Below are 72,089 nucleotides of genomic sequence, written 5' to 3'. Positions count from 1 at the left end.
TTTGGCGTCATCCTGTACATGATGATTGTGGGGAAGCATCCGTTCGATAACAGTGGCGATATGGACGACTACCATGAGTCTTTGGACAATGTCCCAGATTTTCCACCCTCGATCCCCACCGATGCCCTTGACATCTTAGAAGGGGTAAGTAGGATTAGGTGAAGAAGGATGATGGTAGATTATAAGGAAGGATAGAGGACATGATGCTGACAGTCCATAGACATTGTGTAATAACATATCAGTAATAATACATAATATAACGATCAATGGTCTCTCTCATCTTCCAGCTTCTCTGCATAACTCCATCTGCTCGGTATGCCATAACATCGTTCATCCGAGAGCGCCCATTCTTCCGCTCCATAAACTGGAGCGACGTGGAGTCCGGCAGAGCCGAACCACCGTTCCATTACGGACATGTAAGTATAGCACATAGGGACATCCATAGTGTTACCTCTGCCCAGTAGCACACATACCCACCATACACCTCATCATTATATCCCCCAGTATACAGTATATATGTGAGGAGCCAGTTCGAAGAAATGTACATTTCTCTTCTTAAATCGGAGAAAAGCAGCGCTCACCTTTAATAATCACTTTCTTAATAACATCCTTTAAGACATATCATCAGTAGAGAGAGAAGTATCAGGTGCGACTGTTCACAGAGTCCAGCCGATATAGTCTACAGGACATTAATAAAGGAGTATTTTTATACGGCGAGTGACGCTTTTCTTCATTTTTGGCCTGTAATTGTTTCCCCAGTTTGGTGTCTATTAAAATGAGCTCCCCTGTGGTCCACGGACCCTTTTTTAAATGTGCAACCTGCGATATTGTGATCTCCGCCCAGACTTTAGGATGGTGTCGAGTCGCTTCAATTTCTTTATTTTGAATATATTTGCTTTCTTACAGGAGTAATAGGCTGATATAAATCAGCCCCATTCCAGCAACATCGAGGAATGAAGCTTTAATTAATCGGATGAGACAATTACCTGGACTTTCTAATTTACCGGACTGTGACAAATACTACAGAGCTTCCACCACATTAACAGCCACGTAGATTCGAGCACCAAACATCCAGGGATGTATTCCGATCGCCATATTTGGGGTCAGGAAGGAATTTTTTTCCCCTGAGGATATTCCAACAACAAGTCCTCGGGGTTATTTTTCGCCTTCCTCTGGATTGAAATGGCAAGTAAACAAAGGCTGAAATTGAAGGACTTCTTTCAGCCAAACTTGCCATTTGGTTGACTCATCTACACTGTGGTGGTAAGAACAAGACTACTGGATGTGGACAGAGAAGGCAGCGGCTGCTCCTTCTCCACCAGATATAGACAAAAAGAAGGCAGCGGCTGCTCCTTCTCCACCAGATATAGACAAAAAGAAGGCAGCGGCTGCTCCTTCTCCACCAGATATTGCCAAAGAGAAGGCAGCGGCTGCTCCTTCTCATACTTGGCCATAGACTGGGGTCACACTTGCGAGAAACTCTCGCGTCTCTATACCCGGCACTGCCACCGGCACTTGGACCTTAGCGCTCAGCTGCATAGAAAAACACTCCGGTCCTGAGTGACAGCGGCAATTGTGATTCCGGCCATATACAGACACTACCGGGTCATGGACAGAATGAAGAAGCGGCTGGTCCTTCATCTACCTGACCATGGCCAGACAGAAGGCCATATGGTTGATCGCGGTGTTGTAAGAATCCAGGAAAACTCCATCTACACAGATCACACGTTACACATTCCTGCTCTTCTCTCCATCGTGTGTGATCCAGACCTGGATGTGCAAAAACAGCACAAGTACAACCAATGGCCCGAGGAGCGGAATCATCAACATCTGCTCCTCTCTATAGAAAGTTAATGTATCTACAGACTTTCTTATTTCATCTTTGCATATTAGTAACAACTTTCATGCAAAAATAAATATATTGAACATCTATGCTGCTTCTAGAATGATTCTTCTGACAGAACTGCTTTTTGGTACTTTTACTAATATCCTGATGACCTAATGTAATGTATATCTCTCATGAGGATTTCTGCATACAGTAAAATATTTAAGTTCTAAAAAGAGATGAAAGAATTTAATCTACTCAAACTTTACAAGTATCCTCATTTACTGCTCTCCCAGTAGCATAACTTCTGGAGAAGCAGAGATTGAAGTCGCCCCAAGCCCCTCACTCAGACGGGCCCACCCAAAGCTTAACTTATCGGTGAGGGCAGCCAGATGATGCAGAAAGACTTGATACAGAATAGCAGGGGGGAACACTAGAGGAGCCCTGGGCAGAGATAAGGGGGATAGAGCGACATAATGAAGTCTGTGACCTTGAAGCATAAGGTGCTCAGTGCTCAGAGACATGGCCGAGGTGAGGAAGGCTGACCCTGACCACCACTGAGCAAGACACAGAAGTACAAGGTGTTCAGTGCTCAGAGACATGGCCGAGGTAAGAAAGGCTGAACCTGACCGAGCAAGACACAGAAGGTGAAACATCAAGACCAGAGGTGAACCTAGCCTCTCTGCTGCCTGAGGCAAACAGCAAAATGACACCCCACACACACAAAGTAAATTCTCATATCTATCCTGTAAAACTGAGTACAGTAGTGGACATTTTGATTTAGATAAATAGAAAAAAAAAAAGGGTCCAAACACAAGGATGTTAGCGGCATCACACGCACATAGAAGAACAACACAGAAGTATCCAAAACAAGGGTCATTAATGGCAATGGTAGGGTTGGCACAGGGCCGGACTGGGACAAAAAAGCAGCCCTGCCACACAAATCCCACCAGCCCACAAACTATAACACTCCTCACCCCGATCAGTGAATTTTTGCTATACTTTGTTGTCCCCTCATCACTCTCTTTAAGGAGTTATTTGAAGAGCCACATGTGAATGGCACCACAGAGCGTATGATTGACCACAGCTCCATTTACATGGTGCTCTTCAAAGCTATGTTTCCCAGGATCATGGGGGTCCCAGCGGTCAGATCCACAACAAACAGAAAGTCATCCCCTATCCCCACATAATGCTCCATACAGTATTATGTGTCCCATATATTACTTCGTACAGTATAATGGGCCCCATATAATGCTCCATACAGCATAATGGGCCCCATATATTACTTTGTACAGTATAATGGGACCCATATAATGCTCCATACAGTATAATGGGCCCCATATTTTACTTTGCACAGTATAATGGGCCCCATATAATGCTCCATACAGTATAATGGGCCCCATATATTACTTCGTACAGTATAATGGGCCCCATATAATGCTCCATACAGTATAATGGGCCCCATATATTACTTCGTACAGTATAATGGGCCCCATATAATGCTCCATACAGTATAATGGGCCCCATATATTACTTCATACAGCATACTGGGCCCCATATATTACTTCATACAGTATAATGGGCACCATATATTAATTCATACAGCATAAGGGGCACCATATATTACTTCATACAGCATAAGGGGCACCATATATTACTTCCTACAGCATAATGGGCACCATATATTACTGCCTACAGTTTAATGGGCCCAATATATTACTTCATACAGTATAATGGGCACCATATATTACTTCATACAGTATAATGGGCACCATATATTACTTCATACAGTATAATGGGCACCATATATTACTTCCTACAGTATAATGAGCACCATATATTACTTCCTACAGTATAATGGGCCCAATATATTATTTCATACAGCATAATGGGCACCATATATTACTTCATACAGTATAATTGGCACCATATATTACTGCATACAGTATAATGGGCACCATATATTACTGCCTACAGTATAATGGGCCCCATATATTACTTAATACAGTATTATGGGCACCATATATTACTCTATACAGTATAATGGGCACCATATATTACTTCATACAGTATAATGGGCACCATATATTACTTCCTACAGTATAATAGGCACCATATATTACTTCCTACAGTATAATGGGCACCATATATTACTTCACACAGTATAATGGGCACCATATATTACTTCATACAGCATAATGGGCCCCAAATATTACTTCATACAGTATAATTGGCACCATATATTACTTCAAACAAAATAATGGGCACCATATATTACTTCATACAGTATAATGGGCCCCATATAATTCTTCTCCCCAAACCCCGCTGCTCTGGTCTCCGTGTATTCTGATCCTCTGCACTGCTTGGTACAGGGACATCATTAACTTTACGCATATAATTGTCCACTTGGACTGATAGTAATAGTGATTTGTTTGTACTCTGTTGTCTGGGGCTGGCACACTTTATGGGGGTGCACAGGGCATATGATTATACACCAGTAAAAAGTATGAGAGGCTCAATATGACCAGTGCCACCTAGTTTCCTACCCACCTCTTATTCTACTGGTACTGAGGAAAACAAAGAACAGAGAGAAAAAAAACAGAGAGAGAAAGAAAGAAAGAACAAAGAGAGAAAGAAAGAGGGGAAAGAAAGAAAGACGGGAGAGAGAAAGAAAGAAGGGAAAGAATGGAAAGAAAGAAAGAAAGAAAGAAAGAAGGAAAGAAACAGAGAGAGAAAGAAAGAACCAAGAGAGAGAAAAAAAAGAAAGATTAGAGAGATAAAGAAACAGAGAGAGAAAGATTCTATAAAGATACTATAGCAGACCGGCTCCCACTGTAGTGCCCACCTGAGCCTCCCGATGCAGGACATATCATGATCCGCTTACATGGCCGGCAACCCCGAGTCCAAGGCGATCCTGCTGTCCGCGCTGTTGGAGGAGGACACGGTGATGGATCTGAAACATTCCCTAAGTGCCTCCATGGTTCCGTCACAATCTCTTCCCGAAATTACCTAATTTTCTTTCAGCTTCTAGCGCATCACTTCCGGTAGAATGTCACGTGCGAATTTTAAAGTACTCCGCGGGGGGTCCGCCGTGTACTCCTGTGTCCGCGGGAAAAGTAAGCTCCCAGCCGGGGCAGTGGGACAGAATCTCTCTCAAAATCGGGACTGTCCCGCTGGGAGGTATGAATGCTCCCCACCATTCACCTTGTACACGTATGGCTCTGCACACATCATAAACACACGGTTCCGCTTTTCATGCCTCGCACACACACAGCTCCGCTCTGTACACCTCGCACACACACAGCTCCTCTCAGTACACACATGGCTCCACTCCGTAAACCTCGTACATATGCAGCTCTGCTCCGTACACCTTGTACACACGTGGCCACGCTCTGTAAACCTTGTACACAAATGGCTCCACTCTGTAAACCTTGTACACATGCGGCTTTGCTCCATACACCTTGTTCACTCGCAGTTCCGCTCCATACACCTCGCACACACGCGGCTCCGTACACCTCACACATGTGCGACTCTGCTCCGTACACCTCGCACACGCGCTGCTCAGCTCCGTACACATCTCTGCTCTGTACACGTGCGGCTCCGCTCCGTGCACCTCGTACACGTGCGGCTCCGCTCCGTGCACCTCGTACACGTGCGGCTCCGCTCCGTGCACCTCGTACACACGCGCGGCTCCGCTCCATGCACCTCGTACACACGCGCGGCTCCGCTCCGTGCACCTCGTACACACGCACGGCTCCGCTCCGTACACCTCGTACACACGCACAGCTCCGCTCCGTACACCTCGTACACACTCACGGCTCCGCTCCATACACCTCGTACACACGCACGGCTCCGCTCCATACACCTCGTACACCTCATACACACGCGGCTCTGCTCCTTACACCTCGTACACACGCACGACTCCGCTCCGTACACCTCATACACACGCGGCTCTGCTCCTTACACTTTGCACACACACGGCTCCGCTCCGTACACCTCGTACACACGCGGCTCTGCTCCTTACACAAGGCCGGGCTGAGACCAAAAAGCAGCCCTGACACAAAAAAAAAATTCACCAGCCCACATACAATGAATGTCCTCACCCAAATCGTAGAACACTGGCAGGTTGTGCCAACTTTTGCTTTAGCTCACACACACACGTATCACACAGCTCACACAAGCAGCTCACACACAGCTCACACGTATCACACACAGCTTACATGTATCACACACTGCTCACACCGCTCACACGTATTGCACACACACACACACACAGCTCACACATATCGCACACACAGCTCAAACGTATCACACACACACATGTATCACACAACTCACACACAGCTCACACACACAAGTAGCTCACTCACGATGACAGCAGTCCTGCATAAACCAAGGAATTATGCACACAGGACCTGTGATGAGGTCACAGGAGGGGAGAAGTCATGGGTTACATGATCAGGGGGCACTGACACCTTCCCTCCTGTGACCGCATCAATTACAGCCTCTTGCACGACCGCAGCATCAGCGTGCAGAGGCTAAATTGTAGGTGCTGCGGATAGAGGAGCGCATAATGCCGCCCCCTGCTGCCTGCCGCTTGAGCAGCTGGTGCAAATCGCCTCATTATAGGTGCGGCCCTGATCAAGACTGAGCCAAGAAATATCTGAAGACAGATTTTTTTAAAGGTTTCATAGACTGATGAGATTAAAGCGACTCTTGATGGACCAGATGGCAATGGTTGGATAAGTAACTGGTACAAACATCTATTCTGACACCAGCAAGGTGAAGGTGAGGAATAGCTATGGGTTGGGATTATTAATGATGAGCTTGATGGACCTTTTCAGGTGGCAGATGAACTTAAAATCAAGTCCCAAACCTATTACCAGTGTTTAGGAGACTCTTCCTTCATATAGTGATAGAGGAAAAGATCTGTATATTTCAAGAAAATTATGATTGTTCTGCAGGACAATGCTCCACTGCAGCATCAATGTCTCCACTGCTCGGCTGCCAGTAAAGGCCTTAGCGATGAAAGAATAATGACACAACCCCTTCCTCACCGGACCTAAACCATTATGAGTAATTGTGGGCCCTTCTTAAATGGGAGATTTACCGTGAAGGAAAACAGACACATTTCTGTACAGTATAACACACAAAAATGAAATGGAACCTTCAATTCAAAAAAGGGGTCCAGTTCTGAGAAAAGATCCATGATAAAATTATTTTTAATCATTAAAAAAAAAAAAAAAAAAAAAAAAAAAACAATTATAAGGAGAAAATTTAATGTAGGGAACGCTGTTTAGGAAATAAATATAAGTAGGAAAGTGGGAATTGAATATATAGGCTCAAATGCTGCTATGAATCTCCATTCCCAGATGCAGTCCAAATTTTATGGTTAAGTAGAAACACCCATTTAATTGTATACACACAGTAAACAGTATCATGGCACAAATGATGGAGAGAAATAAAATGGCTACTAGATCTTAATCAGTACATATATAAGTAAACATGAAAAGGAATAATAAGTTGTGATTTGACTGTACATACAGCTCTGGCAAAAATTAAGAGACCACTGCAAAATTTTCAGTTTGTCTGATTTTTCTCTTTATATTTTTGAGTAAAATGTAAATTGCTCTTTTATTCTATAAACTTTTGACAACATGTCTTCGAATTTCCAAGCGCTAAATTTTGTATTTTCAGAAAATGAGAAATGGTCAAAATAATAAAAAATGCAGTGCTTGCAGACCTCAAATAATGCTAAGAAAACATGTTCATAATTATTTAGAAACAACAATACTAATGTTTTACCTCAGGAAGAGTTCAGAAATCAATATTTTGTGGAATAACATTGATTTTTAATCACAGCTTTCATGCATCTTGGCTGCTTTCCACCAGTCTTTCACACTGCTTTTCGGTGACCTTATGCCACTATTGGTACAAAAATGTAAGTAGTTCTTCGTTGGATGGCTTGTGACTATCCATCTTCCTCTAGATTACATTCCAGAGGTTTTCAATGGGGCTCAGGTCTGGAGATTGGGCTGGTAATGACAGGGATTTGATGTGGTGGTCCTTCACACATTGATTGACCTAGCTGTGTGGCATGGCGCATTGTTCTGCTGGAAAAACCAGTCCTCAGAGTTGAGGAACATTGCCTGAGCAGAAGGAATCAACTGTTTTTCCAGGATAACCTTGAATGCGGCTTGATTCAAATGTCCTTTGCAAAGATTAACCTGCCCAATTCCAGCCTTGCTGAAGCATCCCCAGATCATCACTGATCCTCCACCAAATTTCACAGTGGGTGCAAGACACTGTGGCTTGTATGCCTCTCCAGGTCTCCGTATAACCATTAAACGACCAGGTGTTGAGCAAAGCTGAAAATTAGACTCATCAGAGAAGATTACCTTATTCCAGTCCTCTATGGTTCAATCCTTATGGTCATTGGCAAACTTGAGCCTGGCTCTCCTTTGCTTCTCATTAATGAAAGGCTTTTTTCTAGCTTTATATGACTTGAGCCCTGCCTCTAGGAGCCTGTTATGAACTGGTCTTGCCATGCACTTCACCCCAGCTGCCATTTGCCATTCCTTTTGAAGGTCACTTGATGTCATCCTGCGGTTGATGAGTGATATTTGAATAAGATGGCAGTCATCCAGGTCAGTGGAGAGTCGTTTGCCGGTTTGTAGCTTTGTTGTCCCCAATGTCTGCTGCTTGACCTTGTTGTAATGGACTGCGGTCTTAGAAATTTTAAGGATGGAGGCAACATGACGCTTACTGTATCCCTCTGCTAGTAAAGCCAGAATTGAGCCCTTCTTTTCCTCATTCAAGTCTTTTCTTTTCAACTCCTTTGGCATAGTTAAAAGTTACTTTTTCATTCCTATTACTTTGGGATATTACAAGCACTTGTTTTGCCATCCTTGCTTGTCCTATTGTAAGAGGATTGTGAACACCACAGCAGGGTTTTTTATACTTTCCTTCATTAAATAAGACTTGGTTCAGGTGATCACTTAATCATACACACAATAGGTAGAATGAGGTGTACTCTGGTAGGAATTCAACTGACACTGGAATGGAATGGCTGTCAGACATGTAGAGAAGCTGATTTTTATAAAACTGTGCAGTGGTCTCTTAATTATTCCCTGAGCTGTGTGTGTGTGTGTATATACATTGCTCAAAAAAAAAAGGGAACACTAAAATATCACATCCTAGATATCTCTGAATTAAATATTACAGTTGCAAATTTTTATTCATTGCATAGTGGAATGTGTTCAGAACAATAAAACATAATTATCAATGTAAATCAAAATGAATATCCCATGGAGGTCTGGATTTGGAATGATACTCAAAATCTAAGTGGAAAATCAAATTACAGGCTGATCCAACTTCAGTCGAAAAGCTTTATGACAAGGAAAAGATGCTCAGTATTTTGTGGGCCTCCACGTGCCTGTATGACCTCCCTACTGTACAACACCTGGGCATGCTCCTGATGAGGCGGCGGATGGTCTCCTGAGGGATCTCCTCCCAGACCTGGACTAAAGCATCCGCCAACTCCTGGACAGTCTGTGGTGCAACGTGACGTTGGTGGATGGAACGAGACATGATGTCCCAGATGGGCGCAATCGGATTCAGGTGTGGGGAACGGGCGGGCCAGTCCATAGCTTCAATGCCTTCAACTTGCAGGAACTGCTGACACACTCCAGCCACATGAGGTCTGGCATTGTCCTGCATTAGGAGGAACCCAGGGCCAACCGCACCAGCATATGGTCTTACAAGGGGTCTGAGGATCTCATCTCGGTACCTAATGGCACTAAGGCTACCTCTGGCGAGCACATGGAGAATTGCCACCCCACACCATTACTGACCCACTGCCAAACTGGTCATGCTGAAGGATGTTGCAGGCAGCAGATGGCTCTCCACGGGATCTCCAGACTGTGCTCAGTGTAAACCTGCTTTCTTTTGTGAAGAGCACAGGGCGCCAGTGGCGAATTTGCCAATCCTGGTGTTCTGTGGCAAATGTCAAGCGTCCTGCACGGTGTTGGGCTGTGAGCACAACCCCCATCTGTGGACGTAGGGCACTCAGACCATCCTCATGGAGTCGGTTTCTAACCGTTTGTGCAGACACATGCACATTTGTGGCCTGCTAGAGGTCATTTTGCAGGGCTCTGGCAGTGCTCCTCCTGTTCCTCCTTACACAAAGGTGGAGGTAGCTGTCCTGCTGCAGGGTTGTTGCCCTCCTACAGCCCCCTCCACGTCTCCTAGTCTACTGTACTGTCTCCTGGTAGCGCCTCCAGCCTCTGGACACTACGCTGACAGACACAGCAAATCTTCTTGCCACAGCTCGCATTGATATACATGTATGTCATCTCCTCCTGTAGATAGTATATACCAGTATGTCATCTCCTCCTATAGATAGTATATACCTGTATGTTATCTCTCCTCTATATAGTATATACTTGTATGTCCTCTCCTCCTGTATATAGTATATACCTGTATGTCATCTCCTCCTGTATATAGTATATACTTGTATGTCATCTCCTCCTGTATATAGTATATACTTGTATGTCATCTCCTCCTTGTATATAGTATATACTTGTATGTCATCTCCTCCTTGTATATAGTATATACTTGTATGTCATCTCCTCCTTGTATATAGTATATACTTGTATGTCATCTCCTCCTTGTATATAATATATACTTGTATGTCATCTCCTCCTTGTATATAGTATATACTTGTATATCATCTCCTCCTTGTATATAGTATATACTTGTTTGTCATCTCCTCCTTGTATATAATATATACTTGTATGTCATCTCCTCCTTGTATATAGTATATACTTGTATATCATCTCCTCCTTGTATATAGTATATACTTGTTTGTCATCTCCTCCTGTATATAGCATATACTTGTTTGTCATCTCCTCCTGTATATAGCATATACCTGTATCATCTGTTCCTGTATATAGTATATACCTGTATGTCATCTCCCTGTATATAGTATACAACTGTGTGTCATCTTCTCCTGTATATAATACATACCTCTATGTCATCTCCCCTGTATATAGTACTAGCTGAAGAGCCCAGTTTTGCCCAGGCATAGTATCTAACTGTGGTTAGTTATAACACATTATAATGATTATATTGCACAAAAAAACAGGATTTTTGGGTTGCTTACCGTAAAATCTGTTTCTCGGAGCCTTCATTGGGGGACACAGAGACCATGGGGTGTACGCTGCTGCCACTAGGAGGCTGACACTATGCACAAAAAGGTTAGCTCCACCTCCGCAGTGTACACCCCACCGACCGGCAGAAAATTCCTCAGTTAGTGAGAAAGCAGTAGTAGAAGTAACAGAATAGATTGAAAACAGAACAAACAACTCAACTGTAAACAACCAACAAACATAAGAACAGGAGTTGTAGAACATGGGAGGGTGCTGTGTCCCCCAATGAAGACTCCGAGAAACAGATTTTACGGTTAGCAACCCAAAAATCCTGTTTTCTCTTTCGCCTCATTGGGGGACACAGAGACCATGGGACGTCCCAAAGCAGTCCCTGGGGTGGGAAAAAACAAACTTCCATCAGGCCAGCGGACTCACCACCGCAGCCTGCAGGATCCTTCTACCTAGGCTGGCGTCCGCCGAAGCGTAGGTGTGGACCTTGTAGAATTTCACTAACGTGTGAACCGATGACCAGGTTGCAGCTTTGCAAAGCTGCAGCGCGGAAGCTCTGTGGCGCACCGCCCAGGAGGCACCCACTGCCCGGGTAGAGTGCGCTCTAATTCCCGGAGGGGCCACTCGATGTTTGATCCGGTAGGCCTCCAAAATTTCCGATCTGATCCAGCGAGCAATAGTAGCTTTGGAGGCCGGTTGACCTTTCCGCGCCCCATCTGGAATGATGAAGAGAGAGTCTGTCTTTCGCAAATTAGTCGTCCTAATTAGGTAGACCTTCATCACCCTGACCAAGTCCAGCTTGTTTAAGGACTGCTCCCGAGGATGAGCTGGACTCGGACAAAAGGACGGGAGAACAATATCCTCATTGAGGTGGAAAGTGGACACCACCTTAAGAAGGAAAGAGGACGGAGGCCGCAGAACTACCTTATCCTGGTGGAGCACCAAGAAAGGGGAGCGGCAAGAAAGAGCCGCCAATTCCAACACGCGCCGGATAATATAATAATAATAATAAATTTTATTTTTATAGCGCCGACATATTCCGCAGCACTTTACATTTCAGAGGGGATTTGTACAGACAATAGACATTACAGCATAACAATAATCACATACAGTAGATTATAACAAATACCAAGAGGAGTGAGGGCCCTGCTCGCAAGCTTACAGTCTATGAGGAAAGAGGTAGACACGAAAGGTGGGTGGTAACAGTTGCCCTGATTGTATGGACCAGCCATAATGTTAAGTGTGTAACAGTACAGACACAGAGGGCTAATGGATGCATAAAGCATGTGGGAACATGATGCTGGGAACCTGGTTATGGTAAAATTTTTGGCTCTGCCACACAGGGATAGGTTAGGTTAATGTGTTGAGGCGATAGGCCAGTCTGAATAAATGCGTTTTCAGGACACGCTTAAAATTGTGGGGATTGGGGACTAATCGTATTGACCTGGGAAGTGCATTCCAAAGAATTGGCGCGGCACGTGTAAAGTCTTGGAGACGGGAGTGGGAGGTTCTGACTATTGAGGATACTAACCTCAGGTCATCAGCAGAACGGAGGGCGCGGGTAGGGTGGTATACTGAAACAAGGGAGGAGATGTAGGGTGGTGCTGAGCCATGGAGGGCTTTGTGGGTGAGGGTAATAAGTTTATACTGAATTCTGGAGTGGATGGGTAGCCAGTGTAATGACTGGCACAAGGTAGAGGCATCGGTGTAACGATTGGTGAGGAATATGATCCTGGCTGCAGCATTCAAGACAGATTGGAGAGGGGAGAGTTTTGTAAGAGGGAGACCGATTAGAAGAGAGTTACAATAGTCGAGACGAGAATGAATAAGAGAAACAGTAAGAGTTTTTGCAGAGTCAAAAGTAAGAAAAGGTCGAATTCTAGAAATGTTTTTGAGGTGCAGATGACAAGAGCGAGCCAGTGATCGAATGTGGGGGGCAAAGGAAAGCTCGGAATCAAGTATGACCCCAAGACAGCGGGCATGTTGCTGGGGAGTAATAGTGGAACCACAGACGGAAATGGCAATGTCGGGTGTAGGTACATTAGTAGCGGGAGGAAACACAAGGAGTTCAGTCTTTGACAGGTTCAGTTTCAGATATAGTGAGGACATGATATTAGACACAGCGTTTAGACAATCGCCAGTGTTTTCTAGAAAGGCTGGCGTGATGTCAGGAGAAGAAGCGTATAATTGGGTGTCATCAGCATAGAGATGGTACTGGAAACCAAATCTACTCATTGTTTGACCAATAGGGGCAGTGTACAAGGAGAAGAGGAGGGGGCCTAGAACCGATCCTTGAGGAACCCCAACAGTAAGGGGAAGGTGAGAGGAGGAGGAACCGGCAAAAGAAACAGTAAAGGAGCGGTCGGAGAGATAGGAGGAGAACCAGGAGAGAACGGTGTCCTTGAGGCCAATGGAATGGAGCATAGTGAGGAGGAGCTGATGATCCACAGTGTCGAATGCTGCAGAGAGATCCAAGAGAATTAGCATGGAGTAATGACCATTTGATTTAGCTGTTAGCAGATCATTAGAGACTTTAGTGAGGGCAGTTTCAGTGGAGTGTAAAGAGCGGAAACCGGATTGGAGAGGGTCGAGAACAGAGTTTTCTGAGAGATAGCGGATAAGACGGGAGTGGACCAGGCGTTCCAGGAGTTTAGAGATGAAGGGAAGATTAGAGACAGGTCTATAGTTAGCGGCACAATTTTGGTCAAGGGATGGTTTTTTAAGTAGTGGATGTATGATGGCATGCTTAAATGAGGAGGGAAAAATACCAGAAGAGAGAGAGAGGTTAAATATTTTAGTTAGGTGAGGGGTGACAGCAGGGGAAAGGGACTGGAGGAGATGTGACGGAAATGGGTCACTGGTGCAAGTAGTTGGGCGAGAAGATGCAAGGAGCCTGCTTACTTCTTCTGTGACTGGTTCAAAATCAGAGAGTGAGTTAGATGCAGTGGGGGAGGGAGGACAGTGCATGGTATGAGGGGATTTGAAGATAATTTCCTGTCGGATCTGGTCAATTTTTTCTTTGAAGTAATTGGCCAGATCGTCAGCTCGGAGCTCAGTGGTTGGGGCCTGTACTCTTGGATTGAGTAGAGAATGAAAAGTGTCAAAGAGACGTTTCGGGTTATTGGACAGTGAGATGATGAGGGTGTTGAAATAGGTTTGTTTGGAGAGGTGAAGGGCAGTGTTGTATGTTCTAAGCATAAACTTAAAATGGATGAAATCTTCGTGTAGATTGGATTTTCTCCACAGACGTTCGGCGCACCTGGAGCACCGCTGCAGGAAACGTGTTTGCACCGTGTGCCAGGGTTGTCGCCGTCTGCGTTGTGGTGTTCTATTTATAGGGGGTGCAAATTCATCCAGGGCAGTTTGAAGTGTTTCATTGTAATGCTTCAATGCAGAATCAGGACATGAGAGGGAGGAGATAGGGGCCAATGAAGACTGCAAGTTCTTCAGAAGTTTCTGGGTGTTAATGGCCTGTGTGTTTCTATAAGTCTGGACAGTGGGGGTGACCTGAGCAGCCTGGCAGTTCTTTATAGAGAATGAAAGAAGATTGTGGTCAGAGAGCGGGAGAGGGGAGTTTGCAAAATCATCCACTGCACAAAGCCGAGAGAAGACCAAGTCGAGGGAGTTTCCGTCTTCATGCGTTGGAGAATTAGTAAGCTGCGAAAGGCCAAATGAGGAGGTTAGAGATAAAAGGTGAGTAGCAGATGGGGAGAGGGGAAGAGCAATGGGGATGTTGAAATCTCCCATGAGGAGGGTAGGGATGTCACAGGAGAGAAAATGTGGAAGCCAAGTGGCAAAATGATCCAGGAACTGATGGGAGGGGCCGTGAGGACGATATACCACCGCCACTCGCATGGAGAAGGGGGTGTAGAGTCTGACGGCATGGACCTCAAAAGAAGGGAAGACAAGTGAGGGTACTTGAGGGATAACCTGAAAGGTACATTTTGGTGATAGGAGCAGACCAACGCCTCCACCAGCTCTATTGTCTGATCTTGGGGTATGAGAGAAGTGTAGCCCCCCGTATGAAAGAGCAGCAGCAGCGGTAGTATCTGACTGCTGGATCCAGGTTTCAGTAAGAGCCAGAAGGTTAAGAGAATTAGAAAGGAAGAAGTCATGAATGAAGGAGAGTTTGTTACACACTGAGCGAGAATTCCAAAGTGCACAATTAAGAGAGACAGATGGCATGCAGGGAATATTAATAAGATTAGAGGGGTTTCTGAGTGTAGCAGTGGGGGGGTTTGACTTTCTAAATCATGGGGGACCAGGGTTGGGAGCAATGTCTCCTGCAACTAGGAGAAGGAGGATAGAAAGAGTGAGCAGATGGTTAAGTGATTTGTGAGAGCGTCTCTGGTGTTGAATGGTGGGACTGGCTGGATCTGTGCAATTTAACAATGTGATGGATGGAGGATGGAGGTGATGGCTACCAGAAAGGCTACTTTCCACGAAAGGAGAACAAGGGAAACATCCCTGAGAGGTTCAAAAGGAGGACCTTGCAGAATCTCAAGAACCAGATTAAGATTCCATGGATCTACGGGTGCTCGGTAGAGAGGAGCCGTGTGAGCCACACCTTGAAGGAAGGCTTTGACCTGAGGACGGGAGGCCAACTTCTTCTGAAATAAAATGGATAGCGCAGAAACTTGACCCTTCAAAGAGCTGAGGGCAAGACCCGCATCCAGCCCTGCCTGAAGAAATGCCAGGACAGAAGGGAGCGAAAAACACATGGGTGCAATGTCATTGGCCTCGCACCAAGTGAAATAGGCCTTCCAGGTACGGTAATAAATCTTGGAAGACGATGGCTTTCTGGCTCCGATCATGGTATGAATAACTCGATCGGAGAGTCCTGATCGTTTCAAAACCTCGGTCTCAACAGCCACGCCGTTAAATTGAGCGGCTGAGAATTGGGGTGGCAAATCGGACCTTGAGACAGTAGATCTGCCCTGTCTGGAAGCTTCCAGGGGGCGACCGCGAGAAGGTTGACGATGTCCGCGAACCAAGACCTTCTGGGCCAATTCGGGGCGATGAGGATGACTGGAATTCCCTCTGCTTTGATCTTCAACAGCTTGGGAAGAAGAGGCAGGGGAGGGAACAGGTAGGGGAGCTCGAACTGCGACCAAGGAATGGCCAGAGCGTTGGCGCCCACTGCAAGAGGCTCTCGCGACCTGGATACAAACTGTGGGACTTTCCTGTTGAGGCGAGATGCCAGAAGATCTACATCCGGGGTTCCCCATCGACGGCAAAGCTGATGAAATACCTCCAGATGTAGGGACCAATCTCCCGCCGCGAGACCCTCGCGGCTGAGAAAATCGGCGGCCCAGTTGTCTACGCCGGGTATGTGTACCTCTGAAATTGTCAGGACTGAAACCTCTGCCCAATAAAAAATCTTGGACACTTCTGCTAGGGCTGAGACACTCCGTGTCCCTCCTTGGCGGTTGACGTATGCCACCGCTGTGGCATTGTCTGTCTGATTCCGGACAGGCAGGCCCTTGAGGAGCCTCTCCCAGTGAATGAGACAGATAAATTGCCCGTATCTCGAGGACGTTGATCGGCAGAGTCGTCTCTTGAGTCGACCACCGACCCTGAACAGTGTGGGTGCGGAACACCGCCCCCCCAGCCGAGGAGACTGGCAACCGTTGTTACAATCTGCCAGTGAATGGGAAGGAAAGACCGTCCCAAGGAGATGAGAGGTGACGTCAACTACCAGTTGAGGGACTGCCTGGTCCGATATGAAAGACGAACAGGGCGATCCAGGGAAAGAGCCGACCTGTTCCACTGCGACAGAATGGCGTGTTGGAGAGGTCTGGCGTGAAATTGGGCAAAGGGAACTGCCTCTGTCGCCGCCACCATCTTTCCCAGGACCTTCATGGCTGTCCGGAGGGACGGAAATCGTGCGATCTGTAGCGATCGTACATCCTGCTGCAGGGAAACATTCTTCTCTTGTGGGAGAAAGACCCTTGATCGACGAGTGTCGAACAATAGGCCCAGAAACACCAGACTTTGTTTCGGAACAAGACAGGACTTTTTCCTGTTGACGAGCCACCCGAAATTGGACAGGGTGTCTAGGACGATCGTAAGACTTAGGCGAGCCTGTTGAAAAGACGGAGCTTTGATCAGAATGTCGTCGAGGTACGGAAAAAGAACAAGACCTCTGATCCTCAACAAGGCCATTAACGCCGCCATGATCTTTGTGAAAGCTCTGGGCGCGGTGGCGAGACCAAAGGGCAGCGCAACAAACTGGTAATGTTCCTGGTGAATCGCAAAACGCAGGAATTTCTGATGTCCGGAGAATATGGGAACATGTAGATAGGCATCCTGGATGTCTATTGAACACATGAATTCCTGCTCCTCCATGGAAGCGACTACCGAACGAAGCGACTCCATCCTGAAATGCCGGAGTCGGACTCTCTTGTTGAGTAGCTTGAGATCCAGTATGGGTCGAACCGCCCCGTCTTTTTTCAGCACCACAAATAGGTTCGAATAAAACCCTGTGAAACGTTCTGTTTCGGGAACGGGCACAATCACCCCGGAAGTGAGGTGAGAGGCGATGGCTGCAAGGAACCCCGGAACTAAGGCTGGATCTTTTGGAGGACGGGACTCGAAGAAACGATCCCGTGGACGAGAAACGAACTCTATCTTGTATCCTGATGATACAACTTCCCTGACCTAAGCGTCCTCTACCGAGGCTAGCCAGACGTCCCTGAAGAAAAGGAGCCGATCTCCCAATTGGGAGGGCCCCTCGAGAGTTCGTTGATAGTCATGCTGATGTGGACCGTCCAGATCTGGACCTGGAGGGTCTGCCTTGGGAGGAGTGAGATCGCCAGGAGGGAGTGGGTCTGAAGGACACCTTCTTTCTATCATGGCGTGCCTGCGGTCTTTGTTGGTTAGAGAAGTTCTCTGCCGTATTGAAGCGGCGGAAAGCCCGAAAGGGCCGAAACTGACGCCTTAGCGGGGGTCTGCAAGGCTTGGACTGAGGGAGGAGGGAACTCGTGCCTCCAGTGGCGTCTTTAATAATCTGGTCCAGTTGTGATCCAAAGAGGCGCGCTCCCTGAAAAGGCAGATTGGTAAGAGACTTCTTTGAAGATAAGTCCGCCTGCCAAGCCTTGAGCCAAATTGTACGTCAGATTGCCACTGCGTTACTTGACGCCTGAACTGCGTAAGACGCGGCATCCAAGGAAGCAGAATGCAGATAATCCCCTGCATGGGAAATCTGGTTGGCCAGATCGGCCAATTGTTCTGGTTGGGCCTTATCTAGGATGCCCTTACGGAGATCCTCTACCCAAGTGGCTATGGCCTTTGCTACCCACGATGAAGCAAAGACTGGACACAGCGCCGCTGCAGCCGCTTCGAAGGCTGACTTAGCTAAGGATTCTATAATTCTATCATTAGAATCCTTTAGTGATGCCACACCTGAAAGCGGGAGAACCGTGTTATTAGAAAGTCTGGACACGGGTGGGTCCACCGAGGGAGAAGCAGACCAGTTGTCCGTGAGCTCTTTAGCAAACGGGTACAGCACGCCGAGGCGCATCCCTCTTTGAAATCGTCTGGTCGGATTTTCTCTTTCCCTGGTAAGAATCTTTCCAAATTCGGAATGGGAAGGGAATACCCTGCAAGGTGTTTCTGCCCCTCTGAACGAAACCTCCCGATCTGAGGATTTCGCAGGAGCGTCAGATATTTCGAAGGTGTGATTGATCGCCGCAATGAGGTTCTGTACCGTAACCTTCATGTCCGCGTCCTGGTCCGAATCCAGCTTTAAAATTCCTTCAGATGACATATCCGAGAACGCTTCCCCTGACTCGGGTGAGGAGCCACGGGAGGGCGACTGCTGGGAAGGACTAAGTGGAGAAGAGAGGCCAGGGGAGGATTCCGGCCGGAGGTCCCGCCTGGGCCTTTTGCGGCTTCTGCTAGCTGGCTCAGATGAAAAGTCTTGCGACCTGCTGGACCCTGCAGAAGTGTCCAGGGGCAACTTATCAAGAATGGCCACTAGGGACTGCGACACTCTGGTGAGGTCTGCCACGGATTATGAAAGAGACGAGGCCCAGCCAGGGATGGGGGGGTTCACTTTCACGTGGCTCACTAGATGGCTCCTGGACGGGGTCATGCTGAATGGGATTGCTGCAGTCCAGGCAGAGGGGAGTAGGCTGACCTGAGGGAAGTTTGCGATTGCAAGAGGAACATGCGAAGAACTGGACTAGAGTGCCACATGGTGAAGGAAGAAAAGAAGAAAGAAGAAAACTTGCGGAAAAGCCGGAAGGTTGGGGGACAGAAAGGCAGAGAATGGTGTCAGTCTGCAGTTGCAGAACTACTCACGGTCCCGTGTCCCCGAATGAGACGTATTAGACTCTAGTAACTGGCAGGGGTCCGACAGAGAGCGCTGGCATCCGCTGTAATCTCCGGCTGTCAGGCTGCAAAGATGGCGGCAGCCTGATGTGAGGAAGCAAAAGCGCAGTTTCTGTGTTAAGAAGGGCGGAGCTAGCCGTCTGCACCAGAGAGAAGAACCGCCCCCCCTCCCTTCCCAGCCATAAGACTAGAGAGGCGGTGGGAGGGCTTGGGACTGAAAAAAATGGGGACATTGGGGATCTCAAAAAAATACTGATCCCAACAGAGACAAACAAAGAAAGTGAATATATCCACAAGGAGGTACACCCAAAATCTCTATTTAATCCTCATCAACACAGAGGACAAAATATAGACACTTTTTTTTCATTAGTATCTGAAGAATTTAGGAAGTGGGAAAATAATAATAAAAATAAAATTGAAAAGCATGGAATTGGGAAAAAAAACAAGGTAAAAAAGGAGAACAATATCTCTAAAAGAGAAAAAGTGGCATTGGAGAATTTGAGAAAAAACACAGATGTAGTAATAAGACAAGCTGATAAAGGGGGGGGAGTAGTTGTGCAAAACAGATCTGACTACATTGAGGAAGCTCTGAACATATTGTCTGATATGAGATATTACAAAATTTTAAAAGAAGATCCCACACAATGCTTTGTTCGGGACTATCACCATATGATCAAGGAAGCCTATGAGAGAAATATTCTTAATAAAACAGAAAAAAAGTTTTTAACAAATTCTGCGCCAACCATAGCGTTATTTTATCATTTACCAAAACTGCATAAGAACCCTGAAAAACCACCTGACAGACCGATTATATCAGGAATTGGGTCTTTGACTTGTCACCTTTCTCATTATATTGACTTGTTTTTACAAGATCTGGTAAAGTCTCTTCCTTCATATTTGAGAGATTCCACACAATTAATCGAGGAACTGAGGGATATTGAATGGGAAGAAAACTATTCCTTTATCTCGTTGGATGTAAATTCATTATATTCCAACATAGATCACGAAATGGGGGTAAATGCGGTGGGTTTTTATCTAGCAAAGACAGAGATGTTCCCTGAACAAAGAGATTTTCTGTTAAAGGGTCTCAAATTCATTCTTGAACACAATGTGTTCATTTTTGAAGGCATACTGTATTTACAGTTGCTCGGCACCGCGATGGGGACTCGGGTCGCGCCAAGTTTCGCAAACTTATTCATGGGGCGATTCGAGTCCTCATCGTCACTCTCTAAGCCTGTTTTCAATGACAAAATAAGGCTTTATAAGCGCTTCATTGATGATCTGATTATTATATGGAAGGGGACAGAAGAGGAAGCGGCACAGTTAATAAAGGAGCTCAATAATAGCACCTGGGGGATTACCTTTACATCACAAATTAATAAAGAAAAAATGGTGTTTCTTGATCTAGAGATCAGCCATAGTAGGAAAAAAATTATTACAAAAACCCACTTCAAAAAGGTGGATTCAAACGGCTTTTTAGATTTTAACAGTGCACATTACAAGAAGTGGAAGGTTAATATACCCCACAGCCAATTTTTTCGTATAAGAAAGAATTGTACGAGAGAATCTGATTATGTAGCTCAGTCTAAAATTCTAAAAAGAACATTTAAGGAAAAAAGATACCCAAAAAACTTGATAATTAGTGCATATAGGGATAACAAAGTAAAAACACAGGAGGAATGTTTAAAAGGAAAAATAGGAAGGGGGATAATTTGACCATTGATAAAGAAAAAAGTGATGACCGCTGGAAATTGAATTTTGTGACCACATTCAATAGGGGAAATAAAGTAATAAGAACTGTGCTTTCAAAATATTGGTATATCTTGAAGCGTGACCCTGTTTTGGGAAAACATCTCCCTGATAAACCAGGGATTACATATAGAAGGGGAAAAACTTTGAAAAATTTGGTGGCCCCCAGTAAATTAAAAAACCAGTTGGATTCAAAAGGAAAAAACTATAAAAAAAAATATGGATCAAATTTTATATGGTGTTTCTCAAGGAACCGGAGTTTTTAAATGCACCTCTAATAAATGTTGTACCTGTGGGATCCTAGATCACGGGGCTAAAACCATCAAATGTAATAGTACTGGTGAGGTCTTTGAGATTTCACAAAGACTCAGCTGTAACAGTGATTTTGTTGTATATGTCATCACATGCAGTTGCGGTTTGCAATATGTGGGACGCACTGTGCAGACACTGCGGTCACGCATTAATGGTCACAGAAATAGAGCAAAAAACGGCTTTTTAAACCATAGTCTCTCAAGGCATCTACTAATTAAACGTAACAACATTTTTAACATAAAAGTAACTCCGGTGGAGCAGATACCCTCTGGTGTTGCAAATAGGAGTGCTCTTTTAAACCGGAAAGAAACGTTTTGGATATATCGTCTGGGAACATTATATCCAAATGGATTGAATGATATCATAGAGAGAGCTTGAACGTTCCTTTTTTTTTTTTTTTTTTTTTCTCTCTCTGTTTTTTTTTTTTTCCTTTTGTTTTTTTTTCTTTTCCGTCTTGCATCTATGTTGTCAAAGTTGGATCAATCAGTGGGTGTGTTCCTGAACTTGGTCCACACCCTAAATCAAGTTTCTGAGACTGGGATAAAAGGTTGCTACTATATACACTCACTGGCCACTTTATTAGGTACACCATGCTAGTAACGGGTTGGACCCCCTTTTGCCTTCAGAACTGCCTCAATTCTTCGTGGCAGAGATTCAACAAGGTGCTGGAAGCATTCCTCAGAGATTTTGGACCATATTGACATGATGGCATCACACAGTTGGCGCAGATTTGTCGGCTGCACATCCCTGATGCGAATCTCCCGTTCCACCACATCCCAAAGATGCTCTATTGGATTGAGATCTGGTGACTGAGGAGGCCATTTGAGTACAGTGAACTCATTGTCATGTTCAAGAAACCAATCTGAGATGATTCGAGCTTTATGACATGGCGCATTATCCTGCTGAAAGTAGCCATCAGATGTTGGGTACATTGTGGTCATAAAGGGATGGACATGGTCAGCAACAATACTCAGGTAGGCTGTGGCGTTGCAACGATGCTCAATTGGTACCAAGGGGCCCAAAGAGTGCCAAGAAAAAATTCCCCACACCATGACACCACCACCACCAGCCTGAACCGTTGATACAAGGCAGGATGGATCCATGCTTTCATGTTGTTTACGCCAAATTCTGACCCTACCATCCGAATGTCGCAGCAGAAATCGAGACTCATCAGACCAGGCAACGTTTTTCCAATCTTCTACTGTCCAATTTCGATGAGCTTGTGCAAATTGTAGCCTCAGTTTCCTGTTCTTAGCTGAGAGGAGTGGTACCCAGTGTGGTCTTCTGCTGCTGTAGCCCATCTGCCTCAAAGTTCGACCCACTGTGCGTTCAGAGATGCTCTTCTGCCTACCTTGGTTGTAACGGGTGGCAATTTGAGTCACTGTTGCCTTTCTATCAGCTCGAACCAGTCTGCCCATTCTCCTCTGACCTCTGGCATCAACAAGGCATTTCCGGCCACAGAACTGCCGCTCACTGGATTTTTTTTCTTTTTCGGACCATTCTCTGTAAACCCTAGAGATGGTTGTGCGTGAAAATCCCAGTAGATCAGCAGTTTCTGAAATACTCAGACCAGCCCTTCTGGCACCAACAATCATGCCACGTTCAAAGGCACTCAAATCACCTTTCTTCCCCATACTGATGCTCGGTTTGAACTGCAGGAGATTGTCTTGACCATGTCTACATGCCTAAATGCACTGAGTTGCCGCCATGTGATTGGCTGATTAGAAATTAAGTCTTAACACACAGTTGGACAGGTGTACCTAATAAAGTGGCCAGTGAGTGTATAAGTGTAACTGAATTTTATACTATTAGGATTTGTACTGTGTTTTTATGATACCTGATGAAGAATATACACTGTATCCGAAACGCGTTGTATCTCTTTTTTAACCCATGAAATAAAAAAATATGGAATATCATCTTTGGATGTGAGGCCTGGGAAGCGCTGCTGTTTATGGGCTGTATTTGTTTTTCTTGGAGCAATGTGGAGGTTATCTTATCTATGGACTGCGTCATACACTGCGACATCTGGGTAGCCTATTCCGGTGTGGTAGCAAACGCTGAAACATTGGTAGGAGCCTCTTGGGGTTCTGACACGGTATTTTGGATACAATCCTGGCAGTGCGGGTACGTACTGCCACTGGGAAGAGTGGTTTTGCAGGCGGTGCAGAATGCATAAAAACAGTCCTGCCTGGTTCTCTTCCTTGAGCCTGGCATAGTGCACAAAGTGCAGAAGAGCTGGCTATGCAGAGGGCCCTACAGGGCTGGCTATACAGAGGAAACCTATAGGAGAGCCTTACAGGGAATATGGAATCACAGCCGAGTAAAAAACCCAGCTGTAATCTTGCCCCACCAGTGTGCTCCTAGGTGCAGCGCCGAAGATTCACAGTCCTGTGCCCCCAGGAGACTGGCTGGCGTGATGCTGCTGAATGCTGCCTACAGCAGAAATGGCCGCTGAAAAAAAAAAAAAAGAAAAAAAACGAGAAGGGGGCGGAGAGCTGAAAAGGGCGCGCGGAGCTGTGTAAAAACGCACCCTATCTGTCTCGATCTGCCCCTTCTATGACACTGTAGAGTGTCATATTTGTCATCCGGGGGCGGCGGGCCGGGGGGCGGAGAAGAGACGGCGACTTCAGCTAGGCCGAAGCCGCGGCCTAAATAAGATGTCGATGCCCTGAAAGGGATCCAGGCTGGCGCGGAAGTCCGGGAGGGGGTCGAAACTGAATCGGACCCCTCGGATTGAAAAAGCAGGATAGCGGTGGGGCTATCATCGGGAGGGGGGCTGTGAGAAGCCCCTCTGAGGCACCATAGATCTGGTGCTGCCGCAGAGACAGGGGCGCAGGGATCCCTTGTCTCCATTGTGCCATGCCTGCCTGCACTCCCCCCTGGCCCCGACAGGAGCCCGCAGCTGGGGTGGGGTCCCTGGTTACTGAGCTGCAGAGTGCCATGGTACAAACCCTACCTGAGGCGTCTCAACCTAATACCCCCAGAGGGGGATTAGGGAGGGTGCTGCTGTCACCATCAGGGGCTTCATCCTCGCCTCGACCTCAACCCAAGACCAAAAGGAATTGGGGAAGGAGGGGGGTCTCGACTTCAAACCAGCACCCGCAGGACTGGGGAAGGAGCGACATGGGGAACAGTCATCTCTACTTCAGCCGGGCACCCCATGATAGGGGACCGAGGAAGGAGCCATGCCGGGAGTCTCACAGGAGACCCTCTTTTCTTCATCTGTAATCCGGATGAAAAAGGAAAAAAACATTTTTTTAGGTGTGCCTCCTTGCGACACTAAGCAAAAACTGATGAAGGCTGATGCCATCCAGGGGTGTATACTGCAGAGGAGGAGCCATAGTTAATCTTTTTCAGATTATGCATAGTGTCGCCTCCTAGTGGACAGCAGCATAACACCCACGGCTCTGTGTCCCCCAATGAGGTGACAGAGTAAAATATATATATATATATATATATATATACAGTATATATATATATATATATAAATTTTTAACTTTATTTAATAGTCCCCTTAGGAAACTTGAAGCTGTGATCATCCGAATGCCTACTGCTGTATATAGCAGGGCTTCTTATACAGCAAAATCACGATCTCCTATGGACACAGGAGATTCACAATGACAGGCACAGGGGTCTTCTGCAGACCCTGTGATCAAGTGACGAGGCGCTGATGGGTGAGACTTGTGACTTGCTTCTCACTGTCAGTGACTGACAGCGGCATTTAACAAGGGGGCACTTACAGTATATCATCACGATGTTTCCCAGCATGGCGCACTATGTACACACTGCTGTACACCATTGTATTTTATGGCGCCGTTCTCCCTTAGTGAATTCTTCAGTTGTGTCCTGTATAATAAAGCCGCCATCACTGACTCTCTCTCCCTCTCCTCCTCAGGTCTGGGTTTTTCGCTGCAGCAAGTTTCATGTCCTATCAGCAGTGCGAGTTCAATTTTGGAGCGAAGCCCTTTAAATATCCACCTGCAAACAAATTTAGCACTTTTAACGAATATGCCGTGTTGGCTCCCGAAGAAAAGGTCATTTTGCCAAGGTAGGAGATTCTCATGCGCCACTGCCCTGATATAGGTTGATCATCGGGAGTCGGACCACCCTTTAATCTGATATTGATGACCCATTTGAGTACATGCCCAGTTTGCTATCAACAGCTTGTACGCATGGCCAAGATGGGGAGGAATTACTGCCTGAGCGATTTATATACTGCAGGGACTGGGCATGAGTCCCAATATAAAATATAATGTTTATTGTTACAATCAAATAAAATCAGGTCTTAAAATTGGACATCCATATATGCTTTTTTATGCATATATTGAAGAAATATACATATTAAAATTATGTAGAAATATGGGCATACTATCCCTTATCAGACATACATCCACCTTGCAGTATACAATTGTAAAAAATGTGCAAAAAAAATAAAAAATATTATTATAACGCTATAAATTGATAAAGTGCATCATTATAAATAAAGTACTTTATATTTATATAATGAAATAAAATAATTAGTGCTAATGTAACTTATGTGAATGAATGCATAAAGTGCTGTGCTCAGTGCAAAATAAGTATAAGTATGTCTATGCAGACCATACACTAGTAAAAACCACAACAGTGTCACAGTGATCTGTACGTCTGCTAACCAGGAAAACAGTATATCATGATGAAAATCCAGACAATAAACAATGTATAACTTACAAAAATGTGCTATGTGGATTAATCCTGGTCTCCTGGGATAGACGCCCTGCCCCAACGCGTGTTTCGGCGCTATGCCTTCATCAGGGGGTAGCGCCTATCAGAGACAGGTGAGTGTGTGTATATATATATATATATATATATATATATATATATATATATATGTGACCAATAGAAAAAAAGGGGGGGTGATTAAGCAATGAACATAAATGAGATGTCCGGATACTTGAAACTCCACAACCAATTGCGCATGACCAAAATGATTCCATGACAACGTATGTATACAACATCGGCGCCATTGCTGAAGCATCCGACGGCATATAACCGGAAGATGGCCGACAGTAAAGCATTGAAGGTTGCTAAGAAACCGGGAGCTGATCGTCATGTGACCGGAAGAAGATGGCCGCCCATACTAAACAAGCAATGTTGCTAAGCAAACTGGCCGTCATGTGATCAACCGGGAAGGTCACTAAAGTCATGAAGATGATTGTCACATGACCGGAAGAAAGATAACTGCCAGCAAATAAACAGACAAACGTCTGTATTGCTGAAAGTATATATAGCTGGCCATCATATATCGAAATGTGGTCACCAATATTGAAACACAACACCCGCGCCTATATTACTGAACACCACCACATGCGCCCGGTGGATCAATAGATGTATAGATAGATATATAATGTATGCATCAAGTCAGATGCAGATAATTGACGCACACATGACAGGGGAAGGCGGGAATACAAGGCAGGGGGCGTCATGTCACCAGGTCACATAGCACCTGGAGGCATAAAGACGCGACCATACCCAGATTGCCCCCATACCGCTGCCACATGCGCGAACCTGCACCGACCGTAACCCTATTACAACCATACAAAGGCAATTAATCATATCATCATATATACCTCATATATCAGAAATTGTGTATAGGAAATTGTAATAATCACTGTACAGATAAATATGGCATATGAACAATTATAAGTGCACAAATATAAAAGTTATCTTCTCTACAATATAGACATAAACATAATAATACATCCATGTAATATAATGTATGATCAACCATAAATATACATCATTATCCACGTGTATGAATCAATATTTCTTCATTCTTTGTCAATTAGATCCACCATACCAAACATCAAATAGGATACAATCCAATTCCGAGCAATATCCAGACATACTGAAATCATAAAATTCATAAGAAAATTATTAGTATAAAATGGTAAAATTACACTTAATAAAAATGACATTATTGGTCATACAAAAATACCAAATCGTCACCATTGTAAAACCATAAAAAATGATTAAAATTAATGTGTGTAATATTAAATCTGTCTAAATAGGTACAATACATAAAAATTAGCAACAGATTTCTTCAAAAAGGTCAGAGAAATGGATCAAAACTATTGTTTTCATTGAGACCAAGTGGTTGGACCGTATTAAGGGTCCAGATCTACTTAGTCTCACATTGTCCAAGCTTACGACTGACATTAGCACCCCTAATGATGGTAGATATCATATCAATTCCCCGGACTTTCAGTTTGGTGCTGTCACAATCATATGCCTCAGGATTGTTTTCAATGCATTTATATCATTTTCTTTCACAGCTGCCTTAATACCAAGGACATGTTCTTGAATCCTTTTTTTTTTAATTGTCTCTTAGTCATACCGATATATATTTTACGGCATGGACAAACTGCGAAATACACCACCGCTTTAGACGTACATGTAATATGATGTCTAATATTAAACGTACGTGTTTCACCTTGATTAAAGAATGTTTTTGTACACTCTACATTTACACAGGCAACACAATTACCACATGGAGAACATCCAAAATCATTAGGGACTTTATCCAAAAAAGTGGGTATCTGTACTGGTGTATAGTGACTTTTCACCAAATAGTCACGTAAATGATATGATCACCGAAAGGTTATTTGCGGCCTACTCGGTAAATAAATAGACAACGTTGGATCGGCACATAAAATAGGCCCTGACTTACTTAGGCATTCTCTGATATAATCAGCCTGAGCATTGTATTTTGTAAAGAATCTCACTTTACTAGTTGTTTCTTTTTGCCTATTAGAATATAACAATGAGTTACGTGACGAATATTTTGCCCTTAAATATGCTCTCTTGACCATACGATGACTATAGCCACGAGCATAAAACCTTGTTTTCAAATCGAGTGCCTGTTTTTCAAACAGTGTCTGACAGGATATCAGGACTCTTCAGACCTACAGATGACTACCCATTCCTGCTACTACATGTGGGGACAAATGACACTGCAAGAAACGACCTGGAAACCATCTGCAGAGACTTTGAAGACTTAGGCAAGAAAGTGAAAGAACTGGGAGCGCAGGTGGTCTTCTCTTCCATCCTCCCAGTGGATGGCCATGGAACAAGGAGGTGGAATAAGATTCTGCAGGTGAACAACTGGCTACGTCGATGGTGCCGTCAGCAACGATTTGGATTTCTGGATCACGGAGTGAACTACTTATACGATGGACTACTTGCTAGAGATGGGGTGCACCTTACGAAGACTGGTAAGCATGTATTTGGAAGTCGCCTTGCTACACTTGTAAGGAGAGCTTTAAACTAGAACAACATGGGAAGGGAAGCAAAAGACCAGAAAAAGCCATACACCTGACAAATGCTATTGAGAACTCTGCTATTAGAAGTGGAAAGGAAGAACAAAGATGAAAGAATCTAATTAATAAAAATATTGGAGAAAGAGAAACCAATCACAAACTAAAATGTTTCTATACTAATGCACAAAGCATGGGCAACAAACAAGGAGAATTGGAACTACTAACACAGGAAAAGAAATATGATGTCATTGGAATCACTGAAACTTGGTGGGACAATACACATGATTGGAATACAAGACTAGAAGGATACAACTTATTTGCAAGAAACAGACTTGATAAACGAGGAGGGGGTGTCGCATTGTATGTTAGAAACGCGTATATCTGCACAGAGATTGAAGCTTCAGAGACTGGGAGTTCTGTGGAAACTGTTTGGGTAAGAATACAAGGACAGAACAATGGAAAGGACACCATTGTAGGCATTTACTACAGGCCGCCTGTGCAAGCTGAAGCTATGGATGAACTCTTTATGCATCAAATGGCCAAGTTCTCCAAAAAATATGACATAGTTGTCATGGGAGATTTCAACTATCCAGACATTTGTTGGGAATCTCTCTCAGGCAAAACTAACAGGTCAAGGAAATTCTTATCCTCTCTTGCTGACAACTTTATCTTCCAAAAGGTCAGGGAGAAAACAAGGGGAACTGCTACCTTGGATCTAATCCTTATAAACAGGGAGGAAATGGTTGAGGAGGTAAAAGGGGCTGGGACCCTAGGAGGTAGCGACCATGCTATTTTAGAATTTTGGATAACTAGAGGCGGAAGACCTGTGAAGACTCAGACGTCAAGGTTAGATTTCAGAAAGGCAGATTTTAAGGGATTCAGAAAGAGAATTGGAGGGATCCAATGGCTGGATATCCTTAAAGACAAAAATGTCCAGGAAGGATGGGAAATCTTGAAAAATGAAATTCTCAAAGCACAGTTGTTAACAATTCCGAAAAGAGGGAAGAATAGGAAGCAGTTAAGGAAACCAGGATGGATGAACACAGAACTTAAGCACATGCTAAAAAGGAAGAAAAAAATGTTTATAAAATGGAAAGAGGGAGGCATATCTAAAGAAGAATATAATGCTGTCTGCAGAACCTGCAGGGCACAAATCAGATTATCTAAAGCTGAAAATGAATTGAGGCTTGCAAGAGATGTCAAAAGCAATAATAAAGGATTTTGGGGATATGTCAAAAGTAAAAGAAAAGTCAAAGATGCTATAGGATTTTTACAGGATGAAAATGATGAAATGGTAAGACAGAATGTTGAGAAGGCTGAACTTTTAAATTCCTATTTTGCATCTGTTTTCTCTCAGAAAGGAAATGTAACATCAACTGTTATTCACTGTCCTATTAAGGGAATAGAAGAATCCAGGATATCTATAAACAGAAAGATAGTGAGGAAACACTTAGCTAGACTAAATGAATTCAAGTCTCCAGGTCCAGATGAATTACACCCCAGAGTACTGAAGGAGATAGCAGAAGAAATTTTTGAACCCCTCTCTATAATCTTTGAAAATTCTTGGAGAACAGGAGAAGTGCCAGAAGACTGGAGAAGAGCAAATGTTGTTCCTATCTTCAAAAAGGGGAAGAAGGTGGACCCAGGCAACTATAGGCCGGTGAGTCTGACTTCTATACCAGGAAAGATCTTTGAACAAATTATTAAACAACATGTATGTCAATACCTGGATAAGAATGAAGTGATTAAACAGAGTCAGCATGGGTTTGTAACTAATAAGTCATGTCAGACTAACTTAATTTCCTTCTATGACGGTATCACTGATTGGGTGGATCAAGGAAATGCTGTAGATATAGTATATCTTGACTTCAGCAAAGCATTTGACAAAGTCTCTCATACAATCCTTATTGAAAAAATGATTAAGTATGGAATGGACAAGGCAACTGTTAGGTGGATTCATAGCTGGCTTAGTGATCGGACCCAAAGAGTGGTCGTAAATGGCTGCACATCCAGTTGGAAGAATGTCTCAAGTGGGGTACCACAGGGCTCTGTCCTGGGCCCTGTATTGTTCAACATCTTTATCAACGATTTAGATGAAGGAATTGAGGGTAAACTGATTAAATTTGCTGATGACACAAAGCTAGGAGGGATAGCTAATACTAGAGAAGAGAGAGAGAGGATTCAAAAAGATTTAAATAAACTGGAGAAGTGGGCAGCAACTAACAGAATGGTTTTTAACAGGGAGAAATGCAAAGTACTACATCTGGGCAATAAAAATGGAAAAAGCATATATATATAGAATGGGAGGAATAGGGCTAAGTGACAGCACATGTGAAAAAGACTTGGGTATACTAATAGATCACAGACTGAATATGAGTCAACAATGTGATGCAGCAGCAAAAAAGGCAAATGCAATTCTAGGATGTATTAACAGAAGCATACAGTCTAGATCACGTGAAGTCATTATTTCCCTCTACTCCTCTTTGGTCAGACCTCATCTGGAATATTGTGTCCAGTTTTGGGCACCACATTTTAAAAAAGACATCAACAAACTGGAGCAAGTTCAGAAAAGAGCGACCAGAATGGTGACCGGTCTGCAAACCCTGTCTTATGAGGAAAGGTTGCAGGATTTGGGAATGTTTAGTTTGCAAAAGAGAAGACTGAGAGGAGACTTAATAGCTGTCTACAAATATCTAAAGGGCTGTCACATTGTAGAAGGATCAACTTTATTCTCATTTGCACAAGGAAAGACTAGAAGCAATGGGATGAAACTGAATGGGAGGAGACACAGATTAGATATTAGAAAAAACTTTTTGACAGTTAGAGTGATCAATGAGTGGAACAGGCTGCCACGAGAAGTGGTGAGTTCTCCTTCAATGGAAGTCTTCAAACAGAGGCTGGACAGACATCTGACTGGGATGATTTAGCGAATCCTGCTTTGAGCAGGGGGTTGGACCAGATGGCCCAGGAGGTCCCTTCCAACTCTACGATTCTATGATTCTATGATTCTATTATTTATTGATTATATTGCCAGTTTCCCTTACTTTTTTTCTTTCTTTTTGTGTAGGGACTGGGCATGCTAGAATCCAAAATGTCCGATCTCCCACCCCCCAGAATCCATTGCCGGGATCTCCATACACATCAGCTGAATAACTAAATGGCTTTATTTTTCCTTCTTTCCAGGCACAGACGCTTAGCATTGTTAAAACAAGTTAGCATTCAGGAGAACTGCTGCACACTCTGCTGTGATGAGGTGGCCGACACCGAGCTGAGGCCTTGTGGACACAGGTCGGTCATTGCACCTTGGAAAGGCCACATTGGTTGGGACGGGTTCACTGAAGCGCAGCGGTCACTTTTATTTGTGCCCCTACATGCATTAAGGTTCCCTATTGTCGTCTACTTTTTGTAGTTTAAAACAATTTTTTCATTTGTGCCAAATTTCTTCTTTCAATTTGCACCATTTTGGAAGCATATTTAACGTTTTTTAAACATTTTCATTCTAATATATTAACTTAAAAAAAGAACACTGCTGAGCACATGAAATATATTTCCAAAACGGCGCAAATTGAAAGAATATTGTTTTCTAAATTTGCCATCGGACACGTTTTTTTTTTTCTACATGTTTGTGGCTGATTCATCAATTGTAAGGTTTCAAAAAGTCCCACAATTTTTGCACATACTGTATTTTTCAGATTATAAGACGCACACTCTTCCCCCCCCCCCACAATTTTTTTGGGGAAAGGGGGTGCGTTTTATAATGCAGATATACCTTACCGGCCACAGTGGAGCAGGGTCGCGGCTGGAGGAGGCAAGAGTGGAGCGTTGCTGCAGGCCGCAGGCTGGGATGACGGGGTGTTCGGATGTGTGGAGCACCGCTGCGGGTTTCCGATGCTGCGCTGAGATCTCATCTCCCGAGATCTTGGTGCCGAGATCTCCATCTGTGCATGCGCCGCACCTGGCAGCCATTTTCCCCAGAGTCCACTGCATAGGAAACCATGGAACTGCAGGGGCTCTGGCCTTTATCAAAATGTCGGTAGAGTTCCTGCAGCACTGGACACCTGCAGCGGTGTGCCGCACATCCGAACACCCCCTCATCCCAGCCTGCGGCAACGCTCCACTCTTGCCTCCTCCAGCAGCGACCCTGGGACCCCGCTTCACCGCAGCCACCACCCCCGGTAAGCAATAAGACGCATGGATTGTAAGAAGCACCACCATTTTATTAAAAAAGGTGTTTTTTTTTCCTATTTTTTTTCTCCTCAAAATTTGGGGTGCATCTTATAATCCGGAGCGTCTTATAGTCCGCAAAATACGGTATTTCTCGTTCGCCTTATTGGGGGACACAGAGACCATGGGTGTATGCTGCTGCCACTAGGAGGCTGACACTATGCAAAAAAAGGTTAGCTCCTCCTCCGCAGTGTACACCCCACCGACCGGCAGGGAATTTCCTCAGTTTAGCTTAGTGTCAGTAGGAGGTGGACACGGGTCCTTCATTGGACCCATATCTACCTCGATGTGCGCCGTTCCCTTTCAGGTCTTAGGCGGGATACAGTGTGAACGGTCACAACTGTACTCCCACAAGAGACTGAGTACGGCGTGTACTGTCACCCCGTATCCTCATAGTTCTCCAGGCGGACCACGGGCTCAGCACAGGACGTGCCAGCGAAGACGGATGGTCCTTGCCTCCTGCCTCCCACCCACTCGCCCACCAGAGCCTGTCGGTTGGACGAGGCGCGAAGACGGAATGGACAGACAGCGTGGGATATAGAAGGTACCTTTATTGGACCGGAAGAAGACACCACCGCTCCTAGAGTCTCCACAAGGACGCCGGGTGGCGGCGCCAAAGTAGCGCCGCAGGTTATCAGCGGCCGGCGCTTCCCAGTCGCCGCATCTCTTTTGGCCCCAGCTGCGGTGCTGGCTTTCTTCACCCCACCGCCGGTATTTTTGCGTAGGGTGGCGTCTGGGAGTAAGGCTAGGGCGGCATTCTTCTTAGGGGTGGGCGCGGCTGCGCCGCAATTCTTCCGCGCCGCCCCGTGCTGACAGGCGGCCGCCGTGTCTAATTTAGCCCCCAGCTTCATTTCGGGCCTTCGCGGCCACGCCCCCGTCCACTCTCATAGGCTGTTGCCTTCCTAAGCCCTCCCACCGCCTCTTCAGGCTTGTGGCTGGGAAGGGGGGGCGGGTTTTCCCTCTGGTGGAGGCAACTAGCTCCGCCCTTCTTCTTGCACAGAAACCGCGCTTTTACTTCCTCATGTCGGGCTGTCGCCATCTTTGCAGCCTGACAGCCCGAGACCAAAGCAGAGACCAGCGTTTCCTGTCGGTCCCTGGCCAGTTGCAAGAGCCTAATTCATCTCTTTCGGGGTCACCAGACCGTGAGTACTTCTGCATCTGCAGACTGACACCCTACTCTGCCTTTCTGTCCCCCAACCTTTCGGCAGTTCCACAGGTTTTCATCTTCTCTTCCTTCACCATGTCTACTTCTAAGCCTGATCGTGGCCGTCCGCCAGTCCCCACGGGCACCCTAGTCCAGTTCTTCGCATGCTCCTCTTGCAATCGCAAACTTCCCTCAGGTCAGCCTACTCCCATCTGCCTGGACTGCAGCAATCCCGTTCAGCATGACCCAGTCCAGGAACCACCTATTGCGCCACGGGAAAGCGAACCACCCATTCCTGGCTGGGCCTCGTCTCTTTCACAATCTGTGGCCGACCTCACCAGGGTGTCTCAGTCCTTAGTGGCCGTTCTTGACAAGTTGCCCCTGGACACTTCTGCAGGGTCCAACAGGTCACAAGACGCTCCATCTGAGCCAGCTAGCAGAAGCCGCAAAAGGCCCAGGCAGGATCTCCGGCCGGAATCCTCTCCTGGCCCCTCATCTGCACCTATTCCTTCCCAGCAGTCGCCCTCCCGTGCCTCCTCACCCGAGTTAGGTGAAGCGTTCTCGGATAGGTCTTCTGAAGGGATTGTAGAGCTGGAATCTGGCCAGGACGCGGACATGAAGGTTAGAGTACAGAACCTCATCGCGGCAATTAACCACACCTTCGAAATCTCTGACTCCCCTGCGAAATCCTCAGATCAGGAGGTTTCGTTCAGACGGGAGGAAACACCCTCCAGGGTATTTCCTTTTCCTTCCGAGTTTGGAAAGATTTTTACAAGAGAAAGGGAAGATCCGACCAGACACTTTCAAAGAGGAAAGCGTCTCGGCGTACTGTACCCGTTTGCTAAAGCGCTCACGGATAACTGGTCTGCCTCTCCCTCGGTGGACCCGCCCGTGTCCAGACTGTCTAATAACACGGTCCTCCTGCTTTCAGGTGTGGCGTCTTTAAAGGATTCTAATGATAGAATTATAGAATCCCTGGCGAAGTCTGCCTTCGAAGCGGCTTCAACGGCGGTATGCCCAATCTTTGCTTCATCTTGGGCAGCAAAGGCCATAGCCACTTGGGCAGAGGATCTTCGTCAGGGCATCCTAGGGAAAGAACAACCAGATCGATTGGCCGATCTCGCCAATCAGATTTCCCATGCGGGGGATTATCTGCTTTCCGCTTCTTTGGATGCCGCATCCTGCACAGTTCAGGCGTCAAGCAACGTCGTGGCAATCCGACGTACAATTTGGCTCAAAGCCTGGCAGGCGGCCTTGTCGTCTAAAAAGTCTCTTACTAATCTGCCTTTTCAGGGAGTACGCCTCTTTGGATCCCAATTGGACCAGATTATTAAGGACGCCACCGGAGGCACGAGTTCCCTCCTCCCTCAGTCCAAGCCTCGCAGACCTCCACTAAGGCGTCAGTTTAGACCCTTTCGGGCTTTCCACCGTTTCAATACGGCGGAGACATCCTCCAACCAACAAAGGCCGCAGGCACGCCAAGATAGGAAGAACGTTTCATTCAGACCCACTCCCTCCTGGCGATCCCACTCTTCACAGGGCAGACCATCCAGATCCAGATCTGGACGGTCCACTTCAGCATGACTATCCTCTGACTCCCGAGGGTCCCTTCCAAGTGGGAGGTCGACTCTTGTTCTTCAAGGACGTCTGACTGGCCTCAGTAGAGGACGCCTGGGTCAGGGAGGTCGTATCGTCAGGATACAAGATAGAGTTCGTCTCTCTTCCACGGGATCGTTTTTTCAAATCCCGTCCTCCAAAAGATCCTGCCTTGATCCCGGGGTTCTTTACGGCCATCGCCTCTCTCCTCAGTTCCGGGGTGATTGTGCCTGTTCCCGAATCGGAGCGGTTCACAGGGTTTTATTCAAACCTATTCGTGGTGCCAAAAAAAGACGGGGCAGTTCGACCCATCTTGGATCTCAAGCGGCTCAACAAGAGAGTCCGTCTTCGCCGCTTCGGGATGGAGTCGGTTCGTTCGGTAATCGCTTCCATGGAGGAGCAGGAATTCATGTGTTCAATAGACATCCAAGATGCCTATCTACATGTTCCCATATTCTCCGGACATCAGAAGTTCCTGCGTTTTGCGGTTCGCCAGGAACATTACCAGTTCGTTGCGCTGCCCTTCGGTCTCGCCACCGCTCCCAGAGTCTTCACGAAGATCATGGCTGCGTTGATTGCCTTGTTGAGGATCAGAGGTCTCGTTCTTTTTCCGTACCTCAACGATATTCTGATCAAAGCTCCCTCTTTTCACCAGGCGCGCCTAAGTTTGAAGATCGTCCTAGACACTCTTTCCAATTTCGGGTGGATCGTCAACAGGAAAAACTCCTGTCTGGTTCCTTCTCAACGCCTTGTGTTTCTGGGCCTACTGTTCGACACTCGTCGGTCAAGGGTCTTTCTCCGAGAGAAGATTCTCTCCCTGTAGCAGGATGTACGATCGCTGCAGACCACACGATTCCCGTCCCTCCGAACAACCATGAGGGTCCTGGGAAAGATGGTGGCGGCGATAGAGGCAGTTCCCTTTGCCCAATTTCACACCAGACCTCTCCAACACGCCATTCTGTCGAGGTGGAACAGCTCTGCTCTGTCCCTGGATCGCCCTGTTCGTCTTTCATGCCGGATCAAGCGGTCTCTCAACTGGTGGTTGACGTCACCTCTCATCCTCTTGGGGCGGTCTTTTCTTCCCGTTCACTGGCAGATTGTAACAACGGATTCCAGCCTCCTCGGATGGGGGGCAGTGTTCCGCAATCACACTGTTCAGGGTCGTTGGTCGACTCGGGAATCAGCCCTGCCGATCAACGTCCTAGAGATACGAACGATTTATCTGGCTCTCGTCCACTGGGAGAGGCTCCTCAGGGGCCTGCCTATCCGGATTCAGACAGACAATGCCACAGCGGTGGCATATGTCAACCGCCAAGGAGGGACACGGAGTGCCTCAGCCCTGGCAGAAGTGTCCAAGATCCTTCAGTGGGCAGAGATTTCGGTACCTACAATCTCCGCGGTACACATTCCCGGCATGGACAACTGGGCCGCCGATTTTCTCAGCCGCGAGGGTCACGCGGCAGGAGAGTGGTCCCTACATCCGGAGGTATTTCTTCAGCTTTGCCTTCGTTGGGGGACCCCGGATGTAGATCTGCTAGCCTCTCGCCTCAACAGGAAAGTCCCACAGTTTGTATCCAGGGCTCGAGATCCTCTCGCAGTGGGCGCCGTCGCTCTGGCCATTCCTTGGTTGCAGTTCGAGCTCCCCTACCTGTTCCCTCCCCTGCCCCTTCTTCCCAAGCTGTTGAAGAAGATCAAAGCACAAGGAATTCCAGTCATTCTCATCGCCCCGAATTGGCTCAGAAGGTCTTGGTTCGCGGACATTGTCAACCTTCTCGCGGACGCCCCCTGGAAGCTTCCAGACAGGGCAGATCTGCTGTCTCAAGGCCCGATTTGCCACCCCAATTCTCGGCCGCTCAATTTAACGGCGTGGCTGTTGAGACCGAGGTTTTGAAACGAAACGAGCAGGATTCTCCGGTCGAGTAATTCATACCGTGATCCGAGCCAGGAAGCCATCGTCTTCCAAGATTTACTACCGTACTTGGAAGGCCTATTTCACTTGGTGTGAGGCCAATAACATTGCGCCCATGTGCTTTTCGCTCCCTTCCGTTCTGGCGTTTCTTCAGGCAGGGCTGGATGCGGGGCTTGCTCTCAGTTCCTTGAAGGGTCAAGTTTCGGCGCTGTCCATTTTATTTCAGAAAATGTTGGCCTCCCGCCCTCAGGTAAAAACGTTTCTTAAGGGCATGGCTCACACTGCTCCTCCGTACCGAGCGCCCGTGGATCCATGGGATCTTAATTTGGTTCTTGAGGTTCTGCAAGGTTCTCCTTTTGAACCTCTCAGGGATGTTTCCCTTTCTCTCCTTTCTTGGAAGGTAGCTTTTCTGGTGGCCATCACTTCCATCCGGCGCGTGTCGGAATTAGCGGCTCTTTCTTGCTGCTCTCCTTTCTTGGTACTTCACCAGGACAAGGTAGTTCTACGGCCTCCACCCTCTTTTCTTCCAAAGGTGGTGTCCTCCTTTCACCTCAATGAGGATATTGTTCTGCCGTCCTTCTGTCCGAGTCCTACTCACCCTCGGGAGCGGTCCCTGAACAAGCTGGATCTGGTCAGGGCGATGAGAATCTATCTGTCTAGGACGACTTCCTTGCGGAAGACAGACTCTTTTCATCATTCCAGATGGGGCGCGGAAAGGTCACCCGGCCTCCAAGGCTACTATTGCTCGCTGGATCAGATCGGCAATTTTGGAGGCCTACCGGGTTAAGCATCGAGTGGCCCCTCCGGGGATCAGAGCGCACTCTACCCGGGCAGTGGATGCTTCCTGGGCGGTACGCCACAGAGCCTCCACGCTGCAGCTTTGCAAAGCTGCAACCTGGTCATCAGTTCACACGTTTGTGAAATTCTACAAGGTCCACACCTACGCTTCGGCGGATGCCAGCCTTGGTAGGAGGATTCTGCAGGCAGCGGTGGTGAGTCCACTGGCCTGATGGAAGTCTGTTTCCCACCCCAGGGACTGCTTTGGGACGTCCCATGGTCTCTGTGTCCCCCAATAAGGTGAACTAGAAAACAGGATTTTTGGGTTGCTTACCGTAAAATCTGTTTCTCGGAGCCTTCATTGGGGGACACAGCACCCTCCCATGTTCTACAACTCCTGTTCTTACTTTGGTTGGTTACAGTTGAGTTGTTTGTTCTGTTCTCAATCTATTCTGTTACTTCTACTGCTTTCTCACTAACTGAGGAAATTCCCTGCCGGTCGGTGGGGTGTACACTGCGGAGTAGGAGCTAACCTTTTTTTGCATAGTGTCAGCCTCCTAGTGGCAGCAGCATACACCCATGGTCTCTGTGCCCCCAATGAAGGCTCCGAGAAACAGATTTTACGGTAAGCAACCCAAAAATCCTGTTATTACTCACATAAAGTTGTAACTTTTTCGGGAGAACTTAATGTGACGCCTCTAAGCTTCTGAACGCACATGTCCGACTGTTCAGTGTCTCAGGACTTTTTGCACAACTTGCTGTTTTCTAACAAGGAAAATTCACAGCTGGTGTCTGGTCCATGAACGGCCAATAAATCTCGGGGTTCAATTACAATTGGTAATCATTCCTCCACATCATGCTGGTCACATACTGACATAATGAGACCAAGCCGACACCTAACAATTGATCACCTGTTTCTGTGCTGTGTTTACTCCATATTTTGCTTTTTTAATGTGGAAACAGTGTAAAGTGTAGCGCCTGTAACATGCGTTAGTGACACTAGAATGGCTCTGTGCCGTTGGAAGACAGAAGCTGTTAGAGCTTTCTTTCTAAGGCTGTATTCACACATCCATGTTTACCATAGGAGAGAAACGTAACGTGTGATTCTAGTGTGGTAACGTGTGGTATTCTAGTTGCATCAATTTTTTTTTCACTGAGGCAGGTAGACTGTGAAGGTAGGTGGGAAGGTGCACTGAACTGCTAGGCCATGGCAAGTGTGCACTGATCGTCCGTGCTTGGTTTGAACAGTCATTTTGTGCTGATGTAGTCCACATTGTTGAGCAACGAGTCTGAAGCACAAATTGACTATTCAAACCAAGTGCAGACGCTCTGTGCACCTTTGCCGTTGTCAAGCAGTGCCTGTTCCCACCTACTTGTTTTCTATCCTCTTCCTCCTTTGACTGACAGATAAGGCTTTATAGTAACCAGATGAGGGCAGAAATAGATGGAAAGCAAGTATGTGGGAAGGTGCTTGGTTTGAACAGTCATTTTGTGCCGACAATCTCTTTTAAGGAAAGTTGTTAAGAATGGGGAATACAAGTGTTTACCAAAATATGACATAAGTAGTGATGAGTGAACGTGCTCGGACAGGGTGTGCTCTGAGTGTGCTCGCAACATATGTTGGAGTCCCTGCGGCTGCATGTCTCGTGGCTGATCGACAGCCTCAACACATGCAGGGATTTTCTAACAAACAGGATATCCCTGCATGTGTTGCTCCTGTCGAAGTCTCGAGACATGCAGCCGCAGGGGCGCAAACATATTATTCGAGTGCTCCAAAGACCCTCTGTTAGCACCCGAGCATGCTCAGATAACACCTTATCCAAGGCTGCTCCATCTGCTCACTCTTTCTATCCTCCTTCTCCTAGTTGCAGGAGACATTGCTCCCAACCCTGGTCCCCCATGTTATAGAAAGTCAAACCCCCCAACTGCTACACTCAGAAACCCCTCTAATCTTATTAATATTCCCTGCATGCCATCTGTCTCTCTTAATTGTGCACTTTGGAATTCTCGCTCAGTGTGTAACAAACTCTCCTTCATTCATGACTTCTTCCTTTCTAATTCTCTTAACCTTCTGGCTCTTACTGAAACCTGGATCCAGCAGTCAGATACTACCGCTGCTGCTGCTCTTTCATACGGGGGGCTACACTTCTCTCATACCCCAAGATCAGACAATAGAGCTGGTGGAGGCGTTGGTCTGCTCCTATCACCAAAATGTACCTTTCAGGTTATCCCTCAAGTACCCTCACTTGTCTTCCCTTCTTTTGAGGTCCATGCCGTCAGACTCTACACCCCCTTCTCCATGCGAGTGGCGGTGGTGTATCGTCCTCCCGGCCCCTCCCATCAGTTCCTGGATCATTTTGCCACTTGGCTTCCACATTTTCTCTCCTGTGACATCCCTACCCTCATCATGGGAGATTTCAACATCCCCATTGCTCTTCCCCTCTCCCCATCTGCTACTCACCTTTTATCTCTAACCTCCTCATTTGGTCTTTCGCAGCTTACTAATTCTCCAACGCATGAAGACGGAAACTCCCTCGACTTGGTCTTCTCTCGGCTTTGTGCAGTGGATGATTTTGCAAACTCCCCTCTCCCGCTCTCTGACCACAATCTTCTTTCATTCTCTATAAAGAACTGCCAGGCTGCTCAGGTCACCCCCACTGTCCAGACTTATAGAAACATACAGGCCATTAACACCCAGAAACTTCTGAAGAACTTGCAGTCTTCATTGGCCCCTATCTCCTCCCTCTCATGTCCTGATTCTGCATTGAAGCATTACAATGAAACACTTCAAACTGCCCTGGATGAATTTGCACCCCCTACAAATAGAACACCACAACGCAGACGGCGACAACCCTGGCACACGGTGCAAACACGTTTCCTGCAGCGGTGCTCCAGGTGCGCCGAACGTCTGTGGACAAAATCCAATCTACACGAAGATTTCATCCATTTTAAGTTTATGCTTAGAACATACAACACTGCCCTTCACCTCTCCAAACAAACCTATTTCAACACCCTCATCATCTCACTGTCCAATAACCCGAAACGTCTCTTTGACACTTTTCATTCTCTACTCAATCCAAGAGTACAGGCCCCAACCATGGAGCTCCGAGCTGACGATCTGGCCAATTACTTCAAAGAAAAAATTGACCAGATCCGACAGGAAATTATCTCCAAATCCCCTCATACCATGCACTGTCCTCCCTCCCCCACTGCATCTAACTCACTCTCTGATTTTGAACCAGTCACAGAAGAAGAAGTAAGCAGGCTCCTTGCATCTTCTCGCCCAACTACTTGCACCAGTGACCCATTTCCGTCACATCTCCTCCAGTCCCTTTCCCCTGCTGTCACCCCTCACCTAACTAAAATATTTAACCTCTCTCTCTCTTCTGGTATTTTTCCCTCCTCATTTAAGCATGCCATCATACATCCACTACTTAAAAAACCATCCCTCGACCAAAACTGTGCCGCTAACTATAGACCTGTCTCTAATCTTCCCTTCATCTCTAAACTCCTGGAACGCCTGGTCCACTCCCGTCTTATCCGCTATCTCTCAGAAAACTCTGTTCTCGACCCTCTCCAATCCGGTTTCCGCTCTTTACACTCCACTGAAACTGCCCTCACTAAAGTCTCTAATGATCTGCTAACAGCTAAATCAAATGGTCATTACTCCATGCTAATTCTCTTGGATCTCTCTGCAGCATTCGACACTGTGGATCATCAGCTCCTCCTCACTATGCTCCATTCCATTGGCCTCAAGGACACCGTTCTCTCCTGGTTCTCCTCCTATCTCTCCGACCGCTCCTTTACTGTTTCTTTTGCCGGTTCCTCCTCCTCTCACCTTCCCCTTACTGTTGGGGTTCCTCAAGGATCGGTTCTAGGCCCCCTCCTCTTCTCCTTGTACACTGCCCCTATTGGTCAAACAATCAGTAGATTTGGTTTCCAGTACCATCTCTATGCTGATGACACCCAATTATACGCTTCTTCTCCTGACATCACGCCAGCCTTTCTAGAAAACACTGGCGATTGTCTAAACGCTGTGTCTAATATCATGTCCTCACTATATCTGAAACTGAACCTGTCAAAGACTGAACTCCTTGTGTTTCCTCCCGCTACTAATGTACCTACACCCGACATTGCCATTTCCGTCTGTGGTTCCACTATTACTCCCCAGCAACATGCCCGCTGTCTTGGGGTCATACTTGATTCTGAGCTTTCCTTTGCCCCCCACATTCGATCACTGGCTCGCTCTTGTCATCTGCACCTCAAAAACATTTCTAGAATTCGACCTTTTCTTACTTTTGACTCTGCAAAAACTCTTACTGTTTCTCTTATTCATTCTCGTCTCGACTATTGTAACTCTCTTCTAATCGGTCTCCCTCTTACAAAACTCTCCCCTCTCCAATCTGTCTTGAATGCTGCAGCCAGGATCATATTCCTCACCAATCGTTACACCGATGCCTCTACCTTGTGCCAGTCATTACACTGGCTACCCATCCACTCCAGAATTCAGTATAAACTTATTACCCTCACCCACAAAGCCCTCCATGGCTCAGCACCACCCTACATCTCCTCCCTTGTTTCAGTATACCACCCTACCCGCGCCCTCCGTTCTGCTGATGACCTGAGGTTAGTATCCTCAATAGTCAGAACCTCCCACTCCCGTCTCCAAGACTTTACACGTGCCGCGCCAATTCTTTGGAATGCACTTCCCAGGTCAATACGATTAGTCCCCAATCCCCACAATTTTAAGCGTGTCCTGAAAACGCATTTATTCAGACTGGCCTATCGCCTCAACACATTAACCTAACCTATCCCTGTGTGGCAGAGCCAAAAGTTTTACCATAACCAGGTTCCCAGCATCATGTTCCCACATGCTTTATGTATCCATTAGCCCTCTGTGTCTGTACTGTTACACACTTAACATTATGGCTGGTCCATACAATCAGGGCAACTGTTACCACCCACCTTTCGTGTCTACCTCTTTCCTCATAGACTGTAAGCTTGCGAGCAGGGCCCTCACTCCTCTTGGTATTTGTTATAATCTACTGTATGTGATTATTGTTATGCTGTAATGTCTATTGTCTGTACAAATCCCCTCTGAAATGTAAAGTGCTGCGGAATATGTCGGCGCTATAAAAATAAAATGTATTATTATTATTATTATTATTAAGGCTGCTCGCTCATCACTAGTGACAAGTCCTCTTTTGTGCAAACTTTGAGACCCACTTTCCTAAATGCTAAGTTTTGCTGTAACTGCAGCAATAGTGGATAGGAATGGCAGCCTGCAGTTTGCGAAAAAAAAAACTAGATACAGGTACAAGAAGGGAAATAATGGAAATTCTCCTTTCTTCCTCCGCAGTGATCTGTGTATGGAGTGCGCTCTGCAGCTGGAGACTTGTCCATTGTGCCGACAGGGGATAAGGACTCGCGTCCGCCAAATTTCTCACATCTCTTGACCTCTGTGGAGTAAATGCAGGAAGATGTCCTTTCTTTTTTTTTTTTTTATGAACGAGATACTGTCACTTTCGTATCCGCATCAGATGAGAGAGACTGGCCAGATCTTCTGTCACGGCCTGAACGACAAGGAGCTCAGTCCATGGATCGAAGCGCGATGGAAGATCTATTTAACACGTGAGATACATCCAGGATTAGAGCGTTTGGACGATGGACATCATTCATTCCTTAAGGTACTTGTTGGGACTGAACCATCACATCTGGAATATTTCTATCCATTTTGGGGCTATAACCTGCCCTTGTCGGATAGCCACGGCCATTTCTGACTTGGTTGCAGTAACATTCTCTCCAACGGACACCAGAAATGTTATTTTGCTCCATTTACTTTTTTTTTTGGAAAAGGGTTTGCACTATAGTTATGCATCAATGTAACTGCAAAAACTGTAACTAATTGTACCATACTGCAAAGTGTCTATTTTTGCCAGACAAAATACAGTATTTGACCATTGTTTTCTAGACATGTGGCCTTCTGCTGGTCAGTTCATTTTCCTTCCAAACTGTGGATTGCGAAATAATTGTGATTTTCTGTAAATCAAACCTTTTTAGGGCTTAATTTATATTCCACAAAATATTTGGTCAAGATACAAGGAAAGGCGTAAATTTACGGAGTTTTATAACGTGCACACAGCGGCGACTTCAAGAATCGGAGAATCGGAATGCTTTTCTTTTTTCTTCCTATGTTTACAGTTTGATATGACCAGGTTGACCACGTGACCAATTCTGTCCGATACGATCAGCCTTCAGCAAGCCGGCTCTCGCCATACGCCACTCGCCACCCTGCAGCGGGTACACAGCCGGGCTGCTGAAGATGGGCATTCTCATCTGTTAATAAAGGAAAGAAAAGCTTGTATAGATGAATGTTCTGTAAATGGAGAATTATCAGAAATTAATAATGTCGTAATCAAGTACACGATGTACCGGAGCTTTAAGGCTCTGCCCTGTTAATATAAGTGGACGAATGTCAAGTAAAGATTTTACAAAGTCAAGGATTTCAAGGATTTCCCAGAAATATTTATTTTCTATCACCTACAAGACAAGAAGTAGTTGGTCCTATCCACTTCTATAGGACGAGATGCTTAAACACTTACTTACATCTTAAATATATCACAGTCAGACGGCCGTATAAATCAGACCAAGATCGGGACGGACTGCCAGGAGGCTCTACCGACCTGAGTGTAAGGGCTTCATGTACTTCTATGTAGTGGCCAAGCTTGATTGCTGCCGGCCAGTCCGTACACTGCGTTCTCATCGCCGTCTGTCTATACGGCCGTTTGACAGCACACACAGCCCCATTGATAAAGGTTTGGGTTCTGAGACCCCCTCACAGATCAAAAGGGCTTTTAAAGACCCCTTACACCCAGAATTGGTCATATATTAGTGAATCTGTTTACTAATATATGTAACAGTGTACGTTTGGTCATTTTACTTCAGGCATCTTTCAATTTTTCACAGCTCTGTGGATTATTTTTTCTTCATTATTTTACATCCAATATCGATAAACTTTCCATTGGCACAATACCCCTTCTCTGAACTTAAAGGGACCCGGTCAGCAAAGAATGACTGATCAAACGAAGTCTCGGCGCTTCATTGCGGGCGCAATCATACATTATACACTCACTGGCCACTTTATTAGGTACACCTGTCCAACTGTGTGTTAAGACTTAATTTCTAATCAGCCAATCACATGGCGGCAACTCAGTGCATTTAGGCATGTAGACATGGTCAAGACAATCTCCTGCAGTTCAAACCGAGCATCAGTATGGGGAAGAAAGGTGATTTGAGTGCCTTTGAACGTGGCATGATTGTTGGTGCCAGAAGGGCTGGTCTGAGAATTTCAGAAACTGCTGATCTACTGGGATTTTCACGCACAACCATCTCTAGGGTTTACAGAGAATGGTCCGAAAAAGAAAAAAAAACCAGTGAGCGGCAGTTCTGTGGCCGGAAATGCCTTGTTGATGCCAGAGGTTAGAGGAGAATGGGCAGACTGGTTCGAGCTGATAGAAAGGCAACAGTGACTCAAATTGCCACCCGTTACAACCAAGGTAGGCAGAAGAGCATCTCTGAACGCACAGTGCGTCGAACTTTGAGGCAGATGGGCTACAGCAGCAGAAGACCACACTGGGTACCACTCCTCTCAGCTAAGAACAGGAAACTGAGGCTACAATTTGCACAAGCTCATCGAAATTGGACAGTAGAAGATTGGAAAAACGTTGCCTGGTCTGATGAGTCTCGATTTCTGCTGCGACATTCGGATGGTAGGGTCAGAATTTGGCGTAAACAACATGAAAGCATGGATCCATCCTGCCTTGTATCAACGGTTCAGGCTGGTGGTGGTGGTGTCATGGTGTGGGGAATTTTTTCTTGGCACTCTTTGGGCCCCTTGGTACCAATTGAGCATCGTTGCAACGCCACAGCCTACCTGAGTATTGTTGCTGACCATGTCCATCCCTTTATGACCACAATGTACCCAACATCTGATGGCTACTTTCAGCAGGATAATGCGCCATGTCATAAAGCTCGAATCATCTCAGATTGGTTTCTTGAACATGACAATGAGTTCACTGTACTCAAATGGCCTCCTCAGTCACCAGATCTCAATCCAATAGAGCATCTTTGGGATGAGGTGGAACGGGAGATTCGCATCAGGGATGTGCAGCCGACAAATCTGCGCCAACTGTGTGATGCCATCATGTCAATATGGTCCAAAATCTCTGAGGAATGCTTCCAGCACCTTGTTGAATCTCTGCCACGAAGAGTTGAGGCAGTTCTGAAGGCAAAAGGGGGTCCAACCCCTTACTAGCATGGTGTACCTAATAAAGTGGCCAGTGAGTGTATATGTATGTATAACATCCAGTTATATCCACTGAAAGCCATGACATTTCGATGAGGGACACGTCCACCTTGGTGCTCTTGAGGAGACCAAAGCACAGGTTTCTCGGAATCGAATTTCAGTGTTGAGCTTGCAGCTTAAATGCTCCTAGGAATGTCTAATCAGAGATGAATCTGATTGTCTGGAACTTATCTGTGACTTTCCAGCCTTGAGCTCAAACAATATTCCTTAGATGATGAATTCTTGATTGCTTAAGGGTAACGTTACACATAGCGACGCACCAGCGATACCGACAACGATGCGACCTGGTAAGGATCGCTGGTGCATCGCTACATGGTCGCAAGTAAGCTGTCAGACAGATCTACTAAACGACGCAGCAACGATCCGGCGATCCGTATAATGACCTCGGCGGTCATTGGTACCTTGTCACACAGCAGCTATTCTGACTACTCCCGCCTGAGTTCTGCGTCGCCAACGAGGTCACTCGTCGGCGTCAAACACAGCGATGTATGCTGGCCAGCAGGACACCAACGATCAGAAAATGGCCTGGGACATTCGAGCACAATCAGCGATATCCAGCGGGGGGGGGGGGGGCGGTCGCCGCTATGTGTTACACGTAGCGATCTCGCTAACGATCTCGTTATGTGAGACGGGGCCTTAGATGTCTGCTTCAGAAGACAAGTAATGGCCAATACCGGAAGGTCATCCAGTGTCACTGTAGTGTTTCTTTCTTGTACATGACTTGCAACATTGCTTCCCATAGAACTTATGGTTGCAGACTCCATGTTGAGGGACAAGAGAGCACCAGCTGAAGTAGTCCACACATGATGGATCTTCTGCAAAGCAAGAAAATGACACATGATTATATGATGTTTTAGGTACATAATTTTAAAGAAAACTTCAAACTGATCCAAGTGTGTCGCTACAGAGTCCGACATGGCTAGCATTGAGTGTCAGACTGTTTAGGAACACGATCCACTGACATGGAGAATAGTAAGAACCAGTTGCTTATTAATTTAGACAGTTAGAAACCATAAATCGGGAGAGCTGAGAGCCTCTTTAAGGGGGACTTGTCACTAGATTATAAGTGGCCAGGTTTTATTTGAAATTTATCCCCACTGCTTTGTTGGGTATTCCGCTCTTTTATTTTTTCAAAAATGTTATACGGTTCCGGAGATATGGGCCATTATGTTTTGTTCTAATTCTTATGGTTTTTCCAAGGGGGTGTGGCTAAGAGGGAGGAGTCTGTGATGCCTAAAGACATGCCCCAAATAATCCTGTGAGACACACCCCCTTACGAAATAAAAAGGCCCACAGCTCTGGAACCGTGTGGTGGATTTAAAAAATGAAAAAAGCAGATTACTCAGCAGAGTTGTGGGAACAAAATAAAAGGAAAAAATGGACCTTTTGAGCTTTTTTTTTTATAAAGAGAAGGGCAACCTTTGGGAACTGGTCACAATTTCTTCTTCTGTGAGTGGAACTTTCTCAGAGAGTAGGAGAAGGCAGTCATGTGAAAAGGAAAATTATGCATGCAAATGGATACAGAGACAATTGACAGGCACAAGCAAACACTCCTAATAAAGTGAATAACACTATCATACTATGTAGCGATAATGCTGCCACCATAAAGTACCCAAAAGCACTGACACATGGGATTGTGGGAAAGGATTCGGTATAATCTGTCATTCTGGGCTTGGGAGCCCATTGGGAGGTAAATTATACTAATTCTTGCCCCACAATCCCTTGGTTACTTCTCGTGTCTAACTTGCTGCCTTTAAATTGATCAGCAATGTCACACTGACAGGTTCCCTTTAAATGGTAAATTTGCATGATTGTATGCATAATGAGAGTGATGTACAGAATAATGTTCATGCATAATAACTCCATGCCAAGCAGTAGTACCACCAGCCTTTAACAGAAAATCCTCTCCACTTCTCACTTTTTGCTGGAATTTCCTTTAGGGCACAGATGGCCGCACAACTTGTGTGAGGATGACATCGCAATCCTTGGACTGGCTGGCAGCTGTCCTGACCTGAGCTTGACAGCTGCAGAGAAGTGCATGCTATGACACTAAGGTCAGGAGAGCAGACAGTCCGATGATTGTAATGCCATCCTCGCATGAGTTATGTGGCCGCCTGTCTGCCCCCTATAGTGATAGATGCTTCTCTTGACTTACGGGATAATGTTTCTCCTTGTGGACAGTGACATGTCAAGCCTGACATGCCAAGGTGAGGAGACTTTTAAGCCTTGCAATTTGGCTCCTCTGAGAAATATGCAAATTGTCTCTTCAGAGAGGAAGAGAACCAGAACTCTAGTGCCACCTATAGGAAGCAGCGATCCCAAAACTCAATATTGACTAACCACTTCACTTAGGTAAAAGTAAAAAAACAAAATCTCAATTTGCAGACACTTTGTTTTGGGGTACTTCCCCTCATCAGTGCAAAGTAAGATCTGGTTTGGCTGGGCTCTTAACTTAAGGGCCTGTCACACTAAGCGATATCGCTATAACGTCACTGGTTTTTGTGACGTTATAGCAATATTGCTAGCGACATCGCTATGTCTGATACTTACCTCCGACCGCTCCCCCGCTGGTTATCGCTGATCGTGCGAGAACGTCCTGGGCCGTTTCTCATCGTCATCTTCCTGCTGGGCTTCCTTTGGCGCCGACGACGCGGGCGGGAGGACGTCAGGATCGCCTCGTCTGACAGGTAAGTAGCGACCCCCGACCCCTGCTATGTCGCTGGTGAGATCTGCCTGTGTGGCAGCTCACTAGCGACCACTTAGAGATGTACCAGCGATCCTGACCGCATCATATCGCTGGTCGGGATCGCTGGTGCATCGCTAAGTGTGACAGTACCTTAAGGCAGTGAATTAGCCTATCATTCTGCATTTACCGCCCACCATATTGTGACGATAGCGTGATAACATCCCATTTTCCTTCAGGCTGTAAAGCAAGAAGTGTTCTTTAATAGGAGTCTGTTGTGCTGACATCTAGTGGCCAACTCACAAAATGGCAAAATGCCTTAATTTATTATACCTTTTTTGTGTATAAGAATAAAAAAAAGTTTTAACACTTTTGTTAAAATATAAATTGACTTTAAAAACACATTAGCCTATGATTGATCTGCCCTGTCTGCGGTTTGACAGCTCAGTGTGAGCCTGTAGGTTAATGCCTGTGATAAGATTGAAGACCTACATGAAAAAAAAATCAAATTCCCCATTGTTATATATTATCAACATTTTTATATGTCAGCGTCTGTGGCCTTTCCCTACTTTCAATGCACATGAAACCATAGGACACTATAAGCCAGACAGAGGTCCTTTGTGGTATATGCCATCGACATGAATGGCCAACGTACAGATCGCATATCTCTTTAAGGATTTCCCATTTTCAGAAAACCCTGCCCCTAGGCTGTGATTCATTTCCTTACTTTTTCTCAGCAGCGCTTTATTCACCCTCCCCGGGTCCAGCTCTGAGTCTCTGCCCATCACTCCTAGTGTCTTTTTTTTTTTATTTTGTCCAAACAGGGGCATTAATTTCCCTTTATGAGCAGAACATTTTGTATACACACAGTTTTATGGTCAGTGTGCCTCTGGTGTTTACAATGATGGGTATGTTTTAACCTTAACCCCTTCTTTTCCTATATGGGCTATGTGCAATAGTTTCATCGGTTCCTTCCACCCCATTCTGTTACGTTCTAGGATTGTATGTCCAGGGTATGGCTATTGAAAGAGGGGATTGGAGGGTCCAGTAATTTCTGTTTATTTATATTAATTTGCCCGTTTAATATGAAGGAAACCTATCACTCTTACCCACATTCACCATGAATCACACTGCTCAGGGTCTTCTTTGTATCCGGTGACTATGATATTTTTCTATCTGATCTTTTAATGCCAATTTGTGTCTTGTTCCTTTTGTCCTAATACAATAAAAGTTGTTACTTTATAGTAGTTTTGGACTCTTTGAGAGTCAAAATGAGAAAACAGATCCAGAAAACCGCATTGTCTGATTTCACAAGATTTATTTTGCAAATTATGGTGGAAAATAAGTATTTGGTCACCTAAAAGCATGCAGGATTTCTGGCTCTTACAGACCTGTAAGTTCTTCTCTAAGAGGCTCCTCTGTCCTCCACTCGTTACCTGTAGTAATGGCACCTGTTTGAACTTATCTGTATAAGACACCTGTCCACAACCTCTAACAGTCAAACTCCACTATGGTGAAGACCAAAGAGCTGTCGAAGGACACCAGAAACAAAATTGTAGCCCTGCACCAGGCTGGGAAGACTGAATCTGCAATAGGTAAGCAGCTTGGTGTGATGAAATCAACTGTGGGGGCAATAATAAGAAGATGGAAGACATACAAGACCACTGATAATCTCCCTCGATCTGGCGCTCCATGCAAGATCTCACCCTGTGGGGTCAGAATGATCACAAGAACGGTGAGCAAAAATCCCAGAACCACCCAGGGGGACCTAGTGAATGACCTGTATAGAGCTGGGACCACCGTAACAAGGCTACCATCAGTAACACACTGCGCCACCAGGGACTCAGATCCTGCAGTGCCAGACGTGTCCCCCTACTTAAGCCAGTACATGTCCGGGACCGTCTGAAGTTTGCTAGAGAGCATTTGGATTATCCAGAAGAGTATTGGGAGAATGTCATATGGTCTGATGAAACCAAAGTAGAACTGTTTGGTAGAAACAAAACTCGTCGTGTTTGGAGGAGACAGAATGCTGAGTTGCATCCAAAGAACACCATACCTACTGTGAAGCATGAGGGTGACAACATCATGCTTTGGGGCTGTTTCTCTGCAAAGGGACCAGGACGACTGATCCGTATTCATGAAAGAATGAAAGGGGTCGAACCTCCTTCCATCAGCAAGGTCATTGAAGATGAAACGTGGATGGGTCTTTCAGCATGATAATGTTTCCAAGCACACCGCCAGGGCAATGAAGGAGTAGCTTCAGAAGAAGCATATGAAGATCCTAGAGTGGCCTAGCCAGTCTCCAGATCTCAACCCCATAGAAAACCTTTTGGAGGGAGTTGAAAATCTGTGTTGCCCAGTGATAGGCCCAAAACATCACTGCTCTAGAGGAGATCTGCGTGGAGGAAAGGGCCAACATTCCACCAGCAGTGTGTGCCAACCTTGTGAAGACTTACAGAAAACGTTTGACCTCTGTCATTGCCAAGAAAGGATATATAACAAAATATTGAGATGAACTTTTGTTAATGACCAAATACTTATTTTCCACCATAATTTGCAAAATAAATCTTTCCAAATCAGACAATGCGGTTTTCTGGATTTGATTTCTCATTTTGACTGTCACAGTTGTTGTCTACCTATGATGTTAATTACAGGCCTCTCTCATCTTTAACCCCTTAACGACCAGGGGTATTTTTGGTTTTGCATTTTCATTTTTCCCTCCCCTTCTTTCCATCTATATGGCCATGTGAGGGCTTATTTTTTGCGGGACGAGTTGTACTTTTAAATGACACCATGTCGTGTACTCGAAAACAGGAAAAAAAATTCCAAGTGTGGTGAAATTGCAAAAAAAGTGCAATCCCACACTTGTTTTTTGCTTGGCTTTTTTGCTAGGTTCACTAGATGCTAAATCTGACCTGCCATTATGATTCTCCAGGTCATTACGAGTTCATAGACACCAAACATGTCTATGTCCTCTTTTATCTAAGTGGTGAAAAAAAATTCGAAAGTTTTGCTAAAAAAAAAAATTTGCGCAATTTTCCGAGACCCTTAGCATCTCCATTTTTCATGATCTGGGGTCGGGTGAGGGCTTATTTTTTCCGTGCCGGGCTGACTTTTTTAATGATACATTCTTTTGATCGCCCGTTATTGCATTTTAATGCAATGTCTTGGCGACCAAAAAAAAACGGAATTCTGGCGTTTTGAATTCTTTTCTCGCTACGCCGTTTAGCGATCGGGTTAATGTTTTTTTTTTTATTGATCGGGCGATTCTGATCGCGGCGATACCTAATATGTGTATGTGGGATTTTTTTTTACTGTTTTATTTTGATTGGGGCGAAGGGGGGTGATTTGAACTTTAAGGTTTTTTAATTTTTTTTTGTTTTTAAAATTTTTTTTTTTTTTAACATTTGGCATGCTTCAATAGCCTCCATAGGAGGCTAAAAGCATGCGCAACCCGATCGGCTCTGCTACATATGGGCGATCAGCAGATCGCCCATATGTAGCAGATTTACTGCTGTGCTTTCAGCACCGACCACCGGGTGGCGCTGAAAGCCATATGCCTGGAACAACCATAGAGGTCTCATAGAGACCTCTGGTTGTCCAGGCAACATGACGCCAACCCCCGATCATGTGACGGGGGTCGGCGATGAGGTCATTTCCCGCCCGGCGACCGGAAATGCTATTTAAATGCCCGCTGTCAGCTTTGACAGCGGGATTTAACTAGTTAATAGGCGCGAGCGGACGGCGATTCCGCTCGCGCCTATTGTGGGCACATGTCAGCTGTTCATAACAGCTGACATGTCCCGACTTTGATGCGGGCTCAGCGCCGGAGCCCTCATCAAAGCAGGGGAGATGTTTGATGATGGACTGTGTCCGTCATTGGACATTAAGGGGTTAAGTGGGAGAGCTTGCACAATTGGTGGCTGACTAAAAACTTTTTTCCCCACTGTATATTGAGGTCTAGCTTTAATTCTAGAGTTAGGGATGATCCCGATTGGGTATACCTTGTCATGGTGGGGTGGGTTTTACACTTTGTTTCTCAAAATGGTGTCTATCCAAATGTTAGTTGCATGTATTATTATTACTTATTTTATTGTTTAGGGTAATTTATGCCCAAAACACTGAAACAATTAAAGAGTTTTCCACTACAGGGAGATCAATGGCCAAGCTTTGTTAGAAACCTTAGAAGAACCATTTTATGAAGGCAGTGCGGCAAGTGGGGCTCAGTTTTAGTAGCTACAGTTGGCTTTTGATGGGTTACTTTTAGAGATCGATTTGCAAAACCCTGGTCCAATCACATGGATGAAAACCTCCTTCCTGCTGGCATCTCTTTTTATTAGATGCCCCTGGCGCGATGTCATTGCTGTGGCTTAAAGCAAACATGACTTCATGTCAGGTCAGCAAAACAGAAAAGGATCCGGAATGTCGAGAGGTAGAAGGCAGTTAGCAGGCACGGAATACTGACCAGCCCATTGGAAAAGGGTCCTGAGAATTTATTCTCTCATCTCTACTTGCTATGGCATCAAGCATATTTGTAAATGCATACACATAACCAAAAAGATTGGGGGGTTATGTTATCAAATAGAAACTTGTGCATATGCTAAAAAGAAAAAAAAGGAAAAAAATGTTTAGAGAAGAAATTCAATAAATCGGAGAAGTCATCATGATAGTCTGGGTTGGACGGAGTAGACTGTTAAACTGAGTGACTACAGTCAGAAAATACCTTAAAGAAGTAGTCCTATCATTTATACACAGGATAGATCATTTCTGAATACTGGAAGTCCTAACATTCACTAGAATGGGGACAACACATGTTGGGAATCCCTGTTGAGGCTGCCAGCAGGTGCAAATCATGCAGCTGCAGGGACTCGAACATGGTATACGAGCATGCCCAAAATATTCTGATACCTGAAGTTCGGCAAACCCTTAATGTGTTGTGGATGTCGAACAGCCGCAGGGAATGAACATAATATACAAGCACGCTCAAGATACTCTGATAACACCCGAGCATGCTCGGATAAGGTGTTATCCGAGCATGCTCGGGTGCCAACCAAATGACTTCGGAGTGCTCGAAAAATATTTTCGAGTCCCCGCAGCTGCATGTCTCACAGCTGTTGGACAGCCACAACACATGTTCGATTGCCTATTTGTTAGGCAATCCCTGCAGCCTCGGGGACGCAAACACATTATTCGGGCACGCTGTAGACACTCTGTTAGCACCCAAGCATGCTGGAATAACGCCTTTTCTGAGCACGTATGCTCATCACTAATCAAAAACTAATGAAATTCCATAGATTTTAGTGCTGCTAAAGGTTTTTTGTCCCATTAAATACCTTGGATTCCTGAAGTCGGACAGAAGTTCATGTTGCAAGCTTGGGAAGTTGTCGGCTTTTGATGAGGCAAACAACCAACCGCAGGTCTACCTTGATGAAGGCACTGGACAACTCGTATTTACATTCCTCCGCCACATGTAACCGTACACTGATGAGAATGAACATATGTTCTGGTTACATTCATTATACTGTATATGGCTATGTATATTTAACTTGTTTTTCACTATCATTTTAGCAAAAAAAATGTTTTTCAAATAAAGGTAGAGAAGATTTACCGGCTGCCATGGATATGTATGCCATACATAAAATGCATTGTAAGGAGAGTGCACGGGGCAGGGTTTGCTGTAGCATGGCTGCTCCAGGGGTATGTTCGCTTTTCTGACACAGCGACATCTCCTCTGAGGAACGGTGACATGTTTGCCATGATTGTCTTGTTCTCCACACTTCAGTTCTCGTTTATTTACAGCGATGTGTCACTTACTGGGCTACTTGATGTAGTTTTGATAAAACCACTGTTTTATCAGCAGGAGATTATCACCAGAAGACTAGTTGCCTTGTGCCATCTAGTCCTATTGCTCTGTGCAGCTCCGCCTCCACCAATAATTGGCAGCTTTCTGCTTATGCAGTGCACATAGCTGCCAATCAGTGGTGTGGGCGGGGTTATACACAGCTCAGCATTCAGAGAACTGCTAGATCAGCAGCAGATAAAACTGTGATTTTATCAAAACTACAGCAAGCTTCACTTTAAAGTGTTACTAAGAATACAAAAACATTTTAACCATAAGGGTTAATCAGTTGCCTGCTTTTTTACTTTTTGGGTAGGTTTTCTGACTCCAACCAATCATGGCAACCTCAGCAGTAGCATAGATCTGTGTTATAGTCTGTTTACTGCTAAAAATCTGTCATGTGTAGGGATGAGCAGTTTGGGTTCGTCTTGTACCGACCGAATTTTAGTCCAAAATTCTGTTCAGGTACAGTTCTGGTACTTCTGGAACTTAAACCCGAACACCATAGAAATAAATGGGAACCCGAACTTTGGAGCAGAAAAATACATCTCTCTCCTCCATGAACTGTAAAGTGGATTTCCAGGAGAAGTTTGTGTTAGGAGTTCAGCGCCGGACACCAGGCGTTAGGAGCCCAGCGCCGGACACCAGGCGTTGGGAGCTCACCGCCGGACACCAGGCGTTGGAAGCTCACCGCCGGACACCAGGCGTTGGGAGCTCACCGCCGGACACCAGGTGTTAGGAGCCCAGCGCCGGACACCAGGCGTTGGGAGCTCACCGCCGGACACTAGGCGTTAGGAGCTCACCGCCGGACACTAGGCGTTGGGAGCTCACCGCTGGTCACCAGGCGTTAGGAGCTCAGCGCCGGACACCAGGCGTTAGGAGTTCAGCGCCGGACACACCCCTGAGTAAAGACTCTACACATTTGCAATAAATGCCCATATCTCTGGAACCGTATGGTGGATTTACAAAAAAGCAAAAAAGAGATTACTCAAGGGAGTGGCTAGAATAAAAAAAAAAGCATGTGCGACCGCTGCTCGACTGGAGATGTGGTTGCACGTGCTCATTACTTCTCCATTTACACAGAGAACTTTGAGACCCCTGTTGTCATATTCAGTGAGGATCTCAGGGGTCAGACCCCTAAAAGTCATACATTCTGTAGATAGGGGACATATGTTGATTGTTGTCCTGGACCCATAGAATTCGTGTGTTAATGCTAAAAGGCCGTCGTCCACTGTTCTCCCTGTGGCCCCTTGCGCACCGATGATGGAATAAAGGACTAATTTTTAAGGAAATGGTGAGTGACGCTTTTGTTTTACTGAGCACGGACAATATGTTGCTAAGTGAATAACCCCTTTAAACAAAAAGTATTCTAGAAATTTTGCAGAGGACAATCGTTGTTCAAAGAGTTGCCCCATCTTAAAGAGGACCAGTCACCAGGTAAAAAGAGGCCTGCTTTTGATCTTTTCTTATCCCCGGCTGCTCTCCTGATTATTCTATTTTTTTTTTCATTCACTATACTTTTCCAGAGACATGGGTCTTTTTATTTAGTGCAAATTTGTATGATCTTTATAAGGGGGCATGGTTCACAGGATCCTCAGGGGCATGTCTTTAGGTTTGTTTTGCATTAGTACCATGTGAGCAACACCCCCTTATAAAGAACATAAAAAGTGGCACTAAATACAAAGGTCCATATTTCTGGAACCGTAAGGCAGATTAAAAAAATGAAAAAAAAGGAATGCTCAGGGGAGCAAGGGGAATACAATAAGAGCAACTTGTGACCTTTGGATAGGTCCTCTTTAAAGACCTAATATGTAATAATTGTCTGATAAATGTGAGCTCCACCACTGGAATCCACAGCCAGAGAACACGACCTTGTTGCATGCAGTCCGGAATACAGAGTTGACCTCTCTTCTACATGAATTCTAAAAAATTCTCAAGTAATCCCGCTCAACAATTATTGTAACTCCTTTACAAATCGGTGAAGAAAACCGCTCACGCATGACCCACCTCTCCGAAAACTGCGGTGTTTCATGGCCCTGTTCTTAAGATAGATGCGGACCCCATGCTTAAAAACACTACAAAGAATACGATTCAATTAACGTATCTCTGATGCAAGAGTGAGAACTAATACTAAGAAGATTGGGACTGTCCATGGGCTTCTGTTATTATAGTCAATTTCTCATCCTACCTGAGACCACGGACCGGAGCTCCATTCTGCTGGACAGTCCTGAGTGTTGCACTGTTGGGCCTGGATAGGAGTACTCACTGGGCAGTTGGAGTGTCCAGCCAGTTCCTCACCCTGCATAGTTTTTTTTTGAAGGCACTGAATAGTCCTGGTCTGTTGGCCACCACCACAAGAAGCGCTGCATGGACTCTACTGACCAGCTGACCAACTGTAGGAAACAATGAAAATAACAACGTTTAGGATGATCGATAGATTCACTTTTCCAAGTTTCCATCATTGAAGGCTACTTACAACGCTGGGCATGGTTGGGTATTGCACAATTTTGGCTCCAGGACTTGTTTGCTCAACAACCCGCACATGCTAGAACAGACAAATTTCACATTCATTTGACCTTAAAATATGGAAAAAGATAATACTAAATATACAAGGGCTATATGTACATGTAGCTTTTTGAGGAGTTTTTGGAGCAGAAACTTTTAAAAACTTTCAACATTTCAAAACTCCTCCAAATCTTGGAGTTTGCACTCAGTTTCTGTGCCAAAAACCAATGGCGGATCTTAATAGGGGCGGATGGGGCGGTCGCCCCGGGCCCAAGGTTTTTTGGGGGCCCAGGGCAGTGGCGTATCCAGGGGGGGGCAGTCGAGCCGCCCGGCCGCCTAATGCAGCGGTCCGCAGTATGCCAGTATCTCCCTCCCTCCCCCCCCCCCGGCGGCTGTGTTCTGCCGCTACCAGTCCTGGGAGTCGGCGGTTCTCTGTGTCGGCTGTCAAGCTGACAGCCGACGCAGAGAAGGAGGCCGCGCCGACTCCCAGGCAGCAATTGTACTTGGCGTCTATAGACGCCAGTACAATTGAAGCTCTGACCGCCGGGTCAGAGCGACGTCAGCAGCGTGATCAGGTCATGTGATCACGCTGCTGACGTCACTCCCGGCGCCCAGAGCGAACGCTGGTGGTAAGTGTGCTCCACTGTGGAGCTGAAGAACCACCGAAGATGGGGATGGGGGTTAATGAGTGGAGAGGGGGGTTAATGTGGGGGTGGGGGTTAATGAGTGGAGCTGGGGGTTAATGAGTGGAGATGGGGGTTAATGAGTGGAGATGGGGGTTAATGAGTGGAGATGGGGGTTAATGAGTGGAGAGGGGGGTTAATGTGGGGGTGGGGGTTAATGAGTGGAGAGGGGGGTTAATGAGTGGAGATGGGGGTTAATGAGTGGAGATGGGGGTTAATGAGTGGAGATGGGGGTTAATGAGTGGAGATGGGGGTTAATGTGTGGAGGGGTTAATGAGTGGGGATGGGGGTTAATGTGTGGGGGGGATTTGGAGTGGGGGTACATAATGTGTGGGGGGGATTTGGAGTGGGGGTACATAATGTGTGGGGGGATTTGGAGTGGGGGTACATAATGTGTGGGGGGATTTGGGAGTAGGGACGAGGGGTTATTGAGTGGGGATGGGGGGTACTTAATGTGTGTGGGGGATTGGGGATGGGGGGGATTTGGAGTGGGGATGGTATTTAATGTATGTGGGGAGATTTGAGGACACAAAATGAAGAGTATGTATGAGGGCATGTATGAGGAAACAGTATGGGGGATGGGTGCAGACAGTAAGGGGTGCGAACGGGTGAATGCATGTGGACACAGTATGGGGAGTCGGGGATATGTGTGAGCAGACAGTATAGAGAGTGAGGGGGTAAATATATGAGGAGACAGTATGAGGAGGGAGGGGAATAGTGTGAGGAGACAGTATATTGCAGATATTTGTATTTAGGGGCATTTATAATGACACTTCTATCTTTAAGGGCATCGTGTGGAGATTTGCTGCAGAAGACCGGAGAAGATGGACGTCTACAGAGACGAGATGTGGATGAGCAAACTCATCATGGGGTCTGGACAAGAAGAAGAAAAAGAGAACGACTCCAGAGATGACGTCATCTATAAGGTACCTGGATGTAAATATTATTTGTGATATTGACTAATTCTCATGTTTTTATTTGTTAGGAACATTACAGGGGTTGTCCAGGTTTGTGCTGAGTCTGCAGACATTCTATGTGACTGCAGACTTCTGAATTCTCACAGTGCTCACTGAATGCTGTCAGGATTCTCTCGTGCTGGTAATTTACATACATGCGGTCACATGCTGACTAGACAAGTGTGGCTTCACTCAATGAAAGTGAACGGAGCGAGGCCGGGCACGTCTAGTTGGTATGTGGCCAGAAGTATACAAATCACATACTTGTGTTGACATGACTGTATATCGGCAAGGGAGAATCCTAAATGTGTGCAGTGCATTCGTTGTGAGAATTCAGAAGCTGCAATGTCAGGATTCAGCTCTGCAGGTTCCAGTACTCATCACATGGACACCTCACTCATATGCGATTTTCATAGTTATGGTCCTGTGACAACGAGCTTCTCTTCCTGCTTTCAGTTTTTTACTGAACATTGAGAGCATTAGGGAGAGCAGCTCGTGGGTACATGACTAACTGTGCAAGTCGCATATGTACTTGGGGGGGGGGGGGGGGGTACACGTGGTGGAATGGTGGCGGATTTTCCGTATGGACCCGCAGCAAACCAAGTGCTGCGGTCCGTACGGCTGTCAATTCCCGCACGGGGACCGCAGCGCTCAGGTGGGAAGGGGGGTACAGGGGCCCAGGTTTTATGAACAGCCCCGGGCCCTTAGTCCACTTAATCCGCCACTGCCAAAAACTCATCAAAAAGACTCCTTCGTCTGCCAATCATCTATTCCAGAATATAGCAAACTCAAGACCTGATTGAGCCTCAAAAAAGTTGTCTTCAAATTTAGTTCATCAAAATTAATCATTAAGCATTAGAAAAATCATGGCTACTTTCTTCCAGAAGCAGAACCTCACATGTCCACCGGTAGTGTGTAGTATTGCCTCTTAGTACTATTGACTTCAATTGAGCGGCGCTGCAATACCAAACACAAACTGTGGACTAGAGGTGCAGTTTCTAGAAAAAAAAGACAGTAAAAAATACATCCTTTTTTTTATGTCCTGTCCATTCCCGTACGACAATGAATCTCTGCCTTTAAGTACACTATTAACCCACTCTGGAAAAAAATAGTAATTCTGGGCAAAGGACACATTTTAAAATGTCCATCATTCTACCCCCAAAAATGACGCTTTCTCAAAATATGAAACCTTTACTCTAGTATTACATTGGCGTAACACATCAGCCCTTATTCCAGGTGTATAGTGTGAAGTTCCTGGGCCCCAGTGCAAATTTTGTAACAGTTCCTGTCCCACCTACCGTGTGCCATTTATAAATCTGGATATTTATACCATCCTTGTGGGCCGTACGAATCGTGTGCTAACTCCGCCCACAAAGAGCGGCCTGATGCTGGCACCGGTGTCAGGACCTAGTCTTTCACTGCACACACCTTAGCTTTCAGTAGATAGTGAACACTGTGTGCTCACAGAGTAAGAAGAAATTAATGGGACGGCAGTTATCAAAATGCAGCTGCCGACCCAAGGACTGCAGTTCTCGGGAATCTGCACGGGGGTGAGAAAAAAGGTCATTGAGGGCCGTAAACAGCCTGCAGGCCTTAGTGTACCTAAGGTATGTGGGATCAGAAGTGATTGCTACCTCTGCTCCTCCTATAGCTATGCCCACTGACTTACGTAGTCAAAAACATTCCATAATAAACACTGAATAAAAACATTTCCTTACCCCACCACATGTGACTGAACGTTCTGTATACATAGGGACCCAGGAGAAAGTTAGTTTCTTCATCGGTGCCTCTTCATTTGCAGAAAAAGGTAATGTACACTCACTGGCCACTTTATTAGGTACACCTGTCCAACTGTGTGTTAAGACTTAATTTCTAATCAGCCAATCACATGGCGGCAACTCAGTGCATTTAGGCATGTAGACATGGTCAAGACAATCTCCTGCAGTTCAAACCGAGCATCAGTATGGGGAAGAAAGGTGATTTGAGTGCCTTTGAACGTGGCATGATTGTTGGTGCCAGAAGGGCTGGTCTGAGAATTTCAGAAACTGCTGATCTACTGGGATTTTCACGCACAACCATCTCTAGGGTTTACAGAGAATGGTCCGAAAAAGAAAAAAAATCCAGTGAGCGGCAGTTCTGTGGCCGGAAATGCCATGTTGATGCCAGAGGTCAGAGGAGAATGAGCAGACTGGTTCGAGCTGATAGAAAGGCAACAGTGACTCAAATTGCCACCCGTTACAACCAAGGTAGGCAGAAGAGCATCTCTGAACGCACAGTGCGTCGAACTTTGAGGCAGATGGGCTACAGCAGCAGAAGACCACACTGGGTACCACTCCTCTCAGCTAAGAACAGGAAACTGAGGCTACAATTTGCACAAGCTCATCGAAATTGGACAGTAGAAGATTGGAAAAACGTTGCCTGGTCTGATGAGTCTCGATTTCTGCTGCGACATTCGGATGGTAGGGTCAGAATTTGGCGTAAACAACATGAAAGCATGGATCCATCCTGCCTTGTATCAACGGTTCAGGCTGGTGGTGGTGTCATGGTGTGGGGAATTTTTTCTGGGCACTCTTTGGGCCCCTTGGTACCAATTGAGCATCGTTGCAACGCCACAGCCTACCTGAGTATTGTTGCTGACCATGTCCATCCCTTTATGACCACAATGTACCCAACATCTGATGGCTACTTTCAGCAGGATAATGCGCCATGTCATAAAGCTCGAATCATCTCAGATTGGTTTCTTGAACATGACAATGAGTTTACTGTACTCAAATGGCCTCCTCAGTCACCAGATCTCAATCCAATAGAGCATCTTTGGGATGTGGTGGAACGGGAGATTCGCATCAGGGATGTGCAGCCGACAAATCTGCGCCAACTGTGTGATGCCATCATGTCAATATGGTCCAAAATCTCTGAGGAATGCTTCCAGCACCTTGTTGAATCTCTGCCACGAAGAATTGAGGCAGTTCTGAAGGCAAAAGGGGGTCCAACCCCTTACTAGCATGGTGTACCTAATAAAGTGGCCAGTGAGTGTATATTCCTATACAAATCCACCAGTCTTCCCTTTGTAAAGAACCTAGAACAAAAGGAAAAGAAAATTGAAAAACTTGGCTGCTGTTTAGTCCTCACCGTAAGGGCGCATGCAGACGACCGTAATTTTGGTCCGAGTGTTACCCGTCAAAACATCGGATCACACTTGGACCAATGTTGTTCTGTAGGGCCTTGCCACTGGAAAATGACTGTCCTTGGTTAGATTTGAACCAGTAACCCGAGCAATGGAAACCTACAATGCTAAATTGTAAGAATAATGTTTATTATTGCATATATTGCAGCTACTATGTTCTACTGTTTATTGGGGCAGGAGTCTCTGTCTCCAACAATAGTGTTATATTGTCAATAATACATTGTCTAAGAAAAAAAGAAGAGCCCCAGGACGTTCCCGCTCACTGTTCACACTGTGTGTAGCTGGAGCACATTCTGCTGTCACTTTACAAGCTGGCAGGCGAGATGCTAAGATCCTGAGCTGTAAGAAATACCAGTTGTAAGCTGTGTTATCTTTGTTCATGAATAAATATATCTTCACTGTTGAACAGCTGGACTGTACACAGATTAATCCACTGCCAACATAACCACCCACCCTCCATGCTGTCCAAGAGCTGTTTACTGGCTAAGTCATGAAAATGACTTCCAACACCTATGGGAAGGTTGTGAAAAGAGAAGCTAGTTCCCATTGCAGCCACTCACTTCAATTTTAAAAGTGTGCCTGAGAGGTGGAATCTCAGCGTGCTCTGTCCGAGTTGAACCCATGACTTCAACAACATTACTAACCACTGAGCCACCATGCTGCCCAGGAGATTATTTATAGGTAGGTTATCAATATGACTACCAGCAGCAATGGCAAGATCATAAAAGAGAAAGCTAGATGCCCAAGGCATCAAATCAGTTAATTGATTTTAATTTCTAAAGTGTACCTGAGAGGTGGAATCTCATTATTGTTGGTCAAGGTTGAACCAATCATTTCAGAGCTAATCACTGAGCCACTGTACTAGCTGGCAACAGCCACTGTATTACCTGGCAACTGACACTGTGCTACACTGTAAGCATCACCAAGCCACCACCATGCATCACTGTAGGAATCAATAAGCTCCAACTATGCTTCACTGTAGGCAGGGTGTTCCTTTCAGGGTATGCTTCATTTTCCCTCCTCCAAACAGTACATAATGACACTGACACATGGGTTAAAGCATAATGACACTAACACTTTGGGTACAGGGTAATGACACTGATACCTTGAATTGGGAGTAATGATGCTGACAATTACGGAACAGAATAATTACTCACTGATTCTTGGGATATATGATAGTGACACTAAAACTTGAGGTTCTCTTTCTGACTGGATGTTCACCTAGTTCTCATCATCCATTAGTGACAATAACCATGAGTGAAGAATGAAGCTACATTGTATCTCGTTGTTTGTACCTCCCCATACTGGTTTAAGCATGGTGGTGAATCTTCTGATTTTTCTTCTCTGAAGTTTATGCTCATCCTGGAGTCGGTCATGCAGATGATGTGATCATCTCCTCTTTGCACAATGACACAATTATCAACAATCTAAATGTAGACTATTTGTTTTGAGGTGTGATATTTATACGAGGTCGAGATTTATACTGTCCTGCAGTCCAGAAGATTATCTACTATAACAATATGTAGTATACAGGGTGGGCCATTTATATGGATACACCTAAATAAACTGGGAACGGCTGGTGATATCAACTTTCTGTTTGTGGCACATTTATATATGGGAGGGAGAAACTTTTCAAGATGGGTGGTGACCGTGGCAGCCATTTTGAAGTTGACCATTTTGGATCCAACTTTATTTTTTCCTATGGGAAGAGGGTCATGTGACACTTCAAACTTATTGAGAATTTCACAAGAAAAACTATGGTGTGCTTTGTTTTAACGTAACTTTATTCTTTCATGAGTTATTTACAAGTTTGTGACCACTTAAAATGTGTTCAAAGTGCTGCCCATTATGTTGGATTGTCAATGCAACCCTCTTCTCCCACTCTTGACACACTGATAGCAACACCGCAGAAGAAATGCTAGCAAAGGCTTCCAGTATCTGTTGTTTCAGATGCTGCACATCTCCTATCTCCACAGCATAGACAATTGCCTTCAGATGACCCCAAAGATAAAAGTCTAAGGGGGTGAGATCAGGAGACCTTGGTGGCTATTCAACTGGCCCATGATGACCAATCCACTTTCCAGGAAACTATTCATGTCGTAATTCTCGGACCTGACACGCATAATGTGGTGGTGCACCATCTTGCTGGAAACACTCAGGGAGCGTGCCATGTTCAGTGCATAAAGTGAGCAACACATCATCATGGAGCAATTTCAGATATCCAGCGGCATTGAGGTTTCCATTGATGAAGAATGGCCCCACTATCTTTGTACCCCATAAACCCCACTATACCATCAAGTTTTGTGTTCCAACAGTCTTGGAGCGATCTATCCACTGTGGGTTAGTGTCAGACCAATAGAGGTGGTTTTGTTTGTTAATTTCACCATTCACAATAAAGTTTGCCTCATCACTGAATATAATGTTCTGTGTAAACTGAGGGTCCTGTACCAATTTTTGTTTTGCCCATTCTGCAAATTCAGCGCGCCAATCTGGATCATCCACGTTGAGATGCTGCAGCAGCTGGATTTTGTAAGGGTGCCATTTGTGAGTAGCTAATATCCGCCGAAGGGATGTTCGACTGATGACACTCTCCAGTGACATGCGGCGAGTGCTACGCTGTGGGCTCTTGCTGAATGAAGCTAGGACAGCCACTGATGTTTCTTCATTAGTGAGTGTTTTCTTGCGTCCACATTTTGGCGAATCCAACACTGAACCTGTTTCACAAAATTTGGCAAGCAGTTTGCTAACTGTAGCATTGTAGATGGGTGGTCTCATAGGGTGTCTTGCATTGAAACCTGCTGCAATAACCCGGGTACTGCATTCACCAGACATCAACACAATTTCTATCTGCTCCTCACGTGTTACCTCTGTGACACGTCAATGGCTGTAAACAAAGAGAAACTTGTAAATAACTCAAGAAAGAATAAAGTTATGTTAAAACCAAGCACACCACTGTTTTTCTTGTGAAATTCTCAATAAGCTTGATGTCACATGATCCTCTTCAAATTACAAAAATAAAAGTTGGATCCAAAATAGCCGCCATGGTCACCACCCATCTAAAAAAGTTTTCCCCTCCCATATACAAATGTGCCACAAACAGGAAGTTGATATCACCAACCATTCCCATTGTATTTAGGTGTATCCATATACATGGCCCACCCTGTATAACCGCAGCTCACATGCAAAACCTGCACTGCAGAATAAAGATATGGGACTGGCAGGACACGGTGGTGAACCGTCCACTGACCCAGTGCGAGGATAAGGCGGTGTCATGATCCATTTCTGGATTCGTGGCATCTCTGATTCTCTTTGATTTAAATGGAGCTTTTTTCCTTTCAGGAAAAGCAGGGGTTAATGTCAGTATCCCTTGCTGGAACCCTGCTGCAACTGCAGAGTGGTTAGGTCAGCTGATGTGGGTGGTGACCTCTCCCACCGTCCTTTATTCACCTGATGCATCAGCTGACTGTCAGTGATAGAGCATTCTATATTGACCAAGCCTGGAGGAAGGAGCTCTCTGGCTGCCCTGGTGTTTCAGCTGGTTTCATGGTCTGGGTGACTTTCTTCTGCTGTGCGGTGCTCTGCAGCAGAGAAGGCTATTAAGCTAAGTTTGGTGTTTTTGTCCTCATCTGTCTCGTGTTTGTCACTGTTTCCTGTGTCGTTCCATCTGCAGTGATGAGGCTAGAGCCCTTGCCGGTCAGTTCACTAGCTAGGGCAGTGCTAGGTGACAGCGAGGGCCGAGGTTCCTGACGGCGATGGGGGGAAGGACCCACTTAGGGCGTTAGGGGAGTGCAGGGTCAGTCTCAGGTATGAGCAGGAGGTGTCCATCCCTCATTTCCCTATCAGTAGGCCCTTCCTCGCCCCATTTCCATCCCGTTGTGCGTGTTGTGCCGTCCACTGAGCTACCCCCTGTGGGGTCGCTGCATATCGTGACAGGTGGCCGCAGGGCAAAGCGCTTTGTATATGGCATCATACATATACATTTCAGGACTGGATTGCTTGACATAAATATGGCAAAAATGGTAAACTGGGAAGGAATACCCATTTAATTATATAATTATTGTGATATCAAAAGTTCTGTAGCTTTCTTATATAATCTCTGCTTCAATCCTATCTATCCATAATGCTTCCATCACCCATTTACATCATCTATCAGCCATCTGTGTTACGGAGCACAGTGCGGCTGTAGAGGACCTGAATGTCGTCTCTTAGGGCCCGTTTCGTCCCTCTTTCTCACACATACAGTTATACCAGTTTCTCTTTGCTTCTCTTGGCACCGCTGGGCATGAACACGACTGAGGGAGATGATCTTGTTGAAGCTGCTTCACACCTCTTCCCTATTCATCACATGCACTGTGTTGTGCACACGCTGCAGCTGGCAATGAGAGATAGTCTGCAGGAGGGACACGCTGGAACTCTGATTAGCAAAGTGAGGAAATTGGCTATTGCTGCCAGAACCCCTAAAATTGATTCCATCTTGAAGAGACGCGCTGGAAAGGGGCAATTGTGGATCAAGCCACTCGGTGGGGCAGCACCTATTAATGATTGAGCGATTGCTTGAGCTGAAACCTTTCCTTGTAGATATGGCCAACCCGCAGGTAACACTACATGAAGGTCAATGGACACAGGTGGCTGAATTGAAGGAAATGCTTCATCATCCATTTACAGTGACTAAAAAGTTAATAGCTGAGGATTTAACTCTTGGCATTTTTATAAAGGAGTGTAAGAACTTGTTGTTTTGCCTGTCCCAAAGAGGAGGTTTAATCGCAGATGGCATTGCTGCTTCAATGAAACAGAGAGAGACACTGATATTAGAAAATACAATTCTTCCGACAGCTGCTTATGTGGACCCGAGTCATCGTGTATTGCTGGATGATCAACAGCTTACTAAAGGAAAAGAAGCTCTGACTGAGGTAGCAGTTAGGATGAGTGGGCTATAGGACGGCCAAAAGCAAGAGGCCTCGGGTCCTGCCAGTGCTGCTGCTTGCTTTTCTTCATCCTCATCAGATGAGGAGTTTGATTTCGACAAGTATTTGGACGACATGGAGCAGGCAAAGCGTTGCTGCAGGGAAAAAGATTCCACTCCCATAGAAAACAGACTGACCATATTTCAGCAACATTTGTCACTTTCTCTCAAAGAAGTAGAAGAGTTAAATCATTCATCAAAACTGACTGTGCACGAGGCAATTCCTTTAGACCCTGAAATTAGTAGAGATGTTGCCCATGTGGTTACGGCTTTGCCACCAACTCAAGTTAGTGTAGAGAGGTTGTTCTCTAGCCTTAAAATAATGAGGTCAGATTTGAGGTCATCTATGAAGGAAAATCTGATGGAGGCGATACTATTTCTCACAACAAATTCATAGACTGCACAAATGTTACTCAGTAGTTTTTTTTTTAAACTGTTTTTTTTTCCACTTACTGCATAGTATATAAATATGAAAAAGTTTTTTGTTCTAAAGTTGTATTCCAATAAATATATTATATGTTCTATCTAAATGGCTTGATTATTGTATCATAATAATGATTAAAAGCCTGATGTCACCATTTTACTACAGTAAATTTATCACTTAAACATGAGCCATGTATGGGGAGTCAGGGTCATGGAAATTGAGGAGTCGGAGGTTTGACATACCAACTCCACAGCCCTGATTTTGTGTGACTGTGTGGGTTTCCTCCCATGTTCTGAAGACAGACCTGTAGGAGATATCTCCCCTGATGGGTGCAGTGATGTCTGTAAAGTGCTGTTGTCACGATCCATTTTTGGATCTGTGTCAGAGTCTGGACTCTCTTATATAAACCTTTTTCCTTTCTGGCCCTCGGGGGGTTAATATTGGTTTTTGCCCCCGGTGGCGGCTGGTGTTATTACAAGTTTAGTGAGTCTGCTGGTGGGCTTTTCCCCCAGTGGCCGCTGTTGTACTACAACTTTAGTTAGTCTGCTGGTGGGTTTTTCCCCCAGTGGCCGCTGTGTTACTGCATTGTATTAATTATCTATGCAGGTGGGTGCCCCTCCCACCTACCTTTATAAGGTCACCTGGTGCTGCAGCTCTCTGTTGGTAGCAGGTCCTTTGCAAACCAACTGTTGAGAAGAGAGGAGCTATCTGGAGCAGTGCTTTTTGCAGCCTATCTGGAGCAGTGGTGTTTCTGCTGAAAGTGGAGTTCGGGTGCCTTACTCTGCTGCCTCGGAGCATTGGCAGCAGAGAAAGCTAAGTTGTTTGTTTTTCCCTGTCCGTTATTTTCCCTTGTGTTGTATTAGTGCAGCGGTGGGACCAGTTTCTGCACTTACCAATTCCCTATGGAGGGATAGGTGCAGGGTAAGTGAGGGACCTAGGTATCCCGGTCGGCGACAGGTTGAAAGAACCTGTATAGGGAACGTGAGGAGAGTGCAGGGCTCTTCCTTTGGAGAGTGCAGGAGGTGTCCACTTCCCCGTTCCCTATTCAAGGGCCCACCATTGTAATTGTGTCCCCTTGTTTTGTCTTGTTTGGTGACAGACCGATCGTCGGGTCGCATCACACAGGGCCAAGTCACATCGTGACATTATTACCAACTGCCCATTTTTTTTTTCAGGTGAGCCATGGCCCAAATACAGACCTTTCTCCAATTGCTGCAGACCCTCACTGAGGAGCGTGGGATGCTGTGTGGTGTGATGGAGCAGCAGCTGCAGCAGTTGGTAGGGTTCAGGGCCTCAGCTCAGTTGCAGGCTCAACCAGAACCCAGGTTATCTCTCCCAGCCAGGTTTTCTGGAGGGAGAGATAATATTTTGGTTTTTCAGGAAGCCTGCAAGCTACACTTCAGGCTCCGCCCTCGTTCATTAGGGAGTGAGGAACAGCGGGTGGGATTCATCATATCCCTCCTTAATGGTGATCTCCAATCCCGGGCCTTCTCCCTGCCGGCCAATTCACCATCTCTATGGACGGTGGATGAGTTTTTTACGGCTTTGGCGAATATTCCCCCTGAAGTCCTTGCTAGGGAGGAGGACTCACTGGTGCAGTTGGACAAGCCCAGGCAGGTGGGAGGAGTTGGTTCCCCAATGGTGTTGCCTGCGGTTTGTCGTGGTTTGGGGGCATATTTTAGCTGTGGGCAGACTGGTCATTTTATCAGGGTCTGCCCGGCTCGTGCCAAAACTTCTGCACCACCCAAGAAGCCATGTCCCCCTGGTCGTGTGGAGGGAGGCGACCAGGGAGTGTATATTTCCTCCATTTTGCCCTCTCAGTGTACTATGGCAGCAGAAGTGGAGGTTGGTGGGGTACCTGAGGGCATACTGGTGTTTGTGGACAGTGGAGCGGGAGTCAATCTGGTGGACACTCACTTTGTCCAGACCCATGGCCTGAGGTGTAGGATGCTGGCCAAACCCATAAGCGTCCAGGCCATTGACTCTGTCCCACTGAGCCAGGGGAGGTTGACCCAAGTCGTGGAAAATATACATCTGCGTATAGGGACTCATCATGTAGAGTCCCTATCATGCTATGTCTTGGGGGGAATGCCATCACCTATCGTTTTAGGCCTCCCTTGGTTGGAAAAACACAACCCGGTCATAGATTGGCGGTCTAGGGAAGTAGTCAGCTGGGATCAGTCGTGTGAGGGCTGCTGCCTGGGGGCTACTGTCTCTGCCGTCTTTCTACAACCGTCCCCTTCTCCTCCAGTAGGGGAAGCTGTGGTGCTGCCAGGGAGTAGGGGCAAGTCTTAACCCTCGCCATTAGCCAACCCTGAGAGGCGGAGTCCTCGTAGGAGAGGTCAGAGGAGGGTGGTGGTTCCCTCTGTGAATTGTGGGTGTGTGTGTGGTGACACAGGGGGACGCCTCTGTTGTCAGTTGCTGGAAGAGTTCACCGTCTTGTGGCAAACGTGTGCATGGCAATAAACGTTCAGGTCCGGACCTGTGTGTGAACGAGTATATATGGGTGTCCACCAAAAACATCTGGTGGAAGTGTGCTGCAGGGGTCTGGAGTTATCGGGTGTCGGCCATTCTCGGCCCGGGGACTTACCAGCTGGAGTTACCCCCAGTAATGCCCATACACAACTCATTCCCCTGGTCGGCATGGTAACACTGAGGCTTTCTTTTTCTTGTTGCTGTTTTCATTGGTTCAGCTCTGACCAAGAACAATGTGATTCCTCCTCTCAGACACATCTCAGAAAATGAAATCAGTGACCACGAGGGAACCTGCTCTTTCTTTTCATGACCTGTCGGTGGGCACTGATAGGTATATTGATGACATAACCATCAGGTAATTCTATGGTGGCTCAGTGGTTAGCGCCCTTACCTTTCAATGCTTGGGTCCTTAGTTCAATTTTAAGCTCAGTTGTACTTTAGAAATTGCAACTGAGCCTGCTTTAGTTTTTCGTGACCTGTCAGTGGGCACTGATGGTCATATTGATGACCTAGCCACTAAGTAATCCTGAGGCAGCACGGTAGCTCAGTGGTTAGCTTGCTTACATTTCAATGCTTGGATCCTTAGTTTGATTCTGACTGAGGTCTGTGTTATTCTGCCTCTCAGTTGTACTTTAGAAATAGCAAATTTACCTACTCTACCTTTTCTTGATCTTCCCATAGGTGCTGGTAGTAATATCAATGACTTTGCCAAAGAACCTCTTCCACGCAGCACAGTGGCTCTGTTGAAAGCACTGGTGTTTTGAAGCATGGCGGTCCAGGGTTCAAATCCCAAGCTTGGGTCCTTAGTTCAATTCTGAGTTATTCTGCCTCTCAGTTGTCCTTTAGATATTGTGAATGGACTTGCTCTAGTTTTTCTTGATCTTCCCATAGGTGCTGGCAGTAATATCAATGACTTTGCCAAAGAGGAGCTTCCAAGCAGCACAGTAGCTCAGTGAAAAGCACTGGTGCTTTGCAGTTGTGAGTCCAGGGTTTGAGTCCCACCATGGATGACATCTGCAAGGAGTTTGTATGTTCTCTCTGTGCTTAGGTGGTCTGCCACCCATGCTCCAAAGACATACAGGTAGGGGCCAGTGATGGTGTTACCTGTGCAGCATCCAGGAGGGCTGCTGTCCCTTTCATTGGGCAAGTAGCCCCAGTCCTTATTGGATGAATGTCCAGAAACATGTAGCAAGAAATTGGCTTGCTATATACAGCTCAGGTGCACCTGAGCTGTTCACACCTTTTAAAATATATTAGATTTAAAAAAAAAAAAGGTGTTAACAGCTCAGGTGCACCTGAGCTGTATATAGCAAACCAATTTCTTGCTACATGTTTCTGGACATTCATCCAATAAGGACTGGGGCTACTTGCCCAATGAAAGGGACAGCAGCCCTCCTGGATGCTGCACAGGTAACACCATCACTGGTTCCTACCCGTATGTCTTTGGAGCATGGGTGGCAGAACACCTAAGCACAGGGAGAACATACAAACTCCTTGCAGATGTTGTCCATGGTGGGACTCAAACCCTGGACTCCCAAATGCAAAGCACCAGTGCTTTTCACTGAGCTACTGTGCTGCCCGGAAGCTCCTCTTTGGCAAAGTCATTGATATTACTGAAAGCACCTATGGGAAGATCAAGAAAAACTAGAGCAGGTCCATTCACAATATCTAATGGACAACTGAGAGGCA

The 72,089-nt window shown here is 45.8% G+C and overlaps 2 long non-coding RNA genes across 2 annotated transcripts; one reads left to right on the top strand and one right to left on the bottom strand.

The window, feature by feature from the left end:
• The first annotated feature begins 25,276 nt into the window (after window positions 1-25,276).
• LOC141095912 (uncharacterized) lies at window positions 25,277-44,827 on the top strand. Its single transcript, XR_012233498.1, has 3 exons — window positions 25,277-25,426; window positions 31,857-31,961; window positions 43,683-44,827. It is a non-coding gene; the product is annotated as an uncharacterized lncRNA (long non-coding RNA).
• Window positions 44,828-46,483: 1,656 nt separating this feature from the next.
• On the bottom strand, window positions 46,484-58,336 carry LOC141095903 (uncharacterized). The gene is made up of 4 exons (XR_012233490.1): window positions 57,687-58,336; window positions 57,399-57,603; window positions 54,705-54,852; window positions 46,484-47,503 (listed from the first exon to the last, which is right to left on the bottom strand). It is a non-coding gene; the product is annotated as an uncharacterized lncRNA (long non-coding RNA).
• Between the last annotated feature and the right edge of the window lie 13,753 nt (window positions 58,337-72,089).

Source organism: Dendrobates tinctorius, unplaced genomic scaffold (genome assembly GCF_039654945.1).
Source record: "Dendrobates tinctorius isolate UK_male_01 unplaced genomic scaffold, ASM3965494v1 ptg000009l, whole genome shotgun sequence".
NCBI classification, from domain to species: domain Eukaryota; kingdom Metazoa; phylum Chordata; class Amphibia; order Anura; family Dendrobatidae; genus Dendrobates; species Dendrobates tinctorius.
The sequence above is the reverse complement of the archived record's forward strand: the minus strand, read 5'-3'. Positions and strand labels throughout refer to the sequence as shown.